This window comes from Acomys minous (genome assembly GCF_964271855.1).
Source record: "Acomys minous genome assembly, chromosome: 1".
In the NCBI taxonomy this organism is placed as follows: domain Eukaryota; kingdom Metazoa; phylum Chordata; class Mammalia; order Rodentia; family Muridae; genus Acomys; species Acomys minous.
This window is the reverse complement of record NC_140483.1, coordinates 57,430,394-57,501,106: the sequence shown is the minus strand read 5'-3', so window position 1 is coordinate 57,501,106 and position 70,713 is coordinate 57,430,394. Positions and strand designations below refer to the sequence as shown.

Sequence of the window (70,713 nt, the reverse complement as noted above, 5' to 3'; positions counted from 1 at the left end):
AGGCTGTGCTGAGCTGTAAGACAAGGTCAGTGTCAGCACTGTCCTGACAATCCTTGACAGGCTCTCTCTGAAGGATGGGAGGAGAGAGCTGGGGACTGTGTGGTCCTTTGTGTAGTTTAACTTTCCTGAGACTTGGCTTCCTTATCTGTACGATGAGGGCCATGTGAACTCTTTCTTGCTCTCAAGCCTGAATCCCCACATTTTCAAAGCTGCTCACGGATCCACTGGGAACTTTCGACATGTTGCCTGGCTAGGCCTCTGACCTTGGTCCTTACAGGGGTCAGGTACACATCAGAGGCCAGGAGTGACTCATTTCGGGTCATCTTTGGTCATCTCTGTCCTTTGGGATTCTCTGTTCCAGGCCCCAGGGGAGGAGGCTGCTTGTAGATTGCCTCATAGTAGCCTGAAAAGCTTCTTGTTTGTGTGTGGGGAGTAACTCTGGTCCCACTGATGAGGTTGACAAGTACTCAGTTGAGGGTCTCTGGAGGATCTGGGACCATAGCTCCCTGGGGACACCACTTTCTCTATCTCCTTTTGGATCCTAACACTACCATCTCCTCAGCACCCCGCTCCCTTCTTTGGCTAATCCTACCTCAAACGTCTCCCCCATCCTCTCTGGGACATTTAGGACAAGCTGGGAGAGTCACCATAATGGGGAAAGGGGCTTCTAGTCCATAAATGGGCACTGCCGCTTTCAGTTTTAGTTTTCCAAAAGGGCAGACTGCCTGCCTGGGATTTCCTGGGGGAAAGGCAGGAGTCAGTTTTGATGATATGGGATTCTAGAAATAACTGAATGTTTTAGAAGATAGACGGGTCTGACTCAGCTTCCCTTGTAAACACACACGGCTAGCCAGGGTTTTCCCAGCTCCAGCTAAGCTTCCGGTTTCCTGATGGAGGTGCTGACTGTGTGTCTGTGGAGGTCGGGAGCCAGCCAGCAGTCTCCATCCACCCGTGCTCCCACCTCCTCCTCCTCCCCCCCCACTCCCTACCCCCACCCCACCCCCTGCTCTCGGATACACTGCCTGGACCGATGGACTGTGGGTGCTCAGCTCCTGCAGCAGAGCTGACCACTCAGGTGGAAGGAGCTGTCATCCTTCAAAGCTCTCGGACTGGAGCCTGAACTTGGCCCACACAGCTCAGGTTAGAACTTCCGACTGCAGCTGCTCACCACGATGGCTACTTGGTGCAGCCTCACGCTTAGAAGCAGCCTCTAGCCTCTGCCAGGAGACCCTCCATGCAAAGGGACTCCCAGCTGGCCCCGCCTCCTACCCTGGTGCCCAATCCTTTGTGGACTTGGCAAAGCTATGGCTAGATGATGCAAAGTGGTGCCCAGGAAGAGCTGGCTTTGCACTGTGTCTGTGCTCACCTTGAAATTTTTGCTAATGGGCAACCTGGCTTGCCGATAAGACTTGGGCCTATTCAAAGAAGCCTAGGTCATGAGTGCGGATGCACCAAGAAGCCAGATCACTGACAGAGGGTGAACAGCGTAACAGCAGCCCAAACAACCAGATACTTAAAGCTATTGAAAAACAGGTCCACTGCCAGGGACAGTCATTCAAAGGAAACCCAAATTCAATAGGAAGGTCTCACCTGAACAGCAGGAAGCTGGGTGACAAGAGCTAGCCCTTGGTGGCAGCGGGTGACTCAAATCACCAATACAGCACTAAGGTTCCCCACCCCCCACCCCACCCCCTTACTGTTAAATGCCATCAGGACAACTTCTTTGTTAGCACATTCTTTCATCCACAAAGCATGCCACAGTGACTCAGAGTCACTTTCATAGTCCCTTCACACCCATCGTGTTGTTGTCGCCAGGATTAAAGGAGACAGCACGGGAGTGAGAGTGCTTTGTAAGCAAGACATCACAGCAGGCAGCCTAAGGAGTGAGAACAGGTGCTCCATCAGTGAGCAGTGAAGGGCCTCCTCAGCCAGCCAGCCCAGCCCCTTATAAAAGGGAATCAGAGAGTGAAAACAAGTGGCAGCTTGCTACCTAATAAATCCATCAACATTTACTGAGACCAGACTATTGTTCTTGATGCCATGGAAAACACAGAAATGGTCCCCTCCCTCCATGAATTTATAGTGAATAGAACTGAAGCTATAAACCAACACCTACAGAATTGTGGTTAACAATACAGAGGTGGGGGCACTAAGGGTTGGGACCAGGGACAGAGCATCTGTTGCTTGTAAGGGGACCACTGTGTAGATGAGGTACTTTGATAGGTCACCCGTGGAATGAGCTGCCCCATCTGGATGCTAGTCCTCACAGCCTGGCAGGTGACAGGTGACAGACACATAATAATCCTGTACCCTTCCTCACAACCAGTATCACCTTGCTTTGCCCTGGCTACGGCCATGGCTCCTCAATAGGACATATCCATGAAGGCTAAAATAAACAGAGGCATGCCAGACACTGTGGGTAGAGCTAGTTGCGAGATGGGCAGCAAGCAGCCAGCTCTGTTGGCCCTGGCTGTTGTGACTGGTTGCTTTCTAGAGGACCTGGCTTTCTTCGGTGCCTCTCGTATCTTCCACAGTGCATGCTACAATACTTTAGAGTCACTTTCCTGGTCCTCTCACGTCCGTGGTGTGGCTGCAAGAATTACAAGGTGCAGCAGGTGATGAGGCTTGCCAGGCAGTACATGTTTACAGCAGACTCCTCTCCTCCCTGTCAGCTGAGCCAAATTGGGTCCCCTTACCACCTGTGCCCCAGACCCAGACCCCTTGAGAAAAATCTGTCTCCCTAGATCAGTTTTCCCTCCCTGCTTGGGCTCTAGGCAAGATCCAACCTCAGCCTCCCCACGTCCTCATTAGCTACCTCAGAAATAAAAACTCTTTTGCACTCGTGTTAAATTGTGTGTGTGTGGAGTCACACCATCCCCATTCCAGATTAACTTAACGGAAAAATGTTGGTCAGCAAGGACGTCACTGGCTTCGTGTTACTCTTGCTTTCCCAGTGCGTCTCGGGTAATCATTTCATAGCGTACACACAGTCAGAGCTTCATTACCTAAGATTTTTTAAAAAAAGAAAAATCACTGGGTGGCAGTGGTGCATGCTTTTAATCTCAGCACTTGGGAGGCAGAAGCAGGCAGATCTCTGAGTTCAAGGCCAGCCTGGTCTACTGAGTAAGCACCAGGACAGCCATAACTACACAGAGAAACCCTGTCTCAAAAAAATTAAAATGGAGCTTGGTAAGATGGTACATGTTTGTAATTCTAGCATTTGAGAAGGACAGGCAGGAAGATCACAATTTTGAGGCTAACTTGTCCTACAGAGGTACAGGCTGCTTATAAAAAGAAAGAGAATATTCATATAATTATGCAGGGTATGGGACTGGAGACATGGCTCAGCCATTAAGAACACTGCTTTTTGTTGTTGTTGTTTTGTTTTGTTTTTGTTTTTGTTTTTGTTTTTGTTTTTGTTTTCGAGTCAGAGTTTCTCTGTGTAGTCTTGGCTGTTCTGGAACTCACTCTGTAGACCAGGCAGGCCTCGATCAAACTCACAGAGATCCAGCTGCCCCTGCCTCCCAAGTGCTGGGATTAAAGGCGTGCGCCACCACTGCCCAGCAAGTTCACTTTTTGTTCTTGCACGGGACCTAGGTTCAGTTCCCAGCACTCACATGGTGGCTGAGAACTATCTATAACTCCAGTTCAAGGCAATTTGACACCCTCCCCTGGCCTCCAAGGGCACCAGGCACTCACATGGTGCATATACACACACACACACAGACAAATAAGCACACATGCATGCTCCACCTCAAATGCGCATGTGCACACTTGAGTCCACACGATCAAATATGCGCGCGCGCGCGCACACACACACACCATACACATGAGAGAGAGAGAGAGAGAGAGAGAGAGAGAGAGAGAGAGAGAGAGAGAGAGACAGACAGACAGACAGACAGACAGACAGACAGACACACATAGAGAGACAGACAGACAGACACAGAGAGAGAGAGAGAGAGAATAAAAACAATATTGCTTCTCTCACTAATGTCTTGCTTGGTGTGTGTGTGTGTGTGTGTGTATGTGTGTGTGCACACTCGTGCATAGGTATTCATGTGGGTGGGTAGATAATCATATCCATGTGCACATATGTAGAGAACAGAGGAGGACATTGGTGTTTTGACTATTGCTCTCTGCCCTACTCCCTTAAGACAGGGTTCTCACTGAACCTGAAGCCAGGCTGACAGCTAGCAAGATTCTCCAGTCTGCCTCCCACCGTGCACACCCAGCTTTTTACAGGCCTGCTTTGCATTTGAAGTCAACCCCTCCTGCTTGAAAAGCAAGCACTCTCACTGGCTGAGCTGTCTCCCCAGACCCTAAACCTTCATTGATGGTTACTGGTGATCCCACCCACATGCTAAGCATATGCTCTCACACCGGGCTACACTTTTAAGACAAAATGACTTTTGTTCTGATATAGAAGGGGAGATGTTTAACTAGAATTTTTACCCAATGTCTCCATAAAACCCAAAGCTCAGGAAGGGTCCTGTATTTTTGTTTTCTATATCTGGAAATCTTAACAGCAGAAAGATTGAAACTAGACTATAGGAAGATCTTGGACCAGACATTAGGCTTCTGACCCACAGGAGGATAGAGAATCTCCTATTCTAGACAGCTTTAAAAAGGTGAGTGAGTGGGCTGGAGAGATGGCTCAGAGGTTAAGAGCACCGTCTGACCTTCCAAAGGTCATGAGTTCAATTCCCAGCAACCACACGGTGGCTCACAACCATCTATAATGACTTACAGGCAGGATATTGTATACATAATAAATAAAGAAATCTTTAAAAAAAACAAAACAAAACAGGAAAAAAAGGCGAGCGAGAAGCTGGGCAGTGGTGGTGCATGCCTTTATTCCCAGCACTCAAGAGGGCAGAGGCAGAGGCAGGCGGATCTCTGTGAGTTCAAGGCCAGCCTGATCTACAGAGCTAGTTCCAGGACAGTCAGGGCTACACAGAGAAACCCGGTTTTGGAAAAACAAAACAAAACAAAACAAAAAAAGTGTGTGTGTCCCAGGACCTGGTGAGTAGCCTTTAGACATTTAGGGCTATCTTTACAACCAAGAGGATCATCTTCCGCAGCTGGGTTCAGGAAAGTTCACATAAAACACAGGAAATGGTGGAAAAGCGAAACAGACGATCGGCAGAGTGGCTGCCAGAATGAGGAAATGACACTGTGTGGGGGAGGGAGGGTGTGTGGGGGGGTGGGGGAGGGGGGGTGTGTGGGGGGGGTGGGGGGGAGGGTGGGAGACTGAAGTCCTCAGGGAGGATGTCAGACTGTGAGGTACTGAGATCATCTGACTCCGCCACCCCTCACTTGGGGTGCAGCTGGAGGGAGGGTTGAGGGTGTGGCGCTGTGGGCATGAATCTGGGGGGCTGGGTGAGGCTCTGCAAGTACAGCTGGGGCAGGGGTTCAGGCCATGGGAGAAAAAAACTTAAGATACACATTTGGGGCTGGAAATGACCAAGAAAGAAAGATGGCCTCAGGAGCAGAGAGAGCCGCTGGAGGAAGGGGCTGATGTGGGTCTCCTTGGGTCACCATAATGAGCTCTGGGGCATTCAGTCTGGGACGAGAAGCAGGTGTGCCCTAAAAATCAGGCTGCCAGTAAGGCTGTCAAGCGTGCTTTGTTTTCTCCCTCATTTGGTGCATACTGGGTGTGACGCTGAACCCTGGGAGGCCTGAACTAAATAGAATATGGTCACTGCGCTACAGAGCCTATAGGAGAGATACATAAGCCCTTATGAATTCTTAAATTATAAGAGGAAAGACTTCTTGTTTCTCTTTTCTTCTCTTCTCTTTTTTTCTTTCATTCTTTCTTTTTCGTTATTGTTGTTTTTATTTGTTGTTTTTGTTTTGTTTTGTTTTGTTGGTAGGCTTAAAGCTTGGACTGGCCTTGACCTTATTCTGCAGCTGAGAATGAACTTAAACTCCTGACCCTCCCCAACACCCTCCCAAGAGTTAGGTGGCATTAGATGCATTCACCAATCAATGCCAGGTCTGTAGAGTGCTGGGGGTCAAATCCAGGGCTTTGTCTGAATAGGCGAACACTCCAACAGCTGAGTAGCAGCCCCAGCCTAAGTGGGACTTGAATTTGCCACCGTCCTCTCACCTCCAGAGTGCTGTGCCAGCAGCCTAGGCCAGCCCGCACACCGAGGCAAGGACGATGGATGGTCACCACCTGCCTGCAACGTGTCTCTCTAGCTGCTGGCTCTGTCCCCTCCCTGACAGCTTGCTTGCTCCGTGGAGTAAAGTAAAATTACCTGGTTTGAGCTGGGTGTGGTGGCACACGCCTTTAGTCCCAGCACTCAGGAGGCAGAGGAGGCAGAGGCAGGTGGATCTTTGTGAGTTCGAGGCCAGCCTGATCTACAGAGCTAGTTCTAGGACAGCCAGGGCTACACAGAGAAACCCTGTTTTGGGGGGGGGGGGAAATTAGCTGGCTATGGAATGATTTAAAAACAATAGCTTTCATATCTTCTTCTTCTTCTTTTTTTTTTTTCCAAGACAGGGGTTGTCTGTGTAGCCTCAGCTGTCCTGGAACTCACTCTGTAGATAAGGCTGGCCTTGAACTCAGAAATCCACCTGCCTCTGCCTCCTAAGTGCTGGGATTAAAGGCGTGTGCCACTGTGCCTGGCTTGGTTTCTGTATCTTATCTCCTTCTTTACCACAAGCTGGGAGAAGCTGCTGGGTGCTGGCCAGGCTGGCCAGGAACTCTGGACCCTCCTGGACAGTGGTTACAAGCATTCCCTAGCACGCTGGGCTCCTTGGGTGAGTCCTAGGGCCAGCGTTGGTTTGATCCCATTGAGATCAGAGGTGAGGGTGGGCACTGTGAGTTAGGTGGATTCTCTGATAGGCAGACAGACAGAAAAAAAGGGCCCCAAATAAAGATGATAAAGATGGCAAATTTTGGCTTTATCTTCTTCCTCCTGACCTTTATCTCTACAAAAGTCTAAAATTCTAGTGAGCAGAGACCAGGATGTGTTCTCTCACAGAAGTGGGCCTCTTGACTTCTTTGTCTCTTCAAATTCGTCTTCTTAGTTCTTAGGGAAGAAAGACCTCTCAAAGATCCTTAAAATCTCTTAGCCCCCAAGGATAGATCCAATTTCGGCTTCTAAGTCCCTCCTAAGTTAAGCAGAGCTAGGTGTGTGTGTGTGTGTGTGTGTGTGTGTGTGTGTGTCTGTCTGTCTGTCTGTCTGCTGTGTCTGGGGAGTTGGGGAGGGTCAAGAGTTTAAATTCATTCTCAGCTGCAGAATAAGGTCAAGGACAGTCCAAGTTTTAAGCCTACCAAACAAAACAAAACAAAACCAAAAAAACCCAATAAAGACCCCTCTACGGTAACAGGAGTGTTGGACTCCCTTTGGCCACAGAGGTTTGAGATAGTGGTGTGTTGTGAAGCCGCAGAACAATTGGAGGCAGAGAACAGCTTGTGGTTCCTGGTGTGTGGTGCTCTTACCAAGGAAGGCTGGGTACTTGGTGAGTTGAGTTCCAGGCTGCAACCTGCAGCTCGCTGAGTCTACCGAGAAGTAGATAGTGCCCCAGTAGGATCTAAAAATGAAGCTTGGAGTAGGAAGGCCACAGGAATGACATCCAGGCTTTCTCTAGGAAAAGCTTCACCAAGGAAAGGAGTCAGTGGCCCAAAACAAGTGGAGCTTTTTAGGGAGCAGGAATTCCTTGGAATCACTGAAATTGGCAAGTGTAAGCCTATGTGCAATGCTCACCCCCACAGATGGACTCCATGCCCTGCTGCCCTCTGCCCTGGGCAACATGATGCTCTCTGGGTGTTTCCTGCCGTCAAGTAGGGAGTCTGTATCTTTTGGACAGACCATGGTCAAAAGCCCATCTCTTCCCCCTGAGATTCTGAGGTTCAGGCTTCACACTCAGGTCTTTTGGAAGCCCTAACGGGGTAAGGAAATCCATGGAGCTGTCTAGACTGGCCTTTTCTGGGCCTTAGCCTGCTGCTTGTTAGCCGACAGTCCCCACTCCAGGATCTGTGTCCGGTTAGGACTTAAGCCTGGATGATGGGCGTTGAGCCCTGAGACTGGTGTAAAGACCCATTAGAACAGGAAGGTGGTCTAGGTTGTTTTCCTAACAGCTTTCAGCTCTTGGACCACTGTCAGGGTTGTTGGTGTCCCACAGGATGATGAAATGGATGCGTGTTTCAGAGGAGAGAGTGAATGCAGTTTCCACAGACCCTCTAGGGACTTTGAGACTTAGTTTTAGGCCCCCGCCAAGGGAAGCCTGTACTGGGCAGGCTGGTTACCTGAGCATGTGTCTTTAACAGGGACTGTTTTCACCTTGTGTTTAGGTGGCAGGATGACTAAGCCTTCGCAATGAGTTCTCAGTGTCATCTTCCTGCTGGCCTGGCTTCCACCTGAGCAATGGGTTCCCTTCTAGAATGCCGTGCATAAGAACGGAGAAATGGGAATGTTTCCAGAAGTCTCTGGCCTAGCTGTTAAAGGACTATTGTTTTTTAATGTATGAGCTCCTCAGGATAAGTCCAACGGCCACCGAACTACCTGTCCAGCCTGTCAAAAGCCTTGCTGCCTGAGGAGAGCCTGCAGTTTGTGGGCACTGAGCATGGACATTAAATCCTTGAAGTGCTACTTCATGGATTCTACAGGAAGACAGATAATTGATCAGAAATCACTAAGCCCTGTGTGGAGCTGAATGGGATTTGTCGTCGCCTCGCATAGTTAGTCTTTGTAGGATTGAATAACCGCAGGCAGGATTCAAACTCTCCAAGAAGGGCATGAAAAACTCACAGGACCGTTCCCCTGGGCCTGGGGGAGAGCAGGCGCAGCCCCATGAACAGGAGAGAGTGAGCTCAGGCTCCCTGCAGGCTGTCTGTCCTCAGAAAGGATGCTGCCCGATCCTTCAGGCCCACTCCAAAAAGATAGGCTTGTGACCAATGATGGGGCAGGCAGACTAGAGCAAGGCTTGGGAAAGGAAGCCCGAGACCCCTCCCTCCCACGCAGGAAAAGCTGGTCATTAGCTTGTAGTATAGGAGTTGGACTGGGCTGGGCTAGGACTGGGGGTAGGATGGGAGGGTGGCTCCTGGGTGAGTCATCAGGCTACTGTCTGTCCCTTCTTCCTTGGGGGAGGGAAGCTGGGGAGACAAGCTCTGGCCAGCTGGGCTTGTGAAGGCAGCTTCTCCACCGGATCCTCCCAGTTCTGTGGATAACTGGGTTTGGCTTTTTGCCTTCCTTGCCCACCACCCAGGACACAGCGCTGGTGAACTACCTGATCAGGGCATAGGTAGAAGGGTCCATCCAAAGCCTGGTTGCCTACTTACACCACCATGCTAAAAACTAAGATGGCCATGCAGAGGCCTGTGGAGAGTCCGCCCTGCCCTGACTGGTACCACTGCAGAAGCTGCTGGCATTGTGCTTCCTGTGTGATTACAACTGAGCCTCAGAGGCCCGCCCTCCCTCACACCCTTCCTGAGCCTCCTTCCAAATCTGCTCTCACCCAGCAGGCCTGTCCACACCACACCCTCTCCCAGGCCCTCAGAGGAGCCTGGGGACAGTAGGAGTGACTCTAGGTTGAGGCCCAACCTAGCCTCCATCTTGCCCAAGTCAGCCTGATGCTGTGCCCTCCTCCCCATGTCTTCTGGAGTAGGGGGGGGGTCACAGAAACACAAGGTTATTGTGCATCTGGGGAAACTGAGTCCTGATATGACACATGTACCAGGCGTGCCCAGCAAGTATAGAGGAACAACATAGCAGGGCTAAGTTGCTAAATCCTGTCAGGACTCTTCTTTGGGGACAGTTCAGGACTACCAGGCCTCCTCTTTGGGGGCAGTTCAGGGCCACCTTTTGGCTCTCCCAGGGTGTGCTCTCTGGCCTCTTTCTGTTTGAGAAGGCTATAGATACGCAGTGGGTGAGGACAGTTGCCCTGGGCAGGCAGCAGGTTGGCTTGGGAGCCAAGGCAGATGAGAGTTAAAAGCTGCAGTTACTGCAGCTCCTGCCAGCAAGAGCCTGAGGTGTGCCTAGGCCTCTCTGAGCCTCAGTTTCCCTGTCTGTAAGATGACAGCCATAGCTGCCTCCTAAAACAAGGCGTACTGTCTCATTTAACGGAGGAGGAGCCGAACCAGCCAGCCTCAAATATGCCATTTTGGCCGAGGGTTTTGTGCAACAAAAGGCACTTGAAAGCCTGCAGATACGGAAGGACCTCTGAGGTCACCTTTTTTCCTTTTATGGAAGAGAAGAAACATTCTTGTTACAAGAAACAGGCTCGAGGCTGGGAACTATCTCTACAAGCCAACCTTAAGACAGCTCCCTTCCTCTGCCTGTCGTATGCATGTAACACTTTAGAGAAAGAGGCACGAGGATCACAAATTCAAGTCTGGTCTCTATAGTGACTTTCAGATCAGCTTGGGTTCTATAGGACCCTTTATATATATTAAAAAGAACCCCTTGGGTGCAGCGGTACATACCTGTAATCCCAGCAGGAGGCAGAGGCAGCCTGGTTGACAAAGTGACTCCAGGATAGCCAAGGCTATACAGAGAAACTGTCTCGAAGAACCAACCAAACAACAAAAACAAGAAACCCCAAAACAAACAAACAAACAAACAAGCAACACCCCCAACAACAACAACAACAACAACAACAAAAAGAACCCACCCACCCAGGCCTCCGGGTACATTTTAATTATACACTCCACTGCTGTGTGAAGATTTGGAGTGGGCCACTTCAGGCTCTTATTTTTGGGGAGTTTCCCATGTAATTATAAGACAGAATCTGTGTTTCTCCTGCTAGTCTGATGCTAGCTAGCTTCTCAGGTCCAGCTGAAGTCTATGCCAAGGCAGAGCAGAGTGTCGCCGTGCGCATGGCCATGGGAGAAGATGGAAGCCGGGATTTCGACACAGGGTGTACCTGTGGCAAGCTGAAGCTCTGCTTCCTCTGGTGGCTGCTGCTGAGTCCTGGTGTGATGTTGACATTTTTACCAATGTGCACCTGTACGATGGCTTTAATCCCAGCATTTGGGAGGCAGAGGCAGGTGGATCTCTGTAAGTTCAAGGTCAGCCAGTGCTACATATAGTAAGACTCCACACCCATCTAAAAAACAAAGTATTATTTTTTACCAACGCTATGCCTGACTCAAGCTTTTTTTTTCCCTTCTCCTCTTTTTCTCTTGGTTTTTTTTTTTTTTTTTTTTTTTTTTTTTTTTTTTTTTTAGACAGAGTCTCACTATGTAGCTCTAGCTGCCTTGGATTTGTAAGTTCCTTCTGCTTCGGCCTTCTGTGAGCTGTGCCATTGCGACACCATGGCAAACTTGCATTTCTTTTAAGAAAAGATTGAAAACCAGGGACTTGTGTCAGTGCCAGTGGTGGTCAGCACAACCTGTGACTTGAGTTCCCTTGCTCAACGTTTTACAACAAAGTATTCAAGAAGCTCAAGAAAAGAATGTGTATATATTATACACACACATATATATGTATAATTACCTATGTATACACATATACGTAAATATATAATATTTACACATATAAACAATATTTTATTTAAGATATAAACAATGAATGGAATTCATTTTAAATTTTTATTTAAAATTATTATATGTAAAAATAATTTATTTTTCATTTGATGTGCATGTATGTCTGTGTGAGAGTGTCAGATCTTGGAGTTATAGACAGTTGTGAGCTGCCATGTGGGTGCTGGGAATTGAACCTGGGTCCTTCGGTAGAGCAGTCAGTGCTCTTAATCGCTGAGCCATCTCTCCAGCCCCCTTCAACTTACCTTTAAGATATATAAATAAATAACTTGCACATTTGCAGTAAGTGAATATGTTGTAGATACGTATTTTTTGAATATGGGTGTTTCACCTTCATGCTTATCTGAGCACCCAATGCATGTGTGTGCATGAGATGAGCACCCAAAGCATGCGTGTGCATGAGAGGTCCAGAAGAAGGCGTTGAATGGCCCGGAACTAGAATCAGAACTGTCATGAGCCGTCGCCGTCGTGTGGGTTCTGGGAAGCGAACCCAGGACCTCTGGAAGAGCAGCCAGGGCACTTAGCCACTGAGCCGTGCTCCCAGCCCTCATTAATTGATTTTTAGTGAAGATTGTCTGTGTAAAGCTTCTGTCTGGGTGAACTGTTCTGCTAGGACGCAACGCCACTAGCCAGGGCAGCTGCTGAGCACCTGGCGTGCCGTGCCACTAGGGCACACTTAATTTATTTAACTTTGACTAATTTCAATGAGAAGGACCAGGAGACGGAGGTAAGGAGGCTGAGTTGGAGGCCAAGCCTCCCTCAGACACTGTTTGCTTATCTGGCCTCCTGCCCGGCCTCCACCTTATGTCTGTCTCTAAGCATATGCAGAGAAGATTTACAGTCAGATGTCTCTATGTGTGTGCTGTGATGGGAATGCTGCCAGGTGAGGGGGCCCAGGCAAGTAGATCTCCTTGAGGCAAACTTGGTGACAGTTCCCTTTCTAGCCTGGGTCAGTTTCCTCATCTGTGCCACGTTGTAGGCATGGAGTTCTATAGAGTCTCCGTAGTCCTTAACCTACTTGTTGAAGGCATAGGTGGGGTCATTGGGTACCGCCTGGATGGAGGAGATAAGTGAGGGCGCAAAAGGGGCTCCCCAGGTGGAAGGCCTGGCGTGGGTGTGTGGGGAGGAGAGGCTTCAGCTGCCAGGTGCTCTCTGCCCCTCATGGCAGCCCTGTCTCAGCAGTTGGTAAGGCGTGTGCCCGTTGGCCTCTTTCCATCTTGCCCTTCAGGGTAGATTCTGTTTCTCAGTCTGGCTTGATCACCCCTGGGTCTGCCATCTCTCACGCAGATGTTTGATGAGAAAGTGGTTCCTTTGGAGATTTAGCTTTGACCTCGGGCATGGGACACAAGCTTAGTGGCTAAAGGACCCAGCCTTGGCAAGATATAGTAAGCCAGTGAAACTCACAGAAGTCTGTCTTTACTTTATGCCTCTTCAAAGGTTTTTTTTTTTAACTTTTAATTATTTATTTATTTATTTATTTTATTTTATTTCTCCTTTATTAATTTATTCTTGTTACATCTCAATGGTTATCCCGTCCCTTGTATCCTCCCATTCTTCCCTCCCTCCCATTTTCCCCTTATTCCCCTTCCCTATGACCGTTCCTGAGGGGGATTACCTCCCCCTGTATATGCTCATAGGGTATCAAGTCTCTTCTTATTTATTTATTTCTTAAGAGCTAGAGAGATGGCTCAAGTGATAAGAGCACTTGCTGCTCTTAAGTAAGACCCACATTCAGTTTCCAGCACCCACAAAGTGCCTCACAACCACCTTTAATTCCAGTTCTGGGTGCTCTGATGCCCCCTTCTGGCCTTCTCAGGCACTGCACACTGGTGGTGCATGTACATCCATGTGCAGGCAAGATATTCATACACATAAAATAAACCTTTTAAAAAAGCGTTTTAAAATTATTATTGTTGTTATTATTATTATTATGATGATGATGATGATGATGATGATGATGATGATGATGATGAAACTATCAGCAGAGCAAACAGACAGCCCACAGAATGAAAGACAATTTTTTTGTTGCCAGCTATATTTCAGACGGGGCTAACATTAGAATGTACAAAGAACTGCAGAAATTAAATACCAAGGAAATTAAACTGCCAATCAACAAATAGGCTAATGAAATGAACAGAGAGTTCTCAAAAGAAGAAACACAACATGCCAATAACTGTTTTTAAGTGTATTCAACATCTCTTGTCATCAGGGTAACGCAAATCTAAACTACTTCGAGATAGCCCCTCACCCAAGTCAGAACAGCTGTCATCAAGAAATCTGACAAATGTTGGAGAGGCTGTGAAGAAAAAGGAACCAGGGGATTCACCTCAGCCTCCAGAACTCCTCCCAGCCTAGGCATTCCAGCAGTGAGGACCTACCTGATGGTCCCAGACCTCCCCTAGCACCCCCAAATAATCAGGGTCCTGATCATGGGCATCTCTCTGTGGTGGGATTCCTTCTTGAGTAGGCTCCACACAGCACTGTATCCTGTCTTGCTTGAGCCACCAAAGTCTGGAAACTCATTAGCTGTCTCTCCCTCGATCTCAAGTTCTCTAACTAAGATGGGAACTTAGAATCCCAGAAAAGTGACATGTGATACGTGTGTCGACACTGGGCTACGTGTTTGTGTAAGAGTGATCTTGTACACGTGCATGTGATCTCATGTGTGTTTGTGTGTCTGTGTGAAGGTTAGAAGAGGCATCTGACACCCTGGTGCTGGAGCTACAGAGAGCCACATGGGTGCTGGGAGTCAAACATGGGGTCTTTGAAGAGTAGGCAGCACTCGCCTGACTCCCCAGGCCCCTCTGCCTGCTTTCTCATGTAACCCAGGACCACCAGCCCAGGTGTAACACGAATCCAGGGCTAACACTGTCCTTATCAATCACTAATCAAAAAAATGCCCCATAGGCATGTCTGCAGGCCAATCCGATGGAGGCAATTACTTCATCATTTAAAGTTCCCTCAGGAAACTCCAGCTTGTGTCAAGTTTACAAAACCAACCAGCACACTCACTATGTGTGTATGTGAGTGTGCTTGGATGTTTGTACTGGTGTATATGAGTGTGCCTATATGCCTGTGTATGTGTAATTGCGTGTGTATTTATAGCTGGGCAACCTTGTCCTCATCCACATAGTTGTTTTCAAATGTGTTCATACATTTGTGTATGCATGTGAGTGAATGTCTCTGTGTCTGCACATGTGTGTAGTATGTGTGTGTACACGTTTTTGTGTTCATGGTTCCATACATGTACATGTGTGCTAATGTGTATGCATGTGTGTGTGTATATGTGTTCTTATGTCTGTATGTGCACATGTATGTGTGTGGGTGTGGGTGTGAGTGTGATTGTGTCTGTGTGTTCATGCATGTCCTGGTATTCAAAACCATATTTCTAGGATTGAGGTGAACCTAAGCCTATGTTGTTTAAGGTCATATGCCTTTGTAGGGGAACCCTAGGAGCCACAGAGGGAGAAGTGGAAAAATATTGGGGTCCCTCTTAGCCCCTTCCTCTTCAGCTGTGTCTCTCAGGACTGAGAAGGTGATCGAGGGATGGCTCAAAGTCGGCTGGTCGCAGTAGGTCTGTGATGGTGACTTGTGTCTGAGATGAATTCAATTAGTGACCCATTTCAGAGGAAGTTAAACTTTCTCTTCCTGCCTCCACCTTGAGTTGGGTATCTGGGGCTAAACAGTTGGAGGGCCACCTCCAATTACAGCTCAAGACTGTCCAGACACAGGCTAGTAGCTTCTTGCCTCAGGTGGTGATGGGAGGGCGTGGCCTTCCTGTAGCCCAGACAGAGTCTACATCCACTGACCTTTGGCTTCTCTCCAGCAGGTTGAGATTCCCACAGGGATAAGGAGAGAGACAACCAAGAAGTTTCAGATGAGGGGCCTAACAGGGTACAGAGCCTAGATCCCCACAGGCAGATGGGTGAACAGCCTTGGGGTGTTTTTGGAGGCAGAGTCAACTTGATAAGTCCTTCCTGCAGGCAGGGCTATGACAGAGGTGGCCTGTTCAGCAGTGATGGGTCCATGATGCTTCATCCAGACTGTCACTCAGGGAACCATGTTAGGGCTGGGCTGCCAGCGTGGGAGCACTCTCCTGGAGGCTTGGTGTATAAGAGGCACTGCTTCTGTCCCCACCCAGACTGCCCTTCTGGCTGCTTGGGTGACTCAGGACTTACCAACACGTCTGGATATGCTGTGGCAAGCCCCAGGCTCCTCTCCTCCCTTGGCACCATCTCAGCAGGCCTTGGTGGGGCCCACTGCCTCCTGCCGTGTTCAGCTGCAGGTTGGCTATAAACTTTCAAGTTCTGGCCACTTCCTAAGCCCCGCCTGCCGAGGCCTGGTGGCAGATCAGAGACCCTGTTGGAGTCCCAAGTGACTGGGAAAGCCTCCTGGAATTAGCTCCCGGGGGGTGGGGGGTGTCATTTGGGGGCACTGTGGGACAGCGTCCACTCCTGACACCTCTGTGCTTTGCCAAATCCGACTAGTAGGGCACCATTGCCACACTTAAAGTGGGGACACTCAACTGTACGGGCTGACAGTCTTAACTTATACCCACGTGTCTTGACTTCACCTCTCATCCTCTTTCTTCTTTCCTAGACACAGGTTAGAGGAGGGCCGGCCCCACACTGCTACATCTGTAAATGTTTGATGGCGGCTCAGGGCAGGCAGGAAGCTGTGCTGAGCTCTTAGACCTAGGCCTGCTGATGAGACTGAGGGGAGAGACTTCGTTAGGCGAATAAGCAGGCCCCTTGTCTGGAGAGAAAGAACCATGGCCTCTCCTGGGTCTGTAGGTCAGAGCGTTGCCTCTGACACCCTGTGTGTTTTCACAGAGGCCATCTTGACTCCTCCGAGTAGTTTTGGGCCTTGCCAGGAAGTATTAGTATTGAGGTGCAAATGGTTACTCTTTGGATTATTCCACTAAGTTCCACACCTGTGCAACAGAGACTCCATTCTTCCTTTTTTTTTTTTAATATCTCAGTGAACATTTTATTATTTTATTTTTTATTTAATTAATTTATTCAGATTACACCTCAATTTTTATCCCCTCACTTGTATCCTCCCATTCCCCCCTCCCTCCCTCTTTCACCCTATTCCCCTCCCCTAGGTCTGTGACAGAAGGGGACCTCCTCCCCCACCATATGGTCACAGCCTATCAAGTCTCACCCTGGTAGCCTGCTTATCCTTTCTCTGAGTACCACCAGGCCTCCCCACCAAGGAGAAGTGGTCAAATATGGGGCCCCAGAGTTCATATCAGAGTCAGAGACTCCACTTTTACTGGCAGATTGGGAGCCGGTGTGAGAGTGAGAGCGGCTGCGTGGGACAGGTGTAAGGCAAGTGGCAGGGCTGAGTTTGAGCCCAGATCTCATATTCACGCCAAGGCCAACCACTGCAGGGGAGGTTAGCCTGCCCGAAAGATCTGGCTCTAGCTCTTCCTTCCTGGCTGTACTCCAGTGTCTCCTCCCTTCCCTCACTCTGCAGCACAGACACATCAGCTGTACCCTACACTAGGTCTAGGCTGCAGTGCTATATTGGGTTTGCCGGGCTCGCGCTTGCTGAGGCTTTGTGACCACAGATGAGGCTGCCGAGTGGGCTGGCTCTGCAGGCTACAAGTCACACCTGCTCTGCAGCAGCTACCTCCCAAGGAGTGAGGAGGCACCAAGTCTTCTTATGTGACCCCCAAGGGACCCACGAAGTGGAGCCCACCACCAGTCTGAGCCCTCCAGCACTGTGGGGGTGGGACCAACACCTGTGGGACAGATGCTCTGGGAAGCCTGCCTCGAGGTCTTTCAGTCTGAAGGAGGCAGACTACGTGTGGTAACCCTGACTCAATGTCTCACTCTTTGGACCTCAGGGGAGCAAGAGGTAGGGGTAACACGCCATCCTTTTTTTTTTTTTAACGGAGGGAACACATACACAAACATGGGAGCCTTGGTGAGCTCCAGGAATGCAGGGCTTTGCTAGACGTCCCATTGTCTCTTCGATGAGGAGCAGGAAGCCATGCCATCGTCTACAAAGAAGGTGTAGCTGGGGGCCTGCCACCTCCCTTGGGCTGTTTGCTTTGCACCTCAGAACTAGCCAAGAATGACCTCTCCTTCCTTCCCCCTGCCTTTCAGTGCGGGCTGCAGCTGGCAGTGACATTTCCAGGCAGTTCTGGGAAGGCATCTGACCTTGGAAGGAATGTAGAAAATGTGTAGTCAGGAGCAGCCACCCCCTACCTGTGGCCCAGGAATGTGGGCTCTGAGCCACCTGTGGCCCCCAAGAGAGGTCCACAGACACACGTGGTTGGAAGACAAAGGGGGTGCAAGGTCCAGGAATGGGAGAGTTAGAACAGCTGTCAGGCAAACCTCCTACACAGCACAGAGGGCAAAGTCAGATTGCCAATGCCACTGTCCTCGTGGTGCCAGCACTGCGTCCTCTCCAGCCTTAGGGACCCCCCTGGAATCTGAGGCCACAGACACAGGTGTCAGACTGACAGAACCACAGAATGCCGGCGCTCCTTGATCCTTGACATGAACAGTGGCCAGTCTCAAACCCAGCCTACTTTATTGATGTGGAAACTGAGGCCCAGGGAAGGGTTGAGAGTTGGTTGCAGGGCACCAGTTATGAGGAGAAACTGAAGGCTCTCAGCTGTTTTTTTGTTGTTGGTTGTTTTTGTTTTTAAATCACAGCCTCTCTTGCTGCCTCCTCCTGCAAAGGGCCTATTGCAAGTACCCACAAAGTTTCTGCCAGGACTAAGTGCTGGGCCTTCCTGTAGAGGACCACACCACAGCTCCTGGAAAGCAGGTACTCCTTGCCCCAGCTGGACAAGCGACAAAGCCAAGCTAACCCCAATAGACGCCCATTTGGGTTTGTGGCTTAAAAGCGGTTTTGGAGTACAGACTCTGCTGACCCCTTGTGGCCACAACTGGTCATAACAGCTATGACAGCCTCTCCACTGTCCTGGGGAAGTGCCCCAGCAAAGCTTGGGCTGGGTAGGATGGTAGTCACATCACTTAAGTTGCTCAGAGCAAGACGGAAGGGTGGATATGCCTCATTCAATATGGAAGACAATGTCGGGCCAACATCTGAGGCCCAGCCTGTGCTACCCAGAATGCTTGAGTGTGGGGAGAGATCCTGCGATTTTTCACAGAGACAGCTTAAATCAGCCACCACCAGGCAGGATCGTTTGAAAACGCAGAGGATATTTATTTCCCAGGAAGGTCCACCACAGCTGGCAGGCACTAGCTCTCCTGTCTCACCGATTCCTCTCTCCTATTCCGAGAAATCCCTGCTGTGCTTGGAAGGGTCCCCCCCCTCCCCCGCCCCCGTGGGGAGGCTGGGCTGTGCAGAACCATATACAACACTCCAGAGCCTTAGAGAAATACATCAACAAACATCCTCTTCCCCCACAAAGACACACATATAAAATAAATAGATAGATAGGTATAAAAGAGGCCATGTTCCTCCCACCTATCTGGCGGGGCTGCTTGAGAGAGCGGGCCGGGTGGCCGCACACCCCTTCTTCTAGCCAGGAACACCAGATGATGGTACATGGTCTGGAGTATGGTGAGCCGAGAAAAAGTCCTGGCCTCAGAGGGAGGATGAGCAGGGTCCTCTCCCTGGAACCCAAGCCAGCTGGGAAGAAGTGAGGGAAAGGTAGGAACAAATAAATAAGTAAGTAAGTAAGTAAATAAATAAATAAATAAATAGGACTCAACTTGATCCCAGAGGCCTAAGGGTTTGGGCCGGAGGCTCAGGGACCTTGGGGCCTGTTTTTTCAGAAAACAGCACGCCCAGCGACAGGCAGAAAGATGAGCAGAGAAAACACAAATCCAAAGCCACACTCCACCCGGCCTCCCTCTAGAAACCAGTCTCAAACCAGCTCTGTGGAAAAAGGAGCAGGGGGAGGGGAGTGCGGGGTTCCCTGTGGCCCCCAGGCTGGGGACCCTCCCCTTTCTGCACTCTCTGGACTCAGTAAGCCTCCCACTGGCTTTTATGCCCCATCCCAATGGGAGGAAACTGGCTGCCTCCAGAGCAGGCTCCTCCCTAGGGAAACTGAGACTGGCCTTCTATCTGAGTGGCCTTCATGACTAGGACATCCTCTGGTCAGCCTAGAAAAGTCCCATGTGACTGTAAAGAATTCAAACAATGCAGGCCTGGTGTCTCCCCCCCCCCCCTCCCTGCTCCATTTGGCTGTGAGTGTCCCTACTCCCTCCAGCCCAGCCTCTCAGCAGCCTTCAGGCTGAAAGGGGAGATGGTGTCAGACAGAAGCGGTGCAGTGAGGGGACAGTTAGGGGCCAAACGGGACACGTGACAAAATCCAAGGGACTCAGGAGTCCCAGGCCCTCCTGGAGATGTGTGGCCGGCGGCAGAATCCGGAGAGCACAGGACAGGGACCGGGGTGGCTGCTCAGCTGGGCAGCAGCACATGCTCCAGGAGGTAGGTGAGCGAGTCCCAGTGTTTCCAGAGTAGGAAGAGGACGAGGAGCAGGAGGGCGGTGCTGGTGATACGAAGGCGCGTCTTCATGAGGGGCGTGATGAAGTTGGCAATGGTGGACACAAACACCAGCAGCACGGCCATGAGTGCCAGGATCACGTTGATGAACTTGCCCAGCAGAGCGCGCGCGTTGGCATTCTCCACGCCTTCTAACTGCACCACCTGCTGCTGCTGCTGCTGCAGCTCCAGCTTGGTGACACGGGTCAGGCAGGACTCCACAGCCTCCTGGAGGGGACAGAGGGCAGGATGTAGGAGCTCAGGGTGGGTCAGACACTACGGTCTGCTCTGATTCCAATAGGGCTGCGCTGTGATCGCCAAGGGTTTGTGAACCGGAAGCTTGGCTTCTAGCATGGCAATGTTAGGGTAGCGGACCTTAAGAGAGAGAGAGAGAGAGAGTGTGTGTGTGTGTGTGTGTGTGTGTGTGTGTGTGTGTGTGTGTGTGTAGTGTAAAGACATTAGGTCACTGGTGTTACTGCTGGTCTCTGAGTTAGACCCTGTGATAGAAAGTCTGACCCCCAAATCTCTCTGGCTTTCTGCCTCGCTCTGTGACTCCTCTACACAGTTCCTGACTTGGGGAGGCTATAGCTATGAGGTTTTTTATCAGCTCTAAGAAGAAAATGACACCATACTGCCGGGTCTCTAGAAGTGACAGCTGGGTGGATCTTTTCTCTTTAAAATTATCCAACCTCATGCATTTTGCTACAGCAAAGAATAGACCAATATGCTGCTGTATCAAGAGGGTGGTAATACATGGCCTCTCTTCAAGGTCAAGAAGGGTATATAGGTTGATCAGCCGCAAATGGGGCACAGAACTCTTTACTGATGCCTGTTTGCGCAGGATGTAAGGAAATGGAAGAAGTCTTGCTTATTGAACCCAGCTCCATATTGAGGCAGGGAAATGCCTGGAAATAACAACTATTCATTTGCAAGCCTGCCATCAAAGATGTGGCAATCGTAAGTGGCTTTTGCCTGCTGGTTTGCCTTTGCAGAATGCATACCCTTGGCCAAAGACTTACCTTGCTCTGATCTCAGCCCCACCGACACCGCCCTCTCCTGCGTCCTGTACCTCCCGGCCCTATGGATGAGCTCAGGGTGCTCCATGTGATGTGTCCACCCCAACACAGGCGCCTGCACCCTGTGCCTGTGGATAGGGCAGTTTCCGTTGGCTCTAGCAACCTACCAGGACCTCCCCGGGGTGAGGTGACATACCTGGATGTCTCTGGCCCTCTCGTAGGACTGGTAGGCCACCTTTTCTTCCATGCTGGCAAGCTCCTGCTTCAGGTTGGTCATCTCATTCTGGTGAAGCTCAGTCAGGTCGTTCAGTTGCTCCTCCAACCTCTCATATCTGGTTAAAAAAAAAAAAAAAAGAGGTAGCACCACTTCTTGGCCACCAAGCTATTCTCTCCCCAGGACCAAGGCGCCACTCTCAGTAGTGACATGCAGCCCACCCATGTGTCCGGTCCTGCTCTTAACCCTGTGCCAGCGTAGCATTCTTCTGTGCCAGCCCTGTGCTAAGCATTGGCACGTGTTGCCTCAGGGGACGCTCACAGCCTCATGAGATAGTGTGAGGTATAGACAGTGGGGAGAATGAGGCAGAAACTAAGGAACCCATCTGGGATCTCATGACAGGGAGGTTAAGGGTTAAGTGACTTCAACCCAGGCTCCTAAATCCCAGCTAAGATGCCCTCTGGGCAGCAGGAACCCTGGGGTATAGAGGATGTGGCCCTGGCTGGCCTAGAACTTGCTATATGGACCAGGCTGGCCTCAATTCACAGAGATCTGCCTGCCTCTGCCTCCTGAGTGCTGGGATTAAAGCTGTGCACCACCAAACCTAGACGACTCTTCACTCTAACCACCTGATGAAGCCGGGCAGCGCTGCCCTCACTTCAAGCAGGGGAACGGGGTGCAGAGTGCCAGCTGCTTGCTTGAGGCAACAATAAGAAAGATCTGGGGTTTCAGCTGCCTCCAAAGTTCTCTCTTGGCAAGAGTCTCTGGAGAGGAGCTTAGCTGTGATGCAGGGCCCTTGGCTTAGTTTCCCATTTATGAATTAAGCACACGACACCCTCTTGCACACGACACCCTCTTCCGGTCTGGAGAAAGCTCCCCAGGGGTTCCTCTTGGCATTGCTGGATCCTTCTAGATGCTTCTCCAGTGGCCTCCACAACTCAGAGCAGCGCCCTTCCTTCCCATTGGGCCCCCACACAGCTGTGAGCCTAGAGGTACCCACCTGTAGCGCTCTTCTTGCAGGCACTGGGTCATATAGGTGTAATCCCTCTGCAGCTGGGTCTTCAAGTCCTCCATGGAGTCCTCCAGGTGCGACTGGCCCTCCTTTATCTCCCGCAGCTCCTCCAGCAGAGTGTCCAGATTTCCAGGGGCACCATAAACAGTGTTGGATCTAGGGCTCCCCAGTGCACCTCCTGGCCCAGCCCCAGAGTTGCTGCCTGCCCCAGCTGAGCTGGCGCTGGCACTGGAGCATTCATCATCGCTGCCGTACTTGGGGCTGGACACTAGTGTGGCACTGCCACTCAGCGCCCGGGCTGCTTCTTCAGGGGGCCCATCTTCCATAGGGTCCTTCAGGTGGGCGATGTTGTCGGCACTGCCGAACTTGTTGCGGATGAGGCTGGCGAACTCCCGGGGCTTGGACACCACTGCGGTGTGGGTGGCTTGCGAGAGGCCAGAGAGACTACCCTTGACACCCTCCACCACGCCACCCCCGAAGCCACTGATGCCGGCCCGCATGTTGGCGCCCACATCCTTCAGCCCTTGCTGCATGTCGCGTAGCACATCCTTGGGCTGCCGCGAGGGCCCGTTCTGCTCGATCTCTTTCAGGCGCCGGCGGTAGTGCTCCAGCTTCTTGTGCAGCTGGGCGATGGTCTGGGCTGATTTCTGGTTCTTCTTCTCAAACACCTGCTTGATGCGCGACACCTGCTGCTTGTCTGCGTTGTTGGCCAGCTTCAGGTACTCTGCCACGTTATCATCCCGCGCCTCCTGCTCGATCTTGATCTGCTCTGTGATCTTCAGGATCTTTTGGTGCAGGTGGTCAATGGCGGCCTTAGTCCGCTGGGGGTCGGGCGCTCCATCAGGCACGTCCAGGCTGATGGGTCCGTCAGTGTCACCATGGCCAGGGCCAGAGGGAAGGCTCAGGGCCACAAGATCTCCCTTGTCACCCTGAGGAGGAGACAAGCAGGAATAAATCATGAGATGTGGGGAAGAGTTCCACAGGGTTGTCTCCACGATCCACGACACCCCTGGGTGTGGCTTTCCCACCTCGACAACAGTTGGAGGATGAAGGAGAACGTCAGCCTGGAGTTCTACAGCAAGTCCCCACAGCTGCATGTCAGCAGGGCCCTTATAAGGAGTTTTTGTTTTTTGTTTTTCCCTCATTCACAATGGTGGGAATACACGACTTCTCCCAGTCTCCCAGAGAGGAGAGATTACTGGGAGAAGAGAGAGCAGCTATCCACCCTGCTGGGCGGGTCCTTGAAATCTAAAGAGCCAGAGCTAACTCTCAGCCAAGAAAGGGGAGAATGAGAAGGAAGGAAGGAAGGTAAGAGCCTCTCCTCTTCTCTCTACCAGACGGGCGGACGGACTTCCTAAGTACTTCAGTGTGGTGGCACAAACTGAGAGAAGCAGAGGACAGGGTATCTTGTCACTACACGACAGAAGCACAGAAGCGAGGCTGGGTCAGGTCACTGGGGGGCAGGGGTGAGGTGAATGCCTTGTTGTGGGAGGGATTAAGCAGAAAAGAGCAGCCTACGCACAAACACTGGACCCGGAAAACAGCCCAGAGCTAACTCTAGCTATAGGCAAAAGTTACTGGAAAACACCACCCCTAGCAACAATGCTGGCAAGCTCAGGAGGCAAGGACAGGGCTCCTTTAAGGCTTTCTCACGTCATGGAGTCCCCAAGGCTGCTAAAAGTACAATCTCCTGAAGTAAGGTCTTTCCTCCTGGCTTGGCTTTGTCCTCTCACCCTCTCAGCAGGCGCTTCTGCCTCAGGATTCTCCTCCTCGGACTCTGGCTTTTCAAACCCAACCCATGTCTCCCTTAGCCATCCGTCCCAAGGGCTGTCTCACCTTGTTGGACTCAACCCTCTCACACCCGTCCCGCCCAGCGACGATTCCCCTGGTTTTTCCTGGTGCCTGTATAGTGGGTGTAATAATAGCTACTCCAAAGTTTCATGGGAGGGTTACATGCATGGTGTCTCCTAGGTTCATGATAACTGACAGATTTGAATCTAGGTATATTTTTCCCCCGGGGGGGGGGGGAGATGATGCCTACTATCAAGCTGGGCTAAATTTAAGAGATTATCAAAAGGTCTTTACTCAGTATCGACAGGACCGTACAAAGTAAGCTGTCTATGTAACCCATGGCCTTTACTCTCACAGAACTGGGCTTTACCACAGATGCCCAATCCCCTTAACTACCTCTTGGGCAAAGAATAGGCAGGCAATAAAACTTGATGGCCATGTGCTGGCAGTCTGCATGCTGTCCTTCACTCTGGGAATGGGGACAGTGGACAGAAAGATGAGAATGGACGAGGAATGCTGGGAACACTGCGGTGCTTCGCTTAAGGCAACAGGAAGGCAGTGTATATGGCCCGCCCGCTGGAGGTGCAGTGGTTTCGCCCACCACTTGGCATCTGTCTGCCTTACACAGGAAACTCAGAGCGGCTGCTGTACAGTGCCCAGGAATGAGGCTAGACATTCTTTGTTTGGTTTGATTTCTTTGAGACAGGGTTTCCCTGTGTAGCCCTCGAACGAAATCCACCCGCCTCTGCCTCCCGAGTGTTGGGATTAAAGGTGTGTGCCACCAGCTCCCAGGAAGGCAAGACATTATTGAGACCTGAAGGTAGGCTAACAGAGACTCATGGCTGCCTGCCCCTGCTTCTCTGTCCTCCAGCCCAGACCCCAACCTGAGCACCCTCCCTGGAAGACTGTATGTTGACAGGTGGGTGGAAAATGTCTGGCTCATTGCTGACACACGGCCAGTCACAGACCATCCTCTGTGGACTCACCTCAATCGGCTGCCAGAGAGGTGGCATCATTTCCCTTTGGCCCCTACGGTCTTTCCCCCCCCCCCTCCCAAATTTCCACTCCAACGTCTTTCACGGCAGACTGTGAAAGTGCACTGCTCCCAGCTGTTGCTCTGTGACAGGTGTGGCTATTTAGGCTTTATAACATTCATCCATTCAATCCTGGGATCAGCCCGAGAGCCAGGCAGCACTGCCATTTCCATCCTACAGAAGAGGAAATTAGGGGCTACACCAGAAAGATGTGGGATTTGAATCCTATTTGACACCATGTTCCAGGGCCTGGCCCTCTCCTCTTGGAGAGCTGGGAAATCCCTGCAACTCCTCCAGCTTGAGGCATTTTTCTATCAGTGGTCCCCAACCACACCTCGCCTCACCCTCAAGTAACTAAAGTGGCATTTCCTACAGTGAGGCTGAGGGGTTTTACACACTGAGTGAGCAAGGAAAAGAAGGGAATTTTGGGGACAGGTAAAATGGCTTAGCATTGGTTTCTCTTAACTGTCTACACTTCCGCCTGAAGCTCCAGCTCCCATAAGTCCCCAGTGCTGCCACCTGCTGGTGTGTCCCAGTCTCATAGTACCTACACTGTTCTCCCCAAGGAGATGGCTAAGGAAAGTAGGAGCTCTTCATGACCTGTTTTCCCCCCAAGTTCCTTTGTTTCAGTGGTGTTTTGAGACAGTTTCACTCTAGCCCAGGCTGGCTTGGAACTCGCTTTGTAGTCTGGCCTCCATAGTGCAGGGATTACAGAAATCAGCCACCACCAAGAACCCTTTAAGACAGAAGGGGGAGACAGGACAAAAGATAGAGCCAAGGATCTGGCAGTCAGCCACAGAGCCACAAAGACGAATTGTATTTTAGCAAGGAAAGGAATGCTAAGGGAGGAAAAGAAGAGGGTTCTCCAAGGGATGAAGAAGCACATGGGTAAGATTTGCCATAGAAGAATGCAACGGGGGCTGGGCTGCAGCTCAGTGGCTCAGCACTTGCCCAGCATACATAAGACCTTGGGTTCAAATCCCACCACCTAAAAAAGAGGGTGGAGCCGGAGAGATGCCTCCGAGGTTAAGATACTTCTTACTCTTGCAGGAGACCTGGGTTTGGTTTCCAGCCCCTTCACGATGGTTAGTAACCACGGTAACAATAGTCCTAAGGGATCTGATGTCCTCTCCTGACCTCTGGGTTCACCAAGTATGTGTGTGTATATACACACATGTTGGCAAACACTCACACACAAAATATAAAATAAATTAAAACTATTTAAAAATAGCAATAGGATCAGGTACAAGTCTGTGTGGGGCAGTGAAAGAGGTCCTAGTTTACAGTCTGAAACCAGTTTGGAATCCTGGCTTGGTCAGATACCATCACCTGGAAGAGGGAGGTAATTCATTCTACTTACTCAGGGGCTTCTCAGAGGAGAAAATGAGAGACAGAGCAAAGGGCATGAAGCAGTTGCTTAAAGTAAATACAGATCTCCCATCAGCTTCAGGGGAAACTGCAGACCCAGGACATGGACCAGCCCCATGCCAGAATTAGTGTTATCTCCGGCCCCTTGTCAGAGAAGCTTCTTTGTGCCGTAGACAGAGGTTACAGAGGCCACAGCTGGGATGCTCAGGTCTACACAGCTCTAAGTGGGACCACCTATCCCACTCCCCATCCCTAAAGAGGATAGAAAAGGGGGCAGGAAGTAAGAGCCACAGGTAGTGGACGTCTTCAGGGAAGTATTATTTCCTGGACACGAGAGGGCCGAGGCACATGTGAACTCTGACAGCATGCACAAGACCTGTGACGACAGGATGAAGCCAGCGTGGATGAGGGAGAGGGATCCAGGAAAGCCCATCCCTAGCTGAGAGACTATTGGCCACTGAGAGCTGCTGAGTGAGGAAGCGTAAGTTTCTTAGACATGTGGCTCTTGGAAGGCTCCCCATGCTCCAGGAGACGGGCTCACAGCCATGCGGCACTACATGGGTGTGTTTTTAAAAAGGAAAGAAAGGACGCCAAGTGAGAGGGAAAAGTAGTGGGGAGCTAGGGAAGGGGGTGGGGTGCATAGAAATATATTCATATATGAAATTCTCAAAAAAAACCACTTGCTGTACTATACACTATCTTATGTAGAAAATTATTCACAAGTTACTCTCTATATAATGAAAACAATTGATAATTTGCACCCAAAGCAAGGCCTGTTTAGGGTTTTTTTTTCCCCTCAAACTATAAATCCCTGAAATCAGAGCCTTTTCTCTCACTCTTCGGCAGTAATTAATACATTGCGGAAATACAGTAATCAATTGCATGTATGGCTATAGATATAATATGTACAATCATTTATGTTTCTAAAAATCAATAAAAATAAAGACATTGTACATTCAATAGGAAGGTTACATTAAAGTAAATGTGTTGTTTGCTTGGGTTTTTTGTTGTTGTTATTAGTGTTGTTGTTTGTTTTTTCATGACAGGGTTTTTTGGTATAGCCCTGGCTGCCCTGAACTCCCTCTATAGACAAAGCTGGCCTTGAACTTGGAGATCTGCCTGCCTCTGCCTCCCAAGTATTGGGACTAAAGGTGTGCATCACCACTGCCAGGCTAAATTTCTTGCTTTTAAAGTTACATTTATTTATTTTGGGAGTCAGCTCTCCCATGTGAGTCCTGGGGATAGAACTGGGGTTGTAAGGCTTGACTACAAGTGCCTTAAACTGCGGAGCCATTTCATCTGCCCAGTTCCAACATTCTTACTAAAGCAAATCAGTGTGGCAAGTGTGTGTAGAAACTGGAACCCTCATGTTTTGCTGGTAAGAAGGTGAGACGTTGCAGTCAACGGAGGGGAACAAGATGGCGGTTCCTCACAAAGGTAAATATAGAATTACCTCATAACTGTCCAACTCTGAGATGTGCACCTGTTCCAGGTTGCTTTCTGCTGCTGTGATTAGCACCATGATCAAAAGCAACTTGGGGAAAAAAGGGTTTCTTTCATCTTACAGGTTGTAGTCCATCATAGAGGGAGGTCAAGGCAGGAGCTTGAAACAGAAACCAGTGGGGGAATGCTGCTTGCAAACTGCAGGAGACTTTGCCTGGCTCAGCTGGCTTTCTTATACAGCCCAGGCCCACCTGCCTAGGGATGGTGCTGCCCACAGTGGGTTGGATACTCCTACATCAATTAGCAATTAATACCTCAGCCAAGCAGTGGTGGCTCATGTGTTTAATCCTGAATACTCAGAAGGCACAGGTAGGCAAGTCTCTGAATTTGAAGCCATCCTTGTCTACAGAGCAAGTTCCAAGACAGCCAGGGCTACACAGAGAAACCCTGTCTCAAAATAACCACAAGAAAACAAACAAAACCCTCAAAGACATGACCATAAGTTAATCTGACGTAGCCAGTTCATCAGTTGAGCTTCCGTCTTCCCAGAGGACTCTGGGCTGTGTCAAGTTGACAGCTGAAGCTAACTATGACAGTATGCAAAGGAATTGAAAATGGTATTCAAATAGACACTGGTACAAGTTCACCGTGGCACACTTCACACTAGCCGAAGGGTAGGCACAACTCAGAGATGGCCACTAAAACCAAAGAATGAAAAAAAATTAATAAATTAACCAATCAATGGGTTATCGAAATGGAACACTGCTCGGCCATAACAAGGAATAAAATTCTGATGATGCCAGAACATAGATGAGTCTAAAAACCAGTTTGCCAAGTAGAGGCTACATGAATGAATGGTTCCACTATGTGAGATTTCCAGAGTGCTAGATCTACAGAGACTGCAAATTAGTGGTTGCTGAGGGGGGAGGCGGTGGGCGGTGGGCGTGGGATGGGGAATGTGTATCTGATGGGTATGGGGCCTCCCTGAGGCTTATAAAGATCATCTGGGAGGGGGTAAAAAAAAACATGGAAGGGCAGCATCCAACTCACTTCAGACTAGCCCGCAAGGGGGCATCTTGACCGTCTCACGGCCTCATGTTCAGCAGAGAAGAATCACCTCCCAGTGCACCTCTCTCCTGGACCAGGCAGCTGACAGGAACAGCACAGTGACTCAGTGCCTGTCTACAGAAGGCAGCAGAAACTCCAGGCTCCCAGCTTGGAGCAGGGCCTGGCTGCAAAGACAGCTGCTCTCTCCAAATGGCGCAGGCCCTCACTCGGCTTGTTCCACCAGCTGCCAGTACCACATCTGGAGCTGAAGCGCCCAAGGCACAGTCCCCTTAGCCTACTCCCCTGACTGAGGAAGACTGGTGCACTCTGTGGATACCGCCTGGGGACGAATCCCCCATTGAACAGGCTGAGCTGACTCTAAGGAGAGATCTGGCAAGGAGGGGGAATCACACATACACTGTACAACAGGGGAGTCCATGACACCGTCCTACTCAGAGAGCTTATGAGCCAGGGGCGCAGCTATAGAGTAGAGCTTGAGACACACTGATGCGTGCTCTGGCTAAGGCAGAGCTGCACCAGTTTTTCCTGTTTCAGTCTTGGCTTCAGTGAGATCTCCCCACAGTCCACGGATAGCTGGGCACCCTGTCTGCATAGCTTTGGTAGTGCCACAGACCTGCCTCCCTAGCAACACAAACTGATACTGGATTAGGTCCACTGCCAAATTACAAGAACTGCTGGCTCAGGGCTTCCCCAGTCTTGGCTCTCATCGCCCTCTGGGGTTCTCACCTCCTCCTGGGCCTGAGTTCAGTGTCCTTACATTAACCTGGCCATGGGACACTTGCCCTCCCCGCTGTGTGATAGCCCAGTAGTTGGGATCACAGACGATGGTAGGCAAATGGTAAACACTATCAGGACAGAAAGTGCTAGCTTAAGAGGTGCTTTAGCAAGGAAGAGAGGTAGTAGATATGTGAATTCTTATTTTCTTTCTTTAGCAGTGCACGCACACGGGCCATAGAAATAACAAATGCTTGAGAGAAGTTTATGCTTCCTATTTGTGTTCCCAAGTGGACCCGTGACCTTCTCCCACCTTGGGGCAGGTAGCCCAGGGTACCCAGAGTGGGTTGGCATGTCTAGTTGGAAAGACAACAGTAAAGCTATTCTTAGGAGGAGGAGAGGGAGGGGGCGGGGGGGAGGAGAAGCAGGAGGAGGAAACAAACAGACCTTTTGGTCTCCTGTGCTTCCTCTTAGGCGGAGTGTTTACTCTGATCCATGTGTTTGCCCAAACAAGTGGGCCCATGCAAGGTGTTGCTCCTGAGGACAGGGCCTGGGCTATCACTGCATCAGAACCCAGTAAGCGAGGGTGCAGGTAGAGGGGCGGGGGATGCTGCAGGGACTAGTGAGTCAGCAGTGACTCAGCACAGATGCTTTGACCAACTCACTGCTGTCCTAGAGACTCTGATTGTATCAACTCTCGCAGGATGGGGAACACTGATTTACTTTTAAAAATTAAGGCCCAGAAGGTAAGGTGGGGGTGGGGGTGGGGATGGTAAATCCAGACCAAGATGGAGAGGAAGAACCATGTCTAGCTAAAAACCCTTCAGCCTCTAAGAGGCAGTTTGGCCTTATGGCAAAACTGAGAGAGAGCAGAAGAGAAGATGACTCCAGTCCTCCTAGGTCCTGAAGTCAGGGGCTGTTCCAATTCCCAGTGGGAACACATAGGGCACATGGAAATGCTTAGCGTAGCTTTGGATAGGTCATCACGCTGGCCCCAGCACTCCCAGGTGGGCAAGGGGGTAGTGTGGGAGAAATACCCAGGATGCCTAAGAATCCTTTCTCCAGAGGATAGGGGGTCAGAGGTCAGAGACTCAATAGGCCACCCAAAGAGTCTAAGTATATATGGAGAGTGAGGTGGCAGCAAGGGCTCTGCCACATGAGGAGACCGAGCACACCCCCAGTGGCTTTGTGAGCCCTTTCTCGCTTCTACAAGGGGATCGCTGGGTACAGACTGCACATAGATGAGGGGATGCACTCATCCTTCATGCAGGGCCCACCCATCTCAAGACAGCCTGTAGCCAGCTGCCTTTCATTAACGCCCCTCCTGCAGCCCATGAGCTCTTTCTGTCCCTAAGGACTACTCTCTCCAGTGCTGGTGGACGATCTCATCCTACGACTCCTTGGTTTCTGACCCTTTCTGTTAGGGCGACTCCTTGGCTGCAATCACAGCTACATCCTCCCTTCAGTCCTGGCCCTCCTGAGAACAAGGCATTGTTTTGGTTTTTGGTTTGTTTTTGGGTCGTTTGTTTTGGTTTTTGTCCATATAAATGGCCACTGTTCTCCTTCCTTCGCTGTAGAGGCATGGACTCTTGGCTAAGGCCTTGGAGCTGGTCTTTCACTTTAGAGCCTCTTTCATTCTCCATCCTCTGAATTCTCTGGTAGCCAAACACCGTGGTCCTGAACTCTCTGTGGTCCTGAACTCTCTGTGGTCCACGGGGCTCAGTGCAGCCAGACCCCTTCCATTCCCTTCTCCCTGCCATTGCTTCTGGATACGGAGCAAGCATGAGGAGAGGCACCCTCTGCGTGCCAGCTCTCCTGTGCCCAGAGATCTCTTTAAGTCAGCGGGAGGGAAGCTGGTTCTGGGAGGCCCTGAGAGGGAGCTTGCTGCTTTTCAAGTTCTAGAAAGGTTTCTTTCCTCCATTCCTCAACCCCACTCTGTCTCCCACATGACAGAAGTCTTTCCTCCTCCCTACCCAGAGCCTCACCTGTGTGGATACCGTTTCCCAAAGCCGAGCTGGCGACGAGGTGCCAGGAGCTTTAAGGGCCCAGCTGTCTGAGGACAGTGCCAGGCTCCCAGGCTCACAGTCCCTGGGCAGCATTGGGCTGGCTGCCGGGAGCCGGGGTCTGCGAGCAGGTGTGCCAAAACTCCCAGGCTCTGAAGCCGCCATCTCCAGCCTGAGTGAAACCCGGCCAGGGATTAGGGACGGATTGCTCTAGATTTCTTCCTCCCCCAGGGCACATGGCTGCTCTTCCCCATCTGGCAGGATAAACGGAGGTCTCTCCAGAAGGAGGATCTTACGGTGATTAGGGACCTCTCCCCAGCCCAGTGTGTAGGAGGATGTTCCGAGTGTGAGTGGCTTGGCTGTGTGAAGGGGGTGGGAAGCCACACAGAAATATAGGACAAGGAACTGTTCACCCACCAGACAGGCGCTGACCAGCTCCTCCCATTTCCGTGTCCAAAAAAAACGGACCGGGTGATCAGAAACCGCCTCACAGCAGTTCCGCCGTACCAACCTCTGACTTCAGCTCCTAATGGAAGTGAGTCCCCCAGAGTTCTCCTCTTTCCCTGCTCAGTGACTTTAGCCATGGTCACTTCCAACCCAGAGTCCCCAACAAAGGGCTGGAGGAGTCAGCCAGCCTCAGTAAGGGAATTCTTCTCATCTGATGCTGTGTCCCCCAGGAACCTACTGTGCTCTGGTCACTACTGCTTCTGCTTCCTACACCCCACTTTCTGTACCCCCCCAGCACTGCCCAGGCAGAAACCACCCAGGATACAACAAAGCCGCAAACTCACAGCAGTGTCTTTCTCCTTGGACTTCATCTGTACAGGCCCAGCAGGAAATCCTGTCGGTCAGCAGAGGGGGCCAGAGGGCCACAGTTGACAACAGCCAGCCGTAAGGAAGGAGGTAGCCAGCAGAATTCCTGGGTCCACCTGTCTCTCTACCAGCAGCTTCCCAAGGCAGAATACCCATTCAGGGACTCCGCACGCGTTTGGGCCCCCCCGAGAAACACATAGGGCTTAAATACTGAGGGGCAACGTGGACCATGCTGATTGGGAAGTCCCAAGTTCAAGAAGGTTCCAAGAGATAAGAAGAGCCAAGGCCTATCTCTAGGAGCCAGGGCCAAGGTTTGCAGCCAAAATCACCAAGACCAGGAATCCCCCACCCAGTGTCTTGGAAACTATACAAACACGTGTCAACTGATGACTTAGGTTTTATGAGGAGGCTGACAAGGCACGTCACACAGGTCTCCATGTCTGGGGCCATCTCTGACCTACAGGGTCAGGGAAAACGCTAAGCAGCTTCTACTTTCATAGCCGATCCCCCTGCCTATGTTTTGACAAGCACTGTTCCCTTTACATAACGGTTATTAATATAAAGTCCTGCTGTCACTGTTAAACTAAAGGAAGGAAAGGAGTAGACCTTCTGTTTATCTGGGCCCCTTCCTGTGGCCAGCATGAGGCTCATCTCCCTTGACAATGACAGTATAGGGCAGCAGCTGACTGTCTCACTGAGTCGTAATGGAAGTTCTTTGCAGCAGATCTGTCCTACGTAGCAGCAAGTATGGCTCAAGATTCTTACCCCCAAGGCAGCCCTTTCATGCCCTCTCCTGCTGAGTCTTACCAAGTTAAGATTTTTAAATAAATAAAAAAAAAACCCAACAACTAAATTGTGTGTATGTGTCAGTATGTGTGCATGTTGGTATGTGTATGTATCAGTATGTGTGCGTGTAAGTGCAGGTGCCTGTGGAAGCCAAGACATTGGATCCCCTAAAGATGGAGTTACAGGTGGGTGTCACCTGTAAGTCACCTGATGTGGGTGGTGGGAACCAAGTTCAGGTCCCAGGGGAAAGCAAAGTACTCTGACCCACCTCTCTAGCCCCAAGCTGAGATTTTAAACATTTATTTCTTTTCTTTTTTTCAATCATAATATAATTATACAATTTCCCCTTCCCTTTCCTCTCTCCAAACCTTCCCATATAACCCTCCTTGCAAATTTCACTGTTACATACATGTATGTATATATTTTTACACTCACAACTCTAATGTACAGTCTGCAGTCTGTAATTGCTTGACATTTCTCACTGCGCTCCCACTTGTAAAGGGCTGAGCTTACACTTTCAGTCTTCAACATTAGGAGGGAGACACTGGGAAGGAGCAACGCATGGAAAACAACCAGGACAGTATCTATGTGTGTGTGTGTATGTGTGTATGTTTATGAGTGATGCCTGAGCACCTGGACCCACATGAGTAGAAGTGTAAGAGCTTATCCCGAACCACCTGGGACCCGGCTATCTATGGGTGGGGGTGGGGGTGGGGGTCCTGGGTTAGGACGCACACCAGCACAGCATACTTTTGGCCTTTCCGTGATTGCCTGAGAAAATCCCATGTCCTCCAAGGCACTCCCTTGTCTGTCTCTTTCTAAACTTCCCTTTCCTTTTTCCCTTTTGAAATTACATTTACTTAGTTATCTGTGTGTGCAGTGTATGTACGCATGTGGATACAGTAGCCACAGCACACACAGGGAGCACAGAGATCTTGCTGGCCATGTTTCTCCCCTTCCGTACCTCAGGTTCTGAAGCTTGGCAGCAGGCACCTCTTCTTCACTCACTGAACCATCTCACTGGCCCACACCCTGTTCTCCTAAGTAAAACAGGAGGAAGGGGAGGCAGTGGCCAAAGGAGACCAGAAGTCAGGAGTGGGGGGCTAAGACCTGGGGTTCTCTCCCCCCCCCCAGTTTCTTTTTTATTGTGGAGCTGTCCATGAGTGGCAGGGCTTCCTTCCCACACTTCCTGATCTATAAAGTTCAGAAGAGCAGAAAGTGTTTTTGCTAGGCCACATGGCACTAAGATCCATGGGGACAGCTGCCCCTCTAAATGGCCATCTCAGCTCCATTCCTAGAGAAGGTCATCACAGTGACAGAACAGGAAGAGGAAGGGAAGAGGTTAGGGGATAAACAGTAGTCTCTAAGAGAAAAGGCAGAGGCCCCTCTCCTCTTTGAGGCTTTCCTTGTCTTTATCCGTGAGCAGGGCCCCTGAATCTGCCATGGTGGGCAGCAGGGGACATTTTGGGACTTTGTGTTTCAAGGTTGGTTCCATAGTTGCTCCAGAACTTTGACTGAAAGTATCTATCTACAGTGCCGGGCAGTGGTGGCACACACCTTTAATACCAGCATTTGGGAGGCAGAGGCAGGTGATGGCTGTGCGTTCGAGGCCAGCCTGATCTACAAAGTGATTCCAGGATGGCCAAGGAAGGCTACACAGAGAAACCATCTCAAAAAAACAAAACAAAACAAAAAACAAAAAACCCACACACAACAAAACAACAAAAAACTAAGAAAGAGAGAAAGAAAGTATCCACAGGAGCAATGGGAGGAATAGGAAAGGACAGGGGTCAAAGGTGAATATCTGTCAGGAAGATACATGCAGAATAGGCTCCACAGATGCTGAGTAAACTTTCTGGTGGCCTGGGAGAGTGTTTGGGAGTCAGAGTGGCTGGTAGACAGCCTTACCCTGCTACCCACAAGCTATGCAGTCTGGACAGATACCAGCTGTACTGCTTCCCAGCCACAGAGGACTCTCATGTACCCACAAGAGGCTGTGGGATGAGGCCAAGGAACCAGAATGGGGCCTGAGCATGGAGAGAGTGTATGTCGAGTCTTCAAAGCTGTGCACCTGTGTCTCAGCCTCGCTAGACGCCAGTGGCACACAGAGCCTGGCACACTGTAGGCCTCACTGAAATAGGTTGTCAGAACGGAGGCCCCCTCACCACATGTGAATTGTGTGCACCCGTGAACACATCACAATATCCCAGACAGTACCTTGACCTTAGGCTGGGATGGAAAAAGTGGCTGTCATCTGAAGTGAAGCTCAGAGAGTGGCAGGAAGACATGGAGAGGTCAAGTGATGCCTCTGAAGGGACACGAGCCACAGAACAACTTTCCATTTGCAAAGACAATGTGCTGCTGGGTTTATGCTACGTTGTACAGCCTGGTAAGTCTTGGCCGCCCCTCTTGGTTACTTCCTCTATGATCTGGCTGAGGAAGAGGCAACACCATAACAGAAGCAGGTGGTCACCACTGGTCGACAGGCCTGGGCGGCTAAGCTGACGCTGGAGGTGTCTGCCTTACCTTTTCCACACAGAACTATGTCTGAGGACAATAGGTGGGCTCACATTGTCCTTGAGGGGGAGCTGGAAGGAGCCCAGGGCTTGGGCCTACATTCCTCTCTACACGTGCCTCAGCTCTCTTCCACACTGGCTTCTTCCTCATCCGGCTCCTCCTTACACATCACACTTCCTCTTAATTTTTTTTAAATTATTATTATTTTTAATTTTGATGTCAGGCCTTTCTTTCTTTTCCTCTGCCTTATTTTTTACCATTCTTTCCCTCCTGAAAAAACAAATCATACTATTCATTTTTTTATATTAAAAATATAAGGAAAAAAGGGCTGGAGAGGTGGCTCAGAGGTTAAGAGCACTGACTGCTCTTTCAGAGGTCCTGAGTTCAATTCCCAGCAACCACATGGTGGCTCACAACCATCTATAATGAAATCTGGTGCCCTCTTCTGGCCTACAGGCATAGATGTGGGCAGAGAGCACTGTATATATAATAAATAAATGAATCTTTGTTTTAAAAAAAAAAGGAAAAATAACAATAACCACAAAACAAAAAAACCCCAAAGAGCCAGGTGAAGTGGCACACACCTGTAATCCCAGCACTCAGTGAGGCAGAGGCAGGTGGATCTCTGTGAGTTCGAGGCCAGTCTGGTCTACAAAGCAAGTCCAAGACAGCCACGGCTACATACACGAGAAACCCTGTTTTGAACAAAACAAAAACAAGCAAGCAAAAATAATAAACAAACAAACAAACAAAAAGGATGGGGGAATGCTTTAAATATATATATATATATATATATATATATATGTATATATATATATATATATATATATATATATATATAAGAAAATAGGGATGGGTACAGCTCAGTGGTAGAGCCCTTGCTTACCATGCTTGATGCTCTGGTTTTGATTGCTTAGTACCACAGAACGCAAATAAGCCTAAAACCTCAATCAGCAGCGTCTACACATTCTACAGAGTGAGGAGCCCGAGAACAATGCTAAGCAGCAGCTAAATTTAGTACCTTAGAAGACAAGGTAGGCCTTTAAAAAAAAAAAACCTGGGTGGCATGTGTTGTTTGGTGAGCAGCCCAGTGAGGGCTGCTTGGCAGGCTGGCAGCTCCGCTGATGTTCACCATGCCTCCCCCTGAAACAGGGCCCAGGGCATTGCCCCACACTTACTTTCAGACCTAACCAGGTCACCATCAGATACTGCTTTCCCCTGGGAAGACAAGAGAATGGCTGGTATTGTTCACTGAGAGCTGCAGCAAGCACGTACCACGTACCACGTACCCCGGGAGTACATGAGAGACACAGCCCCAGGGGCTGGAGACGCAGACAGAAGGCCTATGGTGGGGAATGCCACAGCGCATCATTGGCATGCGTACACCATGAGACCTTTCAGCTGCTGTCAGGAAGGGAGGAGGCAGCTCTCCACCTTCAGGGCCTTTGTTGATCTACTGTCTCAGGTACTCTGGGGTGGTGGGGCAGGGCTGTCATTCCTGGGCATGGGAACCTGGTCAGTGGAAACAATCATATACCTGGCTCAGGGCTGGGCAAGCCAAATTCACTCTTTTATGGTACTCTGCTCCCCAGATAGGGGGCTTGCAGGGAACAGGTCTTGAAAAAAGCGACCCAGAGGAAATGGCATCTCCTTTCTGCACAATTTTTTAGGACACGAAGTACCCTCTACCCGACCCCATTTGCCACAAATAATTGAGAACATTTTTTTTCCCTTAAGGCAGGGGATTGAAACACAATTCCTGTAGGCTCCCGCTGACTCAAGGGCTCTGAGCTTACCAGGAGCTGATATGATTAAACAAGAAAGATGCACAAAAGCACTCTGCAAACTATAGCGTGCTGCTTGACTGACTGTTGGCACCAGCACGTCCCAGAGGCATGCGCCTACAAGGCCAGTGAGCCCCCCAAGAAGTAAGTAGACAGGAACAGGGCCCAGGTAACATTTGAAGTTGCCTTCTCAGGAGGTCAAGAAACCTTATATAATGACGTTAATATTACAGGGCACTTGTCTTTCCAGGGCAGGGTTCGCCTTTCCAGCTGCCCCGAGGGGGCCTCCTGATCACAGTATCACTATGGATCTGACTTAGCTTTTGCTGAACACGCTGAATTATTCACTAGCTATGGGGAGCAAGCCAGCTCTGGGGTGGGGGTAGGGGTATCAAGAGAACCGTAAGGAAGGGGAAAGGAATACACTGGAAACTAGACTTGGGGCGGGGGAGGCCAGAGAGGACATCCAGAATATTTGAGGAGTAAGGGCTGCGAAGGTATGTCTGCCCATCTGTTTGTGACATTCTGACACCAGTCCTGTCCCTGGAGGAAAAGGAGGTGGGGCGGGGGGGGGGGGGGAAGGCGTTGTCCTAGCCTTTCCGCTGTAGCTCAGGAGAGCCCCCTGGTTCTCTGACAATCCTCAAAGGGCTGGAGTGGCGTGCATTCTGTACCTGTTTTTAGTCCAGAACCTTCTGCCCTGCAGGGATAAAGACAGAAAGTACAAACTGCATCTAGAACAAAGACACAGATGCGAGGATCAGGTTAATGGTACTGTATTTCCATTGCCTCACCTGGCACCGAGGGACTGGGGTCACGTTTCTCATCTCAGGGATGGGGCAGACGCAGGGAAGAGTGTTCTCGGGCAGCTGGGAGATGTGTGCCAACTCCCATGACCCGTGCCCACATCCCAGTGCTGGCTCCACAGAGTCTGGAGCCTGATGACAGAGTCTACTTACTGCTGACTGCTACCTGGGAGCTGACACCCAAACCCACAGCACACCTTCCTGGGCAGTGCACAGCATGGCAGAAGGAGCCAAGGCTGAGAGAGGTAGAGAACGGAGCCTTGGCTGTAGTGTCCTTCCTACCTATGCCTAGACTGGCATCATCTCAGCCCCACAGGCTGTAGACAGAGCCCATCTCCCACAGGCCCTGGCCCCAGCTCAGCAGCAAGGGTTTAGGTGGCGGTGGAGCTGTCTCACTCACACACATCATCTCTGGCAACCACCCCACACTCCAGAATCCAGAGCTAATCAGGGGAGCCAAGTAATTCCACCCAGAGAGTGCACCAGTGTGGGTAGGGAAAGGCAAAGGAAGGCTGCCTTGAAGGCTGGGAGTGTCCTGGGTCCCAGCTTTGGTTCTGAAAGAAACGGGCCTGCTGTTGCTATGACATCTGGCATCTTTGGCTATTATGTCTGAATAGAACCCTAACAAGGTGAAGGGCTTTACCCCAACATGGCGGATAAAATCGCACTCAAGTAGATCTTGGCTCTCCAGGCTCAACAGGATATACCAAGCCCTAGGGAGCAGGTTTAAGGCAAACCAGAGCTGTCTAGCCTTGGCTTGGTGAGTGCCCAGAAGCACTACAGTCCAGGGGAGGGTCCTCCAAGCAATAGAACAGCTGCCTGTGCACTACCTCTGTGCAAGGGAACCTTCCAAACAGGGAATAAGAGAAGAGGTCAAGAGGAGAAGGGATGGGGGAGAGGAGAGCACAGAGATGGCCCCTTCCTCCTCAGAAACCTGGGTGACCAGGTGAGCGCCCACGCCACTTGGAAGCTGGCAGTTCTATAGTGGAAGTGGCTGTATTCGTAGGTATTAGTGGAACCGGTCTGATCCTGGGCAAGTTACTACAGCCCCTATGTAGCCAGGCCTAGGGACAGCAGGGGCCTCGTGGATGAGTAGGCTGTGGGCCCCCAGTGCCTAGGGGACATGTTTGGAACCTTCTCTCAGCAGTCAGCCCTGCCCACCACTGAGCCAGCAGACTGGTAGACATAAATAAACTAGGGCCCCTGGGTGTCTGCCAAAACTTCAGTCTTCTTGGCAAGAGATGGGGCAAAGGGTGGGCCCCTTCCCTCGCCATCCTGGAGGTAAACAGGGAACTTATTTACATGGGGTAGGGAAATTTTGTTGTTGGAGAAATCTGGTGGAAAGTACACAGAGTATCCTCAATCTGCCCTGGCCCGAGAGATGAGCTACACCCCACCTCTTCTCCCCTCCAACGTCTGGCACCGGAGATAACGCCCACAAGTTACAGCAAACTACCCATGTAGGATGATCTCGCCTCTCAACACCTCATCTCACCTGTCCCCTCGCCCCAACACACCCTAGGGAGAACAGGGTATAGTTCGCTGGCTGTGGGATTCTCTCAAGGCTGCACAGACCTTCATGGCTCCTCAGTCACACAGGACAGGAAGGAAGGCAGGACCAGGGCAAGGTCAGAAGCTGGCCTCACAGCTGGCTCATGTGTTATTCTCTCGCCAATCTCTAGCATGGTATACCTTTCCAGGTCCAGGATGGGCATGGCTAGGTGGGGAGTATAGACTCAGCTGAGGAGAGGAGAGGTTCTGAGGGATACCCAACCAGAAGAAGGAAGCAAAGAGAATGGAAGGCCTGACCGCACGCTCATTTTTCAGGAGCTGCTTCTGAAGAGAGAAAAAGGAAATGAAAGGAAAGAGAGAGAGGGAGGAAGGGAGAGAGCAGGGGAAGGAAGGGAAGAACATGTCTCCTTTGCTCTCAGAGGAGCCAAGTGGTCTAACCTAGCTACTGGCTCCTTCTTCATGACCCAGGGCTGGGTCCCATAGTTACTCTTATGTCTGTTAGCCTGTGATGCCCCAGTACAGTGACAAATGATTTCCCCTATTTGACATATGTGAGCCCCGGGGGTAGTGACCTTTCTCAGTGTCACACACATAACAGAAAGCAGAAGATTGGGTTAAAGGGGGAATGCTGTCTTTTTAATAGGGAAATAACTAAAGGTAGAGCTTAGCTGAATCAGGGGGGGGGGGGGGACCAATGATAGCTCAGCTCCCACCATCAGGACTAACTTGCTGTCCTGTGGGGCCCCATCTATCTCTGCCACACCCTGCTCTTTCAGGTAGGGGCTCCAGAGCCACCGGTTTCTAAGAGTGGGTGCTGTGTGAGCCTTTGCAGGGCCGGTCAGGAACCCTAGCTGCCTCCGGGATGTTTTGGTAAAATTCAAGCCAGGGTGCTCTGGTCTACAAGCCAGCTGGTGAGTTGCAAACAATGGTGGGGGTGGGGTGGGGTGGGGTGGGGGAGTCGGGGAGGCTTATGAATTAAAAATAGATGCTAGTAATCGCCAGGGAGCCTGCAAGAGAGCATGTGGGCTGTGTTTACTAGAGAGAAGAATACTTCCTATTCATACCCAGACCAACCAGGGCGGAACCACGCGCTTCTCATGCCAGCCTATGGCCTCTGGAGAGTCAGATGATGGCGTTTCAAGCTTTAAGGTGGCTAGAAGATTCCCTCTTCAAAAGACGGGGAGGCATTTCTCTCTCCTCAAGACCCCAGCCACACCCATCTCCCGGGTGATGGGCTCCAGGTCCGGAAAGAAACCGTTGCCTCTTTGCCAGGATCTAGCTGAAAGCTCTGAACGAGCAGCCCTTCCCTTCCTGAAGGACTCAGTTTTCTCTCATGAGATGGAAGCAATGACAGCTGCTCTACCAGCTGCGCAGTTTGTTGTGAAGGTGGACCAGGCAAACAGAAGCAAAGCCGGAAGTTCCAAAGAAGAACAGAAAAGAAAAGCCAGGCCCAGTGGCACACACCATTTAGTTCCAGGACTTGGGAGATGGAGGCAGGTGGATCTCTGAGAGTTCATGGCTAACCTGGTCTACATATTGAGTTCCAGGCTAGCTAAGGCTACACAGTGAGACCCTGTCTGAAAATAAACAAACAAATAAAAGGAAAAATTAAATCTTAAAGAGGGAAGAGAAGGGAAGAGAAGAATGGGCTGCAGAGATGGCTCAGCAGTTCAGAGCACTTCCAGAGGACCCTGGTTCAATTCCCAGGACCTACATGGGGACTAATAATGACCAGCCATTTCCCCAGCCATGCTCCAGTGAGGTCACCCAAGGTTTTGGGTTTGGCCTTCCACATACTGCAAGAAGGGATCCCTTTGCCACACAGCATCCAGACATAGTGTCAGGGTAAAGGGTGGGATGAAAAGCCCCCCAGAAAGCTGTCCAGCTGGCAACCTGCCCAAAGCACCCCGCTCCCCGCACTCTGAAGCAGCAATCCGCAGCAGTTTCTGAAGGTGCCCACTGCCTACCTAGTCCCTGTCTTCCTAGGTAGCTGGAGAACGTTAGGGGAACCCTAATTAACTGGAGGACCCAAGGGTCACCCCTCCCCCGCCACCAAATTCAAGCCCCTCACGTGACAGGATTCTTCTAAATAAAAAATTTTAAATATATTCACTGACTCACCCATGAGAGGTGGGCCCGGCTGTTGCTGTACATACAGAGCTTTCTCATTAAGGGCTGAACAACCTGGTTCCAGCTGGTGGGTGCCACCAGCTCCTGGGTTCAAGATGCCACACCCTCTCAGCCAAGTGCATCCAGACTTCCCCCTTACTGCACACTCCTCCCAACAGAAGCCAGCCTTGCAAATGCAGTCCCATCATTTTAAATGCTATCTATATGCTGACACCTCCCAAATTTATGCCTCCAGGTTGGATCTCTCCCCGGGACTCCAGACTTGTTCATCCTCCTGCTTATTTGGCATTTCCACAGGGGTGTTTAATAGCTGCCTCAGACTTCACACAGCCAAAACCCGGCTCTGCCTGCATCTCACCAGAGGATGTTCAATTTGCCATCTTCCTTGCTGTTCAGCTCACAGAAACTTCTTTTGTCCCACAGCCAGGCCCCAAACCACGAGCCATCTTTGTTGTCTCCATTCTGTCGTGCCCCATGTCCAATCCACCAGAAACCCCTGGCCTCGCCATCTGAAGCAAATTGAGAGCCCAGCCAACATGCTTTCCACAACCATCCCGCTCCAACCATCAGCTCCTCTGGGGTACACACCAGCTTCTACCAGACTCCTGCCTCAACCCTGTCACATTTATCAGGGTCAGTACTCACAGGGCAGCACCAGTAATCTTGTATCAACTTTTCTAGCAACTTCCTCTATCACTTGAAGGAAAAGACAAAAATAATAACCGGAAGTCCTTTTCCTGGCATATTGGCTCCGATGCAATCTGCAGTGTTCCCTGACCCTCCCCAGCCCCGGGGCCAGCCTGCCCCTGATTTGATTCTGTCTTCTCTACTTTGCTGTCTCCACTCCATATTCACACAGTTCCACCCGTCACATTGTCAGAGAGGCTTTTCTGACCAACCCGTTAAAATAGCATGCCTGCCCACACGCTCTGCCTTCATGCTCTGCTCTGTTTTGTTTCTCAGCATTCTTATTACCAAATACATAGCGTAGTCATTTGGTGGTTATCTCCTCCTGCTAGGATGGGTGATCACTCGCTGCAGGAACTTTTCCTTCATTCACCCAAGCATCATTCTTCTTCTTCTTCTTCTTCTTCTTCTTCTTCTTCTTCTTCTTCTTCTTCTTCTTCTTCTTCTTCTTCTTCTTCTTCTTGAGACAAGGTTTCTCTGTGTAGCCTTGACTATGCTAGACTCACTTTGTAGACCAGGCTGGCCTCGAACTCACAGTGATCCGCCTGCCTCTGCCTCCTGAGTGCTGGGATTAAGGCATACGCCACCACGCCCGGCTTCACTGAAGGATTCTTAATGCCTAGGATAGTACCTGGCACTTAGAAGATACTCAATAAATGTTGTCACATAAAGGGGAAAGCAGGGAAGTGCAGGTGGCAGTGCTCAAGAAGGGAGCGAGCATCTGCTGAATTATGGCTGCTGGTTGAGGCTCTGCTATGGACAGGTGGTCCAGAACCATCTCTAGAAAGTCCTTTTTTTCTTGAAGAAATGTAGAGTCAATGTCACAGGTAGAAAATATAAAATGACTCAACAGCTCATAGTCAGAAATGGTTGCAAAGTCATCCCTGGGTGTGATGGTTCTGGCAAAGCAAAACCTTGGGTCAGATGTGTTGGTGGCTAAGCCCTGTCACTGACTACCAGTGCCAGCTGCAGATGCAGGGCAGCTTGCCATGGTGGGAAGAGTACCAGACTTGGCCTCAGAAAACCCAGCTTCTGTACAACTGTGCCACAGGTTCTGAGCTCTGTGGTTTTAACAAGCCATGCCCCCTCTTTGGATATATGCTTTTTAATCCCAGGATGTGGACTCTCATAACATGACTCATCTGGCTTAAGGGATTATTTTAATGAATTCACAAAAAAGAGCTGTCTATGCTGGAGGAACATCGAGGCAAACCCGAGCCACCATCCACCCAGTGCATGCGGGCAGTGACAGCTGAGTGCATCAACTTCCAAATAATTCCAAAAGTCAAGATGCACAAGAAATGTTGGAAAGCTCTGGCTCCTGTGTTGGGAGTTGAGTCTGTGCTGGCGACAATCTATAGCAGAAACAACATCATAGTACGGTGTCCTTGGGACCTTAGTACGGTGCTGGAGTACCCATTAACTTCTCATCCCTAAACAAGACTCCACAGCCACCCGCCACTTCTACTCTCTTCTTTCATCCATGCCCGTCTTCCCTGTCATCCATCCTCCATAGGCAGGTACTGTGCATCAGCAGGCTTTCCCTGCAGCTGCTCTTCCCAGGGCAGCCTCTTTCCCCATAGATCTTGTGATGTAGAAATAGGACCATCCACTTCCGCCAGCTCTCTCAGTTTTGAGGTCTCTGCCACAGCAATTTTCCTCCCTCGGCCCTCCACATACCAGGCTGCCTTTCTCTCTCTCTCTCTCTCTCTCTCTCTCTCTCTCTCTCTCTCTCTCTCTCTCTCTCTCTCTGCTCCACCATCATTCCCTAGGCAAAGCCCATGTTCCTAACTTCCCTTCTACCAAGTGGGCCACCTAACTTTTCAGCTCCCGACACATCAGGTTAAATCTCTCTCTATTCCTTCCTTGTCTGAAGCTTATCTCCCATTTCCCAAGATCCCAAATCCTTCCTTCTTTTTCTCGGGATCAAACCTAGGCCCCGGTACACGCTAACACACTACCACTGAACTGTAGCCCCGGTCCTTGTTTTATTGAGTCTCTCTGCATAACTCAGGTTGATCTTCCTCCCGCCTTAGCCTCCCTAGTGCTGGGATAATAAGTGTGTACGAGCACATCTAACCAAATTCCCAGTTCTTAAGCCCCAATAACGCCTCTATCTCCATGCCCACTTCATGCTTTCTCAACACACTTGCCCTTTAACCCTTTCGACACCCTCATCCCCTCTCCTCCACATCATCAGCTTTCTTCACCTCCTTTCTGCAAGCCAAGATTTCATGCTAGCTCTCTAATCCCAAACCCTCTGCCTTTTTTTTTTTTTTTTTTTTTTTTTTTTTTTTTTTGCCTTTAGTGTGCCTCCCAGCAACCCCTCAGCTTTTTCTTTCCTTCTGCTGATGGAGACCATGAGGCGAGGGGGCCGGAGGGGAAATTACAGCCCCCACAGCCTTGGAGGGGCAGCCAGGTGTGTGGGATCAAACTTGCAGGGAGGCCCTGCTGAGGCAGGAGGAAGGAGGCAAGGAGGGAGGAAACCAGCGCGGCAGAAGCAGCAGGTCAGAGCTGGCTGCCTGCCCCTTCTACGTCAGAGGGATCTGGCCTTAGCTTCTCTTTACTTGAAATGTCCCCTTGAGGACCTATCTCATTCACATCAGTGACTTCAATATCGACGCTGCTCTCACCTGCCAGCCCACCCCCCAGACACCACTGCCAGTGCCTGCCGCAGGTCAGACCCTTCCCTAGGCCCTGCTTCTGCTCCCCCGACTGCTCAACCAGAGAGAGCACCACACAGCAAAGCCAGCAGCCAGAGGCTCCTCTCCTCCTTCACTTCCTTTGTTTTTCCTTAGCCTCTTCCTCGCCTAGGACCCCTGATTCTGACTCCCCAATACGTTCTCAATGCCTCCCCTTCCCATCTCATGGCTGCAGTTGCTGCCATAACTTCAAAGACGGTTTCCTTGGCTCCTTTTCTCTCCCCATTCCTCACCTACTGCCTGCTGTCCTAATGCACCCTCTGTGTTCACTTCCTGCCTAACAGCCTCCCATAGAGTCTCTGGATGCCCACACTGGACACAGCACGACCCTCTGTGCTCTGGCCTCTGCCTCCTTGACTCTCCAGAAGCAAGAGTAGTTTCTTCCAGAAAGTCTCTGGCCAATTCCTCTCCACCCTCACTGCCTACTGTTTCCAAACTCCCAGAGCACTCATCAAAGCCTTTCCACTCATTCATCCATGTTTCTAGACACTGGGCAGCATGAGAGCGGTAGCACTGGTTCCTTCACTCCTGTAACACCCAATAAGCACTTGCTGAGTATTTGTTATACAAATAAACAAATGAGTTGGAAACATTCATGAAGTGCCAAATAACACTTCCTGGGCCCCTCCCCTTCTTGTCTAGTTGGTAATAATCATGGTAAAGAGACAGTGCTAGGGTCCAGTCCAGGAAGTTACCTACGCTCTGAACTTTCAATCCCCCTCCCCTTTTTCAATTGGTCATACAGAAGAGCAAAGAGGTTAAGTGCTGCTACTTAAGTGGAATAACCAGATCTCTGTCTCCTCAAAATACATTTAAGGAAAACAAACCAAAACTACTATCAGATTGGGCAAACGACCATTTAAAAAAAAAAACCCTAACCAAACAACAAAAAAAACTTAGCCCCTTGGATAATGAGCTCTTGTGTTTGGCTTGGTCAGATCCTGACCCCTCGGCCCGGACAGATAATGGAGCAGCAGGTATCAGCAGTGCCAGGCAGAGCATCAGTTCGAGCCTCAGAGGTTTCCTCACGGGCCTCCTTCTACTTGGACTTACCTTGTCACCGGTGCTCTCAGCCTCCTCAGCCAGGAGATACGCATTGCTGCCATCAGCCAAGAGCAAGGCAGTGTCGGTGGTGGAGGAGGAGCGAGGTCGGCCCTGGTGCTGGTGCAGGATGGCGGCCAGGCTGCTGTCCTGGGGGGCCTTACGAAGCAGGTGAGGACTGCCACGCTGTGGCTCCAAGGAGCTGCTCTTGGCACGGCGGCCACTGCTCCCACCGCTGCTGTGCAGGCTGGCGCCCCGCTTGATGGAGGGCCTGGAACGGATCTGCTGTAACACCCGGTTGAAAGCAGTGGGTCGGGCAGGCAGGTCGTGCAGGGACACCGCATAGGAGACGCGGTGCATCTCCGGGGAGCGTTCCTTCTCATCTGGGGAGTCCTGATCGGATAGGCCCTGCTGTTGCTGCTGTTGCTGGGCCTCCTGAGACGCGTGGTGCTCCCTCTCCCGTGACCTGCGGCGGCTGTGAAACAGGTGCTTCAGGCCGTGGCCAAACATGGAGCCCTCTGAGAGCTGCTGGATTTTCTTAAGGGGGGGAGAGATGAAAAGGCCTGGTTAGTGGGAAGCTCCTGGATGCCTTGCCAGGCGGGGCTGAGGGTGGGTCTACTCTAAGGACACCGGAGCACCTAATACAGATATCTGAATGCTGGGATCCCTATGAGTGGCCTGTCATGGCGACAAGGTCATCTACCCTTTGGTTCCTTAAAGTACGTTCAGATTTCTAGACAGGATGTTCTCAGGCGACAGCCTGCGGCTTAGTAGTTAGTCCATGAGGCAGTCCTGGGGCTATATCCATCTCGACTGGTCTCCCCAGCCCGATCATTTCCCTTCTTCCATCTTAGACCATCACCCCACCCCCCACACACACCCCTTTTAAGTTGCACTGGGGCACTGAGACCGCCAAACATCCATTCCCACAGAGGCCTCGTTGAGACAGTCCTTGGAACAAGCAGGGCCAAGTAATCAGGTTATATGCCCCCGAAGCAGGCTCTGCTAATTGTGCACCCAGCACCCTTGCCCTTTTCTCACCAACCAAACTGCAAGGTGTTAATGCACCCTGCTAGAACTTCCTGCTTCAGCACATTTGCTTGGGAGCTACAGTTTCTGGAAACGCCTTCGCTTTTCTCCATAAAGGCACCAGTCCTTTCTAAATCTCCCATCTGGAACATGAAAGTAGTAGCTGGGGATGCAGTTAGCCATAGTGTCACCATGAGGTGACATAGTTGATGATGGACACAGCTAAGAACACAGTCTACCTACCTCTGCCTACCTGACTCTACTATGATTTTTTTTTTCCTGTCACTTGCAGCCAGTCAAGTTCTGACACAGCTGACTATGAAGGAAAGGTTACTTTTGTGAGCCTACAGCAGAAACAGCTGTCCAGATAAGGGGCTTTCGTTTCTCCTTAGACTAGAACCAAGCTGAGGCCCTGGAGCCTGGGGCTGCTCTGGTGCAGCACTGCCCAGGATGAACGACTGGTGGGTGGGCTGCCAGGGCAACTGCCGTGTAACGGCAGGCAGCTTTCCCGTGAGGAGATGGCTTATCTGTGTAGGCCATGTCTTCTGAAGAGCTCCAGGCCTGTGGGAGGGCGGGTGGGACTCAGATGGCCAGGGGAAACACTATACTTTGTCCTCTAAGAAGGAAAACAGAGCCGAATTACCTGGGGCCCAGAAGCCGCAGCGGCCTTATCTCCGTGCCAACATCCTCTGACCTCACAAAGCAACCTCCATCGTTAAAACAATTTTTAACCCTCTAAAAAAGATTAGACCTACTAGCTACCCCCCCCTCCTTTTCTTCTTCTAGAAACAGAAAAGAACAAAGGTTAGACCATGCAGAAACCAGGAAAGCACACGTCTCGCGCTTTTGAGCGGCCGCCCACTCAGAGCTGACCGTGCTGTTCGTGGCTGGCTGTACCCGTGTGCTCCATACCATCATGACCCCTACAAGCCTTGTCTAATTTGCTTTTAAAACTATGCAAGGTGTTTTCAACTTTTGCTGTCAGTCTAACCTGACGCTAGCCTTAGTCCAGCGGCTAAAAACGGACAGACTGTGTGACTATGGGACCTGCGCTTGGACAAAAGGGAAGGCTCCTCATTCAGTTCCTACAGTCCACCTCTGATGCCTGGCACCCCACAGGCCATGTGTGCCCACCCTCACGCCTCACCACCAGCTGAGCTTAGTGCTCTGGAGAAGTGTGCTCTCTTGCTCTCATCATTTCCCCAGATCCCCACAAAAGCACCAGCCACACATTTGCACCCACAGATAAGAAAATCATTCCTTCTCAGGAACTGAGGTTTGGGGCTGCCCTGGAAACAGATCCTCTATGCCAGGTACTCCCAAAGTCCCCCCTGCCCCCCCATCCCCCCACCCCCCGAGAGAGGCAGTACACCAAGTCCACTTGAATCTGGGCAGAACCAAGATGCCCAAGGCAGAGTAGACGGTAGCATACACTCACCATAAGCTCAGAGCGAGCCAGATCCCTGGGTCTCCTGACTATAGCTGAGTTACCCACCCTCTTCCTCACATGGCCAGACCCAAGCTGACGCAGGACCCCCCCCCCCACGAGGCACCCCATATGGGGCCTCTCGATCTTTGCCTAACTCTTTCTGCTAAATATACTACATCCTCTGAACTTTTTTGTTGTTGTTGTTGTTGTTGTTGTTTTTTGAGGCAGAGTTTCTCTGTGTAGCCTTGGCTGCCCTGGACTCACTTTGACGACCCAAGCTGGCCTCAAATTCACAGCAATCTACCTACCTCTGCCTCCTGAGTGCTGGGATTAAAGGCATGCACCACCACCACCCGGCCCATGAACTTTTTTTAAATTAAAATTTATTTACTGATTGATATGTATACAGTTCTCTACCTGCATGCCAGAAGAGGGCATCAGATCACATTATAAATGGTTGTGAGCCACCATGTGGTTGCTGGGAGTTGAACTCAGGACCTCTGGAGAAGTAGTCTGTGCTCTTAACCTCTGAGCCACCTCTCCAGTCCATCCTCTGAAGTTTTCAACATTCTCTTTCAGGCCCTTCCTCCACACCCCATTCATAACTTGCTTCTCCAATACAGAAGCCTTTCTTTCCTACCCACTCAGGGAGACAGTTTTTCCCCCTAAAAGACTTTAGCTGAGGTCCTGGGTACACAGCCCTGGGACCCAGTGGATTATGGGGCGGGGCTGGGGTTGGAGAACCTCAGCCACCCATCAGCCATATCATCTTGACCCCTACAAGCCTTGTCTGCTTTACTTCTAAAAACTATACAAAGTGGTTTCAGCTTTTGCTGTCAGTCTAACCTGACACTAATCTTACTCCAGGGGCTAAAAACTGACAGACTATAGTAGCCATGTTGCATTTTGCAAATGAAACAACAACAACAAAACAAAAACAAACAATAACAACAACAAAACAAAAAACGGAGGCACATAATCATTAGGTGGCTTATCCAAACCACAAAGGTGAGCCTCCGACTTCTAGTCTAATTTACCTTTCCTGGCCCACACCTGGAATGAAACTACAATAGTTGTAGTGTTGTGTGCCTCCTGGGGGCAAAACCTAAAGAAGGATGGAGACAGAAAAAAAAACAAAAAACAAAAAACCTCTCAGGGTTCGGGGGATGGGCCATCAAACTCTGTGTATGGTGGGGGGGACGGGCGAGGGGGGGGGAAAGGGTCTGCTCAGCCCTCATCACAGGACTTGGGCAAGCCTCTCCCCACAGATCTTCAGGTCTTGGTTTCTTCCCCCCTCCCCTCTCCCCGCAGGTAAAGGATCTTTGCCCTGGCAGTACCCGGGGACTCTGCTAAAGTCCACAGTAGATATGAAGGAAAAGAAGAAAAAAAAGAAGTCAGAGAGCAATGTGGGAGAAGGGGAGTAAAAAGCAAGAATAGCAGGGTGACACACAGGCCAGCTGCTTCCACCTGTGGGTGTCAGGGAGATGGTTAAGGGTTTTGACATAACGTGATGAGGGGGAAAAAGAAAAAGAAAAAGAAGAAGAAAAAGAGGGGGAAAAACCTGTCAGTGCATATACATGCCCAGCCCCAAGTTTCAGAAGTGAGGAAAACCATGGCGACTAGCTTGAGGGAACTTAGCCACCAACGCAGCAGAGAGCGCCACCTGCTCTGACTAACGGGTTCCAGCTTCTAAATGTCACTTGCTCTTCCACATTGACTTTTGCTTTCCTCCAGCTGCCAAAAGCCACTGTGACGGCCAGACAGAACCAGGTGTCGGGAAGAGAGGCTGAAGAGTCAGGGATGAGACACAAGCCCTTCTACCCCCTGGGGACTACCGTGTGTCTGTCCCCAGGTTGGCCAAGCCGTAGGGGGGTGGGGGAGGAGGAGAGCAGCTTCCGGGAGGAGGTACCACACCTGGGGAAGCCATCCTGCCCCGCCCCTGAAGCTGCCTTCTAAAGTCCGGGGGACGAAGGGTGCTCCCTGGGAGCTGTGCTCTCAGGAAGAGTGGCACTCTTTCCTGAGAACCCTGTGGTTTCTCAACAGTAGGCTTCAGCTGTTCTCCTCCCTGGGTGTGGGCCCAACAAAGGGAAGTTTGCTCCAGATTCTGCAAAGACAGCTTAAAGATGCCAAAAGGCAAAGGCTTCAGGGTGCAGTGTCCTTGGCACCATTTGAGAAAACAACAACAACAACCACCAAAAACAACAAAAAACAAAAAACAACCACGACCTAAAGCCGTTTCCAAAACCCCGGAAACGCTGAGAGGGTCATGGGAAGACACAATTAACCCAGCGCTAACGTTCCCCGGGTAGCCGCTGATTTAGCCTTCCTTCAGCCGGTCTGGCATTCCCCCTACCCCACCACAGACATGGCTATGAGGACTCGGGGGCGCCTGGGTCACCGTGAGCCTTTATAAGCCTAGGTCGCCAACGTTTCCTCTATTTATAGGGTCTCTATGGAAACAGGGCCAGCGCTAGAGAACGAGTCACTGGGAAAACCCACAGAGACTGTCAGGATCCGGAGGGGATTGTGAAGTCTCCACTGCCTCCCCACCCCCCGACCCCAGGCAGCCTAGGCGGGCTGCAGAGGGGGCGCAGGGGCGCGTCTATCACCTGAGGCTTCGCTCTGCTGCTGACCACAGAGTGATGGAGAGGCAGCAGCTGTCGGTTCCCAGCCTGCTTGGGGTTTCTATTGGAAACAGTGATGGGAGGATCCTGGGTACATTCTACATCCCCAGGATCAGTTCACATTCAAAACAATAAAACAAAAGCGGGGCTTAGTTAAACCGGGAGTGCTTCGGTCCTAGTCCAACCCCCGTCTGAACTCTTTTTTTTTTTTTTTTTTTGGCTTTGAACAGTCTTGGTGGAGCTAAGGAAGGTCAGCTGGAAAAGGTCACCTCATCCACTGGGGTCTCTGGACAGAGCTAACTCATGCATCTCAGCATAAGAGTTTCTTATTAAAGTTGCCACTGCGATGTGCCCTCTCTGCCTCTCCCCGTCTACCCACTCCACCAAGCCTTCTCTGGTCACCCCAGCCAACGTACACGGCCTCCCTCTACTCTGAACCCAGGAGGGCTCGTTATCTGCACCGTTCATTTTTGCAACTAATCATGTGCTGTCTTGCGACTCCGATCCCAGAGCTCTCTCCAAGGGCTCTCCAACTTTTCACCCACCAGTTTGCAGAAATCCTTGACAAGATGAGTGACTGCCAAGCAGCAGCTCTCTCGCCGATTACCTGGCAGAGACCTCAATGTAAACATGGCTATTACAATCTATTGGTTTGTCCTGAGTCTACAAAACAATTCTAAAAGGTGATGTAATCCTTAGAGAGCTACCTTTTCCAAAGGCTATCTTTTCCAAAACTTTAAACTGCTCAGTTGGGCAGGGGGTTTTTGTTGTTGTTGTTGTTGTTGTTGTTGTTGTTGTTGTTTTGTTTTGCTTGCATCTAAGCCAGATCCCTCCTGCTAGGGCTCGAACCCCTGTCTCCATCGATCATCTCAGTAATTGCCAAGAATGTGTTGGCTTGGAAGGAAAATGAACTAACTGTCCCCACGGATGGCTCGGGGAGGGTTTGCTGGGGAGTCATGCCCTTGCAGCCAGCTTTGTTTCCTGCAGCATGGCTCTATCACTTAGCTAACGTGCCTGCACTGGGGAAACCTTTGGTAGTCTGGTTTGAGAAGTCAAATCCACAACCTGCCTGCTCTCTTCCAGCAGCTTTATTTTAACAAACGAGAGAGTGTTTGGCAGACAAGAGTGGACTCTTCTTTATGGACTCTTGTTTGGTTAGCCAAGGGCCTCGGTCCAAAGACGCACCAGCCCAGCTGATGGGGATTTCCAGGGGAGATGCCAAGTCTCAGGGGAGAGGCAAACACAGGTGACAGTAAGGCCACCACACCACACCGTGACACCCCATCCCGAGAGCCTGTCAAACCTCTCCCTCCATATTCATAACCTACTGACTGTTTCAACTCCTTGTAGAGGAAGACATTCTTACTGTGATTGGCAGCGAAGCCACAATTGGAGACACATTTTAAAAAAGAAGAAGAAGAAGCACGTTCTGTAAACTCTGAATTGCAACTAGGGCAGCTGGGAGTGGATCTAGAACCCAATACGTGGCAGAAGCACAGAGAGCTTCATTTGCCACATGCTTTCTTGCCGGCCCACACGTAGGGCTGCTCTGCATACTGCTGCACGCTGGGGGAGGGGGAGAGCCCCGAGGCTCGGATCTTCTGTCCTCATAAGGTATATATAGGTGGGTTGAAACTAGCAGCTTCAGCATTCCTCGGAGCTCGCTGGTCCCTGGCATTGACAGGGAGAGGGAACAGGGTAAGCACTATACTGAGGTCTTGACTCTTGTCATCTTATCCTAGCTAGAAATTCTCCTCTCGTTTGCTAATTAATGCTCTGCCCTTCCTTCAATATGCTGATCCAAAGCCATCTCTACTTCTTCCTGATTAACCCATGTTTCCCAGACCACTGAATGTGCTCCAAGCACACTGACTGAAGCCTGGGTGCCCTGGGGGTTTTCCTGCAAGCGTTTCATCCTGAGGGACCTGGAGGCTCGCCTGAAATTGAAGGCATTGCCTTGTTGAAGATCTAAGTTTCCATTTCCTGGGCTAGGTCTCCCTCAATCCTACTTCCCCTGACAAAAATCTACCTCAGGAGACCCAGAGCACCATTTCTAAAGGACAGTAGTACTCCTGGTCCCAAATGCCATACTCCACAGCCACTGAATCATCCAAAGTCCCACGACACATGATGCTTTCAAACCTCCCCACCCCCAAAGTAGCCAGTTTCTCCTTTATTTAAAGACTGATACCACATGGTGGCACACGCCTTTAATCCCAGCACTCGGGAGACAGAGGCAGGCAGATAGATCACTGTGAATTCAAGCCCAGCCTGGTCTACAAAGGGAGTCCAGGACAGCCAAGGCTACACAGAGAAACTCTGTCTCAAGAAACAAAGACAAAAACAAGCCAAACAAACAAAATTAACCAACTCCTGCTCCTTCAAAAAATAAAATAAAACAATAGAACAGAAAAACAGAGGGTTGGCGATATCAATGTTATTTTCTTGACTTGGGTATTGAATAGATGACCTGCTTATTTTTGCTTTTATTAAACTTCACACATGTCTCTCTGTGGGACCTTTTATATGCATGTCCTATTTCAGTGTTTATAATAACATCTTTCCTTCTGAGAGTGTCCAGCTATCTGTTACTGTACAAACCTACCCCCTCTCCAGTGCCCTGAGGAACAAGGAAGGACCATGAGCCATTCACAGGGCACTGAAGCACTGTCAAGCACCCATATAAAACTACCTAGGGCTCAGCTGTGACTTGTCTGTCTGTTGTCTTCCCTGGTCCTCTCAGTAGGAAGGGAGAACAGAGTACGGCATGAACAGAGGAACATGGTCTGAAACAACCCAAAGGAGCCTTGAGTGAAAAGCGCTTACAACCAGAGAGAAACAATAGATGGTGGAACTGCCCCCCCCTTTTCTTCAGGGCATGATCTTGATACTGATCAGAAACCCCAGGGGGAAATCCGGCTTTTATCAGGGGACAGGGCGCCTCTGGGAATTTTCCCTGGGCAGCATCCTTGGCTTTTCCTCTCAGGAAATGCTCTGTCCATGTCCTGAGCAGTGGTATTGGAATGGTGGGAGGTGGGCAATGGGGCAATGCCTTCCCCCGACCTCAGACTTCTCCAGTGTTCAGGACAGAGCCGCTCACTCAGCGTAGCCATTCGCCCAGGCCTCAACTACATGCTGTATTCTGAGGAGGATCTGTAGGCAGAGTTCTCCTAAGCTCCTCCCCCACTTGACCTTCTCATCACAGCCAGAATGGAGAATTCTGTTACACTTTTGGTCAACCAGGAGTCTCTGTGACAAGCCACCCACCAGCATCTCTCCTCAATGAGCCGAGACTTAGAAGCAAAGGATGGGATCAGGAGGACAAATGAATGGGGACATGAGCCAGGGTGGTTAGACAGGAGTCGGTACTAAACTATCAGGTCTTCCCTTAAATACCGTCTGCTGACGCCTCCCCTGGAGGATACATGCTTATGTGAAGTTATGGCAAAGCCTCAGAAGTGTTTATACACGCCTCCTGTGGGACCAGGCCCGTTTGCAGGTTGCTTTTTTTTTGTTGTTGTTATAGTTACCTTTAAACATTGCTACTATGTAACTATTCCACTCCCCCCCCCCCCCCACTGCCCTACCCATACTGTAATCACAGATTCCAAGCTACGGCCGAAGAAATTTACAATAATAGAGTTTGTCTAGCATGCTCAAGCTTCTAGTTACGCTCTCAGGACCCCAACCCCCACACAAAATAAGCTGAGAAATGTACAGCACACAACGTGATGCTCCTGGAAGGACCAGAGACAGTAGAAGAAGCCCCTGACACTGCAGGCCATCCCTAGGGAAGCATCACTCAGGTGATTTAGCTCTCTAGCAAAGACTGACTCTTCCTCTTTATCTCCTGCCATGGAGGTGTTTTAGACATAGCCTTACGCGCTTTTGCTCCTCGCTCAAGAATCAAGATGATTTCCTCCATGACACTCAATCAGTCACAGTGCCCGGAGCTGTCACAAGAAAATAGAAGTGGGACTAAGGGACTGGAGGTTCCTATCCCCAAGTTCAAAACGAAAGCAAAAGCAAGCCAGAACTGCTGAACAGCACCAACTAAACACAGGTATGGGACAAAGGGTAGTACAGATTAGAAAGTAAACACATCTCTTTTGGTACCACTACCGAATTTAGAGCAAGGCAGCTCCCACCCAGTTCCAGAGACAATGATGAAAAATTTCCATTAAGCTGTCAGCCACGGAAAACTTGTCCAGCACTGGAAAACGAGTTTGGCCACACACCAATATCTCTTGTCCCTTTCCTCAGCAAAGTTAAGTGACATGCCAAATTTTGGTGGCCCCCAAGTCATCATATCTGGTAGGAAAGTCTGTGTCCTGCAGTAAACATGTTGTGATGAAACAGTCAAAGATAAACAGGCAAGTGGTCGCTTGGCGTGCTTTCCTGTGTTTGCATGAGCTGCAGTAGCTGTGTTCTTGCTTGACTCCACACTGCTGGGCTGTGTGTGTGTGTGTGTGTGTGTGTGTGTGGTGTAGGTGAGAGTCCTCAATTCTCAATTCTTCTTCAGGGCAGTTCAGCAGTTAACATGTAGTAATCAAGTGCAGAGCTCTTGCTCTATCTGGCCCCGACCAAAATAAGTATCATCAAAAAAAGGTGGCACTGGAGGGTACAAACAAGAAGCTTCGGGCAGCTTTATACACAGAGAGAACTGAAGCCTCCGTACTACAGCCAGCAGAGAGAGGCCGAAGGCTCGCCCATGCTCCTCTCCAGAGCATGAAAGGGACTCCTTTGTGCTTGCCATCTCACTTAAAACAGAAAACATGTCACTTAGGGGGAGGGAGTGACACTTCTTGGGGGCTGATGAGATCACAAGCTTTGTGAAGAGAGCCTAGGTGTCCAACAGAGCTCATCCTTAGACATAAGGTGAGTGGAAAGAGGTCAGACTTGCAAAACTTCCATAAAATTTTAGAAGTCCACACAAGGGGTGAGAGGGCTCTCTTCCCCCAAGACACACACACACACACACACACACACACACACACACACACACACACAAAGGATAGAGCACATGCACTCACCTGGCTTCCTGACTCTGATCGGGCCAAAGGAGGAATGTCATTGGCTTACTCTAGTGCGCTCCTCAGTGCCCACAGCCATTTGTACACAGGCTTTAACCTAACGGGAGTCCATTCTGCTCCCCTATCCCAGACCCTGCACCCTCTCCGGAGAAAATTTCCAAGGCATCAGTCCCCAAGGCATTCAAGTTCCTTCCTGGGGCTGACATCTCTCTCAGCCCAGTTGTGAGCTGGCCTGAGGAGCCTGAGCTGGCAGTCCCTGTGGTAACTCCAAGCAAAGGCTCATTCTTTATCTCGGTGGCTGCTGTAATTGACACAGAGATATATTCAGTACAGCTCGCCAGTTGTCTGGAAGATCTGGGGCTGGAAAATAAACAGCTCCATGTGAACGGCCCTTTCCAATTCTGGTTCTAGCTGCCGGCTCAGCATGTGTGCAACTTGAACCGAGGCCCCAACCAGCCCAGGCTCTGCCCTGCCACCTGTCAGTTCTCCACCCTGGGGGTTGGTTCAGGAGTAGAAAAGGATCTCCAAGCACTAGCTTAACCTCTGGCTCCACCTAACGGCAAGACATCTACACCCCCCTTTCGTAGATGAGCAAACTGAGCTTCCTTCAGGAAGGTGCTCAAAAATCCCACCCAGAGGAGGCTAATTGGCATGGGGAGGTAACAGGTCACCTATCTAGCTGCCCGTACTGGAATTTTCTTCTTCAGCCTTCCTACAGAAGGGAGAGTAGTGGGAACTTTTAAGTTAGCATCTTAGATCTCTCTAGCCCTTTGTCTGCAAATAGCATTTCACACACGTTCTTCAGACAATCTCCGATGGGTGAGTCATTAGAACGTTTGCTGAATAATGAAGAACACAGAGGCCTGAGATGGAGCTGATAGACAGGCACAAATGGTACCTAACTTCCCTCTCCGGTCCTAGCCGGTCATCCTCTCTGACCTCTGCGAGCTTCCCCATCACTTTTATTCTGTTAAGACACTTCTGCGAAGGGGTGAGGGAAGCAACGTGGCGGGCTGGACTTGTCTGGGGGACCGTCTGCGCTCACCTTTAAATCAGGAGGCTTGCTTCGGGGACCCGGGTTGGGTGCCACCGCAGCGCCAGCATCTGAAGTTGGCCCGCCAGCGGAGTTAGCACCCGAGGCCTCCCCAGGCCGGAGGTCCGCACCCGGCAGAAGGCAAACCGCGTCTTCCATCCCAGCCCCATCCTCCTCGCCCTGCTGTTGCTGCAGCTCGTCCGATTTGCACCTCTTCATGGTGTAAGTGGGTCGGCAAGGGGAATCTGTCCTTCTAGCGTGCTGTCTTGGGGGGGTGGGGAGACCGCACCCCCTCTTGCACTCAAAAGACGTGGGGTTTAAATTATGGACGAGGGGAGTAGGCAGATCACGAGTTCTTGAATTTAAGAAAATATCTTTTTAAAGGAGGATGAGGGAGGGGCGAAGAGGGGAGGCTTGGGATAGTTCATTCCGACCTGGGGTGCGGAGACAGGTCACGGCTGAAGCCGGGGTGCAGCGTTCCATGGCGCGGGAGGTGGGCCGGCCCCGACCCCCAAACTTTCTGCCTCAGGGCCCCGTAGGGCGGCGGGGAGCTGGACCACACCGCGCATCCCCGCCCTCAGGCCCGACTGCTGGCCCAGGCAGGGCGCGCGGGAGCCGGCCGGGCGGGTCCCTTAGGGCCGCCCTGGGCACCCGGCCCCGCCGCCTGCCGCCGCCCCGCATGGGCCTGCCTCCTCCCACCTTGCGCCCCGCTCCTCGTCAGGAGCAGCTCAAGGCTGCAGCCACATCCCGCCGCAAGCGCGGCCTACCCCGCCCGGGCCTCCGCCCGCCAGCGCCAGGGCGAGGCGAGCGCAGATGGCGCTGCCCGCCAATGGGAAGGCCGGAGGGCTGCGCGGCGGCGCGCGGCCACCGCTGTAGGCTTGGTTGCACCGCGCGTCCCCCAGGAGGGTCTGGAGTGCGACACCGGGCTACGTTGGGGGTTCTGCGGAGGGACGGCTGCGGAGGGAGCTCTCCCAGGCTAGGCCTTCCCGATCACCCCACCCACTTGCTATATTGGGGCGATAAGTAAACAATAAGGTGTTTATCATCACTTCCCTAACTTTGCACCTTTTGTTACATGCGTCCTTTCAGTTAGGGACAGGCTGGTCCCTTCTAGAATACGTGGTCTGAGTCACAAACCTATGCCTACCCTCAATAGCTACAAATGCAAAGGAGAGGGAATGTTCTGTCACATAGGCCTTTTCTCTGTTTTAAATACACATCTCATAAGAACGTGGGCTTTACGTTCAGAAATTAGGTGTACAATAACATGTGAGAGTTCCCTGCTCAACGAAAGCAGATTTTTAAACAGGAATGAGTATTGATGGTAGTATTGATGGTAGAACGAGTACTGATGGTAGATGAGTATTAACGAAGCATACTGCAGAACACAAGAGGCATGCTATTTTTGCCCCATACTGACGCTGAACAATTTGGAAGATGGGAGCAGGTGTTGGAATTACCAAGAAATGGAGAGTGGTAGTCTTCTATTACAGTATTAATTCCGATACCCCCTGCAAAGTGTATGCCTCCTTGATGGATTGCCCTTATTCGGCAGCCAGTAGTTCTCAAGGCATGGACTGGGACCCGCAGCATCAGCATCAGCATCATCAGCATCATCAGCATCAGCATCAGCATCAGCATCAGCATCAGCATCAGCATCAGCATCAGCACCAGCACCAGCATCAACATCAGCATCAGCATTACCCAGGAACCAGACAGAAATACAAATTGGAGGATATTATTAAATCGAAAGTTATGTGCCCAGAGATCTGTGTTTCACCAGCCCTTTGGGTAATTCTGAAGCGTGATGGCATCTGAGAAACGTTGGCCTGGGCAGCTGTGAAAGGCTGATCCTCTTTTTGTGAGTCACCAAGCTTTCTCTGAAGGAGTTTACAGTTTACCAATCTCTTTTCACACTCACCAAGCCGTTCTAGCCTCACTTCAGTCCCACTAGTCTCTGAGTTTCCTGACTCTTTTAAGCCTTTTTTTTTTCTTCTTCTTCTTCCCCATTCCAATCCCTTATTTTGATGTGTATCCTAAAAGAGACCAAGTTGTTAAGAATTTACTACAGTCGGAGAGCCACTTTCTAAACTAAGCCGCTCCATTTTTAGAAGATGGGAATTTAGAATGGGCTGGGAATGCAAAAACACCCCCCCCCCGCACCCCCTCCCTCCACACAGTATCAGGCACAAGTTGGGAATGCAAAGCTATAAGCCTCTTGAATTTTCAATGGTGAGGAATGGCAGAGTGCCAGAGCAGATCGCGGGGAGGACTAGGCAGGCAGTGGGGGCAGATTCCCTCGGTGCAAGGTGTGAAGGAGAGGAGCATACTGCTCTCTGCCTGAGCTGGGAGAAGTGCAAAGGCCCCTAAATCTTGCCCAGGCTTGGGTGGCAAGGAGTGTGGAGTACACAATGGGTCCACCCCCCACTACAAACTGAAGAAAAGCAGAGGGGGTTCTTCAAGAATGGGGTTGGAGAGACAGCTTAGCAGTTAACAGCACTGGGCACCCCTCCAGAGAACCTGGGTTCGATTCTCTGTACCCAAATAGCTCCTAACAACTGTCTGCATCTTCTGTTCCAGGGAATCCCAACACTTCCTCTAGCCACCCTCTTCTAGTCTGCACAGCCACACAGACAGGAAAAATAGTAGTACATATAAAATACTAATACATAAACACATAACAAAAATGTAAAGAACCCTCAAAAATCAGAAAACACGATAATTTTTATTTATGCCTCATTTTGCTACCAAATCGATGTTGGCCTAAGTTTGATTTTGTTTGTTTGAGGCAGCACTTCATCATATACAGCTCAGGCTAGCTTCTAGCCTGTAATCCCCCTGCCTCAGCCTCCTGAGCATTGAGATTACAAACATCAGGGTTAAGCTTGATTTTATAGTATCATATACTTGCACATGATGTCCAGACTGTGAAATGTATCACCAACAGGAAGTCTTTGGTGTGTTTCATAAAATCCTCTTTGTTTTCTTTCTTTTCAGAGTGTTCTCTTGGGAATTGAACCAGGAGACTCACACATACTAAGTGTATATGCTCTACTACTAAACTACCTCTATCCCTGAACCATGTCTGGGTTTCCTAGTTATTTGGAAATTGGGGTCATGGCTATCTACCTTCTAGAGTGTTGAGTAATATAATAAGGTATTTAGACACAGCCCGGCATGGGGTTAAAGGCTATGACTTCCATCGCAGATGTCATCCGTAGAATTCAGATAGGGTCCCAGCCATTTCTGACTTTCACAGAGAGACATACTACTACAGGACAAATATGCTACTTCAGAGGAAGTTTGGGAGTGACCTTGTTGGAGAGACCTGAATGACCTGAACCTGCTGGTTTGAAGGCGGCAGCAGATTTTCATTGGGCGTAGAAAAGGAGTAAGTACTTGAGATACATATAACTCAAGCACGCTGGCTGATTGAATTCAGCTTACAGTATTGGATATTGGATTGATTATCCCATTGTTCTCTGTTGCTTTGAGAAAACACAAGCACAAGCTATACGCTTATATTTAAGATGCGACAAATATTCACAAACTTATAAAGCAAGAGGCTACGTTTGGCACATAGGAGTAGATTTTTTTTTCCATTCTGTTTTGATACATCCAGTTATTACAAGTAGATATGGTGTAGTAGGAAGATGCTAGCCTTGTGTCAAAACAACTTTTATTAACTTATTTATTTTTATTCTCTTATGTCAAAATTTTTATGTAAGAATTCTGATTCTGTTTTGGGCAGCCAAATCAATGAGCCTCTTTAACCCGTGTTCTCAACTGTATGTAGGGGCTGCAATTGTATGACTCTGCACGTTGCTATTGTGAAGAGGCAAAAGCACATGATTGCCCATGAAATGCCGGTGCTGACCACGTGGCTGACCACGTGGCCAGTGTCAGTGAACCTGAATGATGTGTCCATGCCCCTACGCCATAGGAGAAAGGCAGAGCTGACCTTCTAAACATGCTCTCTGAATAGAAATCTCAATGAGAAAAAGCAGAGCATGGTGGCACACACCTGTGGTTCCAGCACTCAGGAGCCAGAGGCAGGCGGATCACTGTGAGTTCAAGGCCAGCCAAGGCTACACAGAGAAACCTTGTCTCAAGAAAAAACAAAACAAAACAAACAACCCCTCCCCAAAAAAAGAAAGAAAAAAATCTCAATTAGAATAAAAAGTCCGCCCTCACTCGTATTCTATTTGCTAACCTGGTGAATATATATGTAAATAAAGACAAAGTGTTTCAGAATCCTGTGCCCTTGTCAACACCCAGCTCAACTTGGTGAAACTTTCCCCATGGAGGCTAAGATAGACAGGTAGGTCTTGAGTAGACGAGTTTTTTTTCTTCTTCTTATAAAAGCAGTTAGGTCTGAAAGAAGGTTTCTCTTTTAACAGCGAGAGATTGTAGATCATCTCAGAAAACTGTTAAGTGTTATCTTTTACTGTGCTAGGAGTTAGGGATGGTTTTTAAGACCTTCCCCCACCCCCTCACCCTTGAGACTGAGTTGCATGTAGTTGAGGCTGGCCTCCAACTCACTGCTGTTACCAAGGCTACCTTGAACTTCTGACCGCCCCCTTGCCTCCACCTCCCTGGGAATACATTTTAAAACATTTAAACATCAAATGGATAAGGAGACATCAAGTTGCTGGAGAGCTATTTTAAGATGCAGCATACCAAGGAGAGAGGAACACTTCGAAGGGCCAAGCACGCTCGGGTTAGCTATAATTTTGATCACTGTATCTTGATTCCAATGCCATTCCAAATATTTCTTTGTTGGCACAGTTTTCTTCTTCCTCTTCTGTTGGAGATTAGCATTTTCATTCAGTGTGCTGTCCTGAAAGGAAATCAAGTTTTTTTGGATTGGGAGGCATAAACTATGCGAGTAATCATCAAAGAGATTAGCTGGAGTGTTGATGACGGCACAATCCCACTACCTAAGCCTAAGGTTCTTATTGGCTTTTGTGACAGTCAAAGAGTCCTAGGAAGGTTCGGTATCACTCCACAATTGCAGAAAGCTCTTAAAGTAAATTTTACATTTTCTTCCTGGTTTCCTTAAAATGTACCCACGGCTTTTTAAATGTTATTGCATTTCTCACACTATTCCATGTTACTACTTAGTCGTATTCTCTAGGTCTGTGTAACCACTTAGAACAATTCCTTTACCATTTATAAAATAAATCTCTCATATTTTAATCACTAGGCACTTTAACCCTAGATACCAAAAAGTATCCCAGTTTTTTTTTTGCTTTTAGTTGAAATTCACACACACACACACACACACACACACACACACACACACACACACATTTTCCTCCATGGTACAGACCCTCGTAGTAAACTGATTATATTCCAAGGCCTAGGTGAATCCATTGTTCTCACAGTAGCCTCGAGGTCTCAATGTCTGCCTCACTCCTGGGCTGGAGGGTTTCCTATCTACAGCACAATGCTGAAAGTTTATGTGCCTTGTTTCAAGTGGGATTCAGATTCCTTATTTTGGAAGCTGGATATACCTATTACTACATGTACCACAGTGTTAGGAGTTTTGCTAGAAACCCTATAAACATTTTCTCATGTATTCCTCCCAACAGCCCTGAGAGGTAAGACTTCTTTCTGTTCTACAGGAGGAAGCAGCCTGTGAAGCTACAGCACTTACTCACCTTTTCCAAAGCCTCGGCCTGAAGCGGTCATCACTGTGTCTGAGCCACGTTCATGGCAAAGGATCTGCCAATTGAGTTTTGGTCAACAATTCACTATGTGTATCTATACTCATTAAAATATGTGTTTGAAATACACATCACTGCAAAGAATGCTTTCGATGATCCTTGTGGAGGCTAAAACAACAATAAAAGATACTTAAAGTCCAGTTGTGCGAAATGAGGCACAAAGAAAATGTGCAATAACACAAGACACAATGTCTGTCAGCATGCTGAATGGGAGAGACATACCACAGTCTAGAAGAGAGACTGATTGCTGTGGCGATCAAGGACACATTCATCCATCACAAGCACTAAAAGATACGATGTTGCAGAGGGCAGTCCTGGTTGCATTAGGTGAGAACTACCTACTCTGTCTTGAAAGTAAAATCACTCACTGTTGTTTTAAAGACAGTGAATTCCAAATCACTTTTACTAATGAAGACTCAGGTACCAGATGCTGGGGTGAAAACTTGCTAGCTCAGAGAGACAGAGAAAGCACCCAGCTGGCTTTCCTCCTCAGCCCACATCCCAGAAGGAAAAGGCCAAAAGCTGATAGCTCAGTGAATAGTCCAGGAGAAAGCCAAAAACTCCAGAGCCTAGGAGGCAGAGGCAGGCGGGTCTCTGTGAGTTCCAGGCCAGCCTGGTCTACAAAGTGAGTCCAGGACAGCCAAGGCTACATAGAAAAACCCTGTCTTGAAAAACAAACAGACAGGGCTAGAGAGATGGCTCAGCGGTTTAAGAGAACTGTCTGCTCTTCCAGAGCTCCTGAGTTCAATTCCCAGCAACCACATGCTGGCTCACAATCATCTATAATGTGATCTGATGCCCTCTGCTGGCCTGCAGGTGTACTTACAAATAGAGTGTTTATATACATAAAATAAATAAATCTTAAAAAAAAAAAAAGAAAAGAAAAACAAACAGACAGACAGACAGACAGACAAAGCACCAGAGCCAAAGATCTAAAGAACTAAAGTCACACCACACAAAAGACAGGTTTTTATAGTTCACAATCTCGAGGCTCACAATGGCATAAATATCCTGCAACATTCCCCCATTTTACTAAATAAAACCTTTTTTCTAACATCAAGAAACTATAAACTATCTGGTAAACATACATTCATAATATCCAGTCCCTTAGTATTTGGCAAAATTGGAGAAAATATTCTATCTATCCTATCCTGGTGAGTCTGAAGTTCTGTACCTAAATCGCTTTGCTGATTGCATTACCAATCAAAAACCATCTTTTTAGACCCAAAACATCTTAACTCCTAAACAACTTAAGCTTAATTATAAGACTATAACTATTTAGTCTTCAACTCCATCAGAGACCTGTGAAGGATAAATATTACCTAAATAAACAGGAGGTACAGAGCAAGCAGCTTCTAAAATTATACAAATGAAAGAGACTGCTGGTTGCCTGGACAGTCACCCAAGATTTCTCTGTAATGTTGGAGACTCATCTTCAGCCTTCTGACTCAGCGCATCTGACAGACTTTTCTTGCCTATGTTGCCCTTGCAAAGCTCGACAGTTGACTTTCCTGCATCCAGTTTGTCCATTTTAGGCAGAAATCTGTCTGCAGTAGAAGTAAGGACAATTCTTGTCCAGTGGCTAGCTTGCTACATATGAAGCCATCTCCCAAAGGAAGAAATTTTGATGTTCATCATCTTCTTCAAAGTTGAAAGGATGTGCTACCAGGAGCTGACATGTGTAGTTGTCAAAAAAATTCTCACATAAATCTTTAAATACTATATTCTGTAGATCTCTGAGGTTTTTGAAGACCATCTATCATCTCTATTATATCTGGATTGCCTGTTTCAAGCTATGTATTGACAAGTTAAATGAGAAAACACCACTGATTAACTAAACTAGTACCTAAAAAAACCACAAGTTTGATTTATTATTAGTTTGCATTTCTTAATTATCCTAAACAATTTGTGATAGCAGTTTTCAAAAGGATTAGAACTACACATTGCATATTTAAGAATTACATAGGTACAATACCTTAAAAAGAGTTGATACGTGGTATGATTTAAAAATTTAAAGTTAACAAAGCACTGTGTGATCTGTCTCTGGGGGTCTTTATTAACCCTTTCTCTTTATTCAGCATACTGATCTTCACCTAGCAATTGCTCCTGGGACATAGCAATACCTCTAGCCTGATTTTGTCATTGTACGGCCTTTGCTTCCTCTTTCCACCATGTTTGCCACTGTAACTGAGGACCAGGTTCCAATACTGCTGTTGCCAAATCTTTCCAGTCTTGAGGGATAATCATGTTCTGAGTTGGCCATGAATCTAGAATCTGCTTCAAATAGGATGAATGCATACCATAGGAGACAACTCCTTCCTTAAATCTCCTCAAATCTAACGTCCATAGGATTCCATTTAAATTCACTGTAACCCTGGGGTGCCTCCCATCTCCTGGTAGGTCTTGTGTAGTAACTAGATAAACTAAGGTTGGTTTTCTAACAACCTTGGGCCATCTTCTTTCAGTTTCGTTATGCAGTGACATGGTAGGATCTTGTCTAAAATCCTGTCTGTGTCTGAGAATTTTCCTTACTCTCATTTATAGGTCTTTCTAGGGCTTACCTAAATTCCTGTTTGTATCTGACCATTTTCCTTAGGTCTTTCTAAGGTTATCTAAATTCCTTTGTCCGTGTATGCATATTTTTCTGTACCCATATTTTTCTTATTCTCATGTATAAGCCTCTCTAATTTTCCTTCTAAGCCTTGTGTCTTATCAATCCACTTTTCATATGTTTCTTTTTCCTGTATCTCCAAAGTTTTTTTTTTTGAGCAGGTATGGAAATTCATCATGGCTACTAAATAGTGTATAAAATAACAAAAATGATAGTAATCATAATAGTTATTGAGCCAATTCCTATTAAGTTACTTAACTTTTCATTTGCTGCTTTTATTTTTAACACATCTGTCATAGCACTTGAAAAGAGCCTTCCCCTATTTTCATATCTCTCTACAGATCCTGAAGTCATTTCTAGGTCTGCCAGCACTTGCTTTGCTTGGTATAGTTTATTCCAACCCCTTGCCAGCCAGTTTGGAATGGCAAAGTCTAGCCTTTATTTCTAACAGACTCTTTTTCTGACATATAAGTGGAGAGATGCTATCTGATCCAAGAAGAAAACATCAGTTTCTTGGGGGTGGGTGGGTGGGTAGAAACTGAGTAACGTCTGTTGATCTTCTGACTTCCAAGACAACTCAGTCAAGGAATCACTCTTGGGAGCTGGGACCACACCATCCCATGTGAGAACGTATTCTGAAGTATGCATGCTTGTGTCAGAAATCATCTTCAGGGAAGTTTATAAAGCCCCCCTGGGCATACCCATACAGCAGAGGGACTCCCCCCTGGATTGCCTTACAGCTCTCCTGAGGGGCTGGTGTGGGAAGAGAGTGCTATCTTTCAAGCTGCAATGACACAGTGGGGTCTGTTCAGAGGGTGGGTTGATGATTATGGCTAGAGCGGCCTTGATCCTTGTAACCTTTTGCCTAATGATACCTCCAGGGAACTTATTTCCGGGAAATAATGCAAAAGAAGGAAACAAGCTATGGGAACAACAACAACAACAACAAAAATGTTCTTCTTTTTTTTTTTTTTTTGAGACAGGGTTTCTCTTGTAGCCCTGGCTGTTCTGGACTGGCTTTGTGAACCAGGCTGGCCTCGAACTCACAGTGATCCATCCACCTGCCTCTCCTTCCCTGAGTGCTGGGATTAAAGGTGTGTGCTACAACATCCAGCTATCAAAACTATTTTCTTAATTTATTTGGTTTTTTTTTTTTGCTTGTTTGTTTTTCAAGACAGAGTCTCTCTGTGTTAGCCTTGGCTGTCCTGGACTCTCTTTGTAGACCAGGCTGGCCTCGAACTCACAGCGATCCTCTTACCTCTGCCTCTCTGAGTGCTGGGATTAAAGGCATGTGCCACCACGCTCAGCTATCAAAATTATTTATAGTGGCATTATTTACTGTAATAAAAAAAAACCTGAAGCAACCTATACATCCAGGAAAAGAGAGGTGGGTAGCAATGGCAATGGTATGATGGGATGGTTTGCTGCTGTTAAGAAGAAACTATTGAGTGCATGGGAGCTGGGAGTGGGAAAAATTTTGCCAGCTTTAGGGGCTGGCAAGACAGTTCAGTGTTTGCTCCTCTTGCAGAGGATCCAAGTTCCATTTTTAGCATCTACGTGGCAGCTCACACTCACCTATAACTTCAGTCCAAGGGGATCTACCCTCTTCTGGCCTCCATAAGCACCAGGAACACACATGATGCACACACGGACAGACAGGGATATGCTGGGCATAGTGGTACACGCCTTTAATCCTAGCACTTGGAGGGCAAAGGCAGGCAGATCTGTGTGAGTCCAAGGCCTGCCTGGTCTACATAGTGAGTTCCAGGAAAGCCAGAGCTACATAATGAGACCCTGTCTCCAAAACAGAAACAAAGACAAAAAAAACAAAACAAAAACAAAAACAAAAAACAAAAAACCCTAACAAACAAACAAAATTTAATTAAAATTAAAAAGCAACTTTTAAGTAATGTTAAGTGATAGGATTAAAATGAAACATTGTTGAGCTGGAGGAAGGGCTTTGGAACCAGACAGACCTATGCAAGTTTAGACCAATCATTTAATATGAACCTCAATTTTCTCAAATAGGGCTAAGAATATCCAGGGCCATTGTAAAAATTAATGACATCGCCAGGTGGGTTGCACATGCCTTTAATCCAAGCACTCAGGAGGCAGAGGCAGGCAGATCTCTGTGAGTTCTAGGCCAGCCTGGTCTACAAAGCAAGTCCAGGACAGCCAGGGCTGTAAGAGAAACCCTGTCTCAAAAAATTGAAGAGAAAGAGAAAGAGAAAGAAAGGTGGGGCGGAGGGAGGGTGGGGGTGAGAGTTCTAGAAAGAATGAAGGGTTTTTCTAGATTTTCGTTTATCCATCTTCCTCCATACAGGAGTAACTTAGAGAGCATATGACCTATTGTAAGGTGATTCTATGTAGGTAAAGGAATAAAACGAAGATGGTATATTGGATAGATTTTTGTTGCTGTGATACAATCAAAAAGCAACTCCAAGAAAAGATATTTCATTTTAGCTTGTAGTTCCAGAGGGACAGAGCCCATAATGATGGAAAGGCATGGCAGCAGGCAGAAAGAGCTGAGCACGTCTTCATCCACACATGAGAAGCAGACAGGGCCCAAGCAGGAAGTGGGATGAAAGCTATAGACCCTTGAGGCTTGCCTCCATGATGTTATTCCTCCAGAAAAAAAACTCCACTGCTCAAGACTCCAGAACAACTGTGAAGCAAGTGTACAAAAGCGAGAGCCTATAGGAGATGTTTCTCATTCAAACTAGCACAGATGGATTTCATGGAACCGTCATTTAACATGGTAAAGAAAGGATGTAACCATTTCTGTTTATTTATTTTTAAAATGTATGTAAATACGTACCTGTGTGAGTTTATATGCGCCATTCACACGCAGATGCCTTCAGAGTCCAAACGGCGATAGGTCTCCTGGAACTGGACTTACAGGCAGTTGTGAGCTACCTGATATGGATGCTAGGGACCATTGGGGTCCTCTGAAAGAGAAGTACATGCTCTTACCCACTGAACCATCTCCTCAGTACCAGCCTATAACCATTTACACCGGGGAAGCAATACTAGTCTACTGACAGTGTTGATGGAAAAGGAATCACGGCCAAGCTGTGTTCAGGGCTTCTTCTTAAAAAAAAAAGAAAAAAGAAAAGAAAAAGAAAAAAAAATGGGTCAGTTATTTTAAACAAAGCAAAAACAAAAGAAAAAAAAAACTTTTGGAAAACCTTGTTCTTCTACTTGGCCGTAAAATAAAAATGATCTCTGTTTGGGGCTGTACCAAATTCTCTTTAATTGATTGCCTCTCTTCCCCAGGCTCCGCAGCCTCACAGCCAGGGCAGCCACTGATGAAATATTCAGCATTAGGAAGATACTTGATGTATAATTAAGTAGGATGCATCTAGCAGCTCAATTTTATAGATCTTTAATCCTCAAGCTAATAAATATTCATGTAGACAATTTCATAAGCAAAAACAAAATATTCTTGGAAATACTATCCTCTTTGGAAAAAAAAATATAATCCTGAATGAGCATAGTTACGATAGAAAGGAAGACACTGCACATGCCAGAAAAGGGGTGACTGCTTTGCACATCATGGCATCCAACCTTAACAATGCCAAGCATTAAGTTACTTCTGAAGAAAAGAATTCGAAATGACAAGTGTCTTAGAGGATTTACCAGTAAGTTTGCCTAGAAAATATTAAGTCCCACAGAAGCAGAATTTGCCTGAAGAAGTGCTGCCTCAGGCATAACTCTAAGACACACAGCACACGAACCAAACTTCTTAGAGACCATGAGAGACAAGAGAAGTAGATGTGCAATTCTAAGATGATTAGAATTTACATTCACTAAGGATGTTGCTTTCTTTCTTTCTTTCTTTTTTTCGTCTTCCTTCCTCTCTGTCTCTGTCTCTGTATCTCTCTTTCTCTCTCTGCTTTTTTATTTTATTTAATTTATTATTTTATTATTATTATTATTTTTTGAGACAGGTGTAGCCCTGGAAGTCCTGGAACTCACCCTGTAGACCAGGCTGGCCCTGAACTCATAGAGATTTGCCTGCTTCTGCCTCCCAAGCGCTGGGAGGATCAGGAGTTTAGGCTGCATATTTCAGCTGAGTGGTGGTGGTGGCCCATACCTTTAAACTTCGGAGGTATAGGATATGTTTCTTTAGAAAGCCACATCAGTGTTTCTCAGCCCAGCGAGCGTAATCTAAAGATAACCCAAACTGCAGTTTCTGTTTTAGAAAACCCACCCAATTGCTCAGAAAATGTAACTCAGGGCAAGAACTAAAAAGCCACCTACAGATGAAAGCATATGGAAGATCATAATGTTGGTGCTCAGCTTACATAAGCTTCGGAAGATTTCTGCTCGTGGCCAGAATCCCACAGGCATCAGCCAGGATCAGGATGTGCACGTCTGTTAAAGGGCTCTCCTCATTAATCTGTGAAGTGCTTGGAATGATTTCTCACCGGGGAGGCTTAATTCTGCCTTTGCATTACTGGTCCTTCTAAACAATAAAACCTAAAGCTCTGAAAAGCCAACTGATTTGCTTAAGATGATGAAATAAGCAAGCACCCTAGCCGAGACAGGTCTGTCTCTCTGATTCCATTGTTTGTTTTACTATAACTATTTTACAGAATTTTTTGTTTGTTTTTTGAGACAGGGTTTCTCTGTGTAGCCTTGGCTGTCCTGGACTAACAGGCTGGCCTTGAGCTCACAGAGATCCACCTGCCACTCGAGTGCTGGGATTAAAGGCATGCGCCACCACACCCGGCTATTTTACAGGATTTTTATTTTTAAGCAGTATCATACCACTATGATTCCCCTGTCCTTCCAATAAGCCAGTGATGTTGAATACTG

General features: G+C 49.2%; 1 protein-coding gene and 1 long non-coding RNA gene across 4 annotated transcripts; both read right to left on the bottom strand.

The window, feature by feature from the left end:
• Window positions 1-18,655: 18,655 nt before the first annotated feature.
• Window positions 18,656-58,323, bottom strand: TMCC2 (transmembrane and coiled-coil domain family 2). 3 transcript variants are annotated; one of them, XM_084774032.1, is made up of 5 exons: window positions 57,565-58,323; window positions 46,417-46,941; window positions 22,197-23,137; window positions 21,179-21,314; window positions 18,656-20,194 (listed from the first exon to the last, which is right to left on the bottom strand). In XM_084774032.1, exons 1-5 carry the CDS (start codon window positions 57,769-57,771, stop codon window positions 19,883-19,885), a joined length of 2,121 nt encoding a protein of 706 aa, XP_084630158.1. In that variant the 5' UTR covers window positions 57,772-58,323; the 3' UTR covers window positions 18,656-19,882. The 3 variants fall into 3 exon arrangements, with proteins under 3 accessions (XP_084630158.1, XP_084630159.1, XP_084630160.1); XM_084774033.1 differs by lacking the exon at window positions 57,565-58,323 and adding an exon at window positions 56,520-56,996; XM_084774034.1 differs by lacking the exons at window positions 46,417-46,941; window positions 57,565-58,323 and adding an exon at window positions 32,421-32,602.
• Window positions 58,324-62,343: 4,020 nt separating this feature from the next.
• On the bottom strand, window positions 62,344-70,227 carry LOC311605498. The gene is made up of 3 exons (XR_014781987.1): window positions 70,200-70,227; window positions 68,711-68,840; window positions 62,344-62,392 (listed from the first exon to the last, which is right to left on the bottom strand). It is a non-coding gene; the product is annotated as an uncharacterized lncRNA (long non-coding RNA).
• Window positions 70,228-70,713: the final 486 nt, after the last annotated feature.

What these genes read in the sequence shown, in the direction of transcription:
- TMCC2 (XM_084774032.1), bottom strand. Translation starts at nt 57,771, where the DNA reads ATGAAGAGGTGCAAATCGGACGAGCTGCAGCAACAGCAGGGCGAGGAG. An exon ending in GCAAGCCTCCTGATTTAAAG is followed by an intron (nt 46,942 to 57,564) that starts GTGAGCGCAGAC and finishes CCCCCCCTTAAG; the next exon opens with AAAATCCAGCAGCTCTCAGA. An exon ending in AGAGGGCCAGAGACATCCAG is followed by an intron (nt 20,195 to 21,178) that starts GTATGTCACCTC and finishes TGTCCCCTCCAG; the next exon opens with GAGGCTGTGGAGTCCTGCCT.